We start from the raw sequence: 71,054 nt of genomic DNA on the forward strand, positions 1-71,054 counted from the left end.
GCCGTACGATTTCGTAGGGTAATCGTTGAGAGTTCTGCAATTTCAATTTGCAAGGTGGTTAACCCACGAGCGGTATAGTTTGCCGGTTTTTCAATTTCTCCCGATATGTTTAAAATTGCTTTTTCCAGTTCGTTCGCTCCTAAAAATGGTACGAACCATTGGAGAAAAAAATGAAATTCTGAGGGCTTTTCTATTAATGGGTTATTGGTCCTTTTAACAGGAGTTAAAAAGGTGTGATGCCAGATTGGAACTTCTATAGTTTTAGGGAGAATTCGTAAATCCACAGTTACCGATCCTAGAGTGCAAATTCCTCCCCGATGTGGCGCAAGTGCTTTATAAGCTTTGTCGCTACACGACCGAAATACTCCCGATGCCTTTGGTCCCCTCTGGGCCCAGCTCGAGCGAGATTTAATATGATTAGTTGTGTTACATTTAGTCCGACTTGCCACAAAAGCGTGGTTAAGACAAAACTGCCGAGTCTGACTCTGGGGGGTAACGTCTCTCTACGCAGAGGATGTTATGATATTCATCTAAAGGAGGAATTTTGATGTTTAATATTTGCTCTTCATATTTAGTAATTATAGAGGTATTTCTCCAAAACTTTTCCCAAACTGAATCCTTTGGAATTGGAATACCAATTAATTCAAATCCACGATCTACAGATTTCGGTAAAGATGCACAAAGCCGACATTGAGTAAAATTCAGATGCTTCGCAAAGGACTTCATTAAAGAAACGTGAGTGTTATTTAACCAAAAAGTTAAACTTCATTTACTTGATCTAGATTTGATCGTTATTTTGTCAGTATTAGAAATGCCGGCTTGAAAACCCCATGGAAAATCATAATCGTGTGCTACTGGAAAATTCCTAAGCCTACCTTTGATAACGTAATACGTTACAAAAAAGAATGGACTTGTCAGATTCAAATTGAGACACCACCAATCATTGTGTTTACCCTCTGTCATTACCCATAAATGATGGCTGACGCACCGGGTTCCCCTTCCTGTTTGCAGCTCGTATGTGTACGTGTGATATGGGTACATATTCCATGTATAACTTCTTAATGGTTCCTTTCCATTCTCAAGATCTTCCGTCACAAATCCAACACAAAATTCTAGAAAAACATCAGGATTAAAAAAAGGATTCCATACAATCTCAGTATCACTATCTACTACAATATTTTCCCCTTTTGCATTCTTAGCTCCCCAAACTTTACAAAAGGTTTGCTCCCGGACACTAGTACTGCTATATTGTATTATGGTGCCATTTGTAAGTACATGTGGTGGGTTGACCCTGGCTGGGGACCAGGTGCCCACCAGAGCCGCTCTATCACTCGCCTCCTCAGCAAGACAGGGAGGGGAGAAAGGAAGATGGAGAAAAACAACCCCAAACTCGTGGGTCGAGATAAAGGCAGTTTAATGTAGCTAAAGCAAAAAGCCGTGCGCAGAAGCAAAGCAAAAAGCAAAGATTATTCTCTACTTCCCATCAGCAGGCGATGTCCGGCCACTTCCTGGGAAGTAGGGCTTCAGTAAGCGTGCCCCTTACTCTGGAAGACAAACAGTGTAAAAAAAAAAAAAAAAACCAATGAATGCCCCTGCCCTGTTCCTCCCCTATTCTCAGTTTCTTACTGCTGAGCATGATGTCATATGGTATGGAATATCCCTTTGGTCAGTTTGGGTCAGCTGTCCTACCTGTGTCCCCTCCCAAGATCTTGCCCGCCCCCAGCCTGCTGCTGGGGAAAAAGAAATGTTGGAAAGACAGCCTTGATGTGTGCTGGCACTGCTCAGGAGTAGCCAAAACACTGGTGTGTTATCAACAGTTTGCTAGCTACCAATACACAGCACAGCACCATGAGGGCTGCTGTGGGGAGAATTAACTCCATCTCAGCCAGACCCAATACAGTACATATCTGTATTGCAGGATGAACTTTGTCCGCCAGGTATCGGCAAATACAGCGGCGCGTTGGTTTTCATTCTGTCGGGGAATCTTTATGCATGTGAGTGATGGATTCATGTCTCTTTTCCTTGTACCTTTACAGCATAAAAGGAGGTTAATAACACCATGTAAAGTCCTTGTCATTTGGGCTCAAATCTATTTTTTCCATTTAAAATTCTGTATATACATTTTATCCCCTGGTTGAATATTGTGTACCTGAATTTCAGGTGTTATCCCTTGATACCAATAAGCATGATTTTGTAATTGCAAAAAAAAAAGAATTTTGCAAATAAAACAAATATTGAGTTACCTGTTCATCTCCATCCAAAAGGCTTGTTTTTGCTGGAATGTAAGTTTCAGGTACTGCTAAAATTCTCCCAAATAAAACTTCTACTGGAGATACACCCACTGGTTGCCTCAGTGTTTTTCTAATGTCCCAGAGTACTACATTTAATGCTTCTGGCCACTTCAAGCCAGTTTGTTTACAGGTTGTAGCAGCAAACAACATCCCCAGAGAGGAACTGACAACTGAGCCCTCACCGCTGCCTCTGGGAGAGGGAAACAACCAGCAACTCTTATCCACAGTGACAACTGTAGCTCTCCTGAAGCAGCAACCCCTTCTTCTGGAGGAGCTTTTGGAGACACCACTGTTTTCTCCAAACTGATGCTAATGACACCAGCATTTATGGTGCAATAAAGTATCTTTGAGGGCCAGCTTGCTGACATGAAGACAGGGTTGGGCAGAGTCTGTGGCTATGGGGGAGGTGCTGGAGCTGGGAGCAGCTGTGTGGGATAACCAGATCTAGAGCATGTTTGTTGAGGTGAGAGGCAGACTGCCTGTTCCAAAGGGGGAAACGACACCTGCGGGCACGCACTGGCAAACGCCGCATATCAGCCGAGTGCCGCAGCCTTCCGTGCTTCCTGACCCTGCAGGGACACCGTCCCGTCCCCTTGTGCCGACTCACCCGAAAGCCCCGCAGGGCCGGACCCCCCCCCCGCCCCCGCAGCCACCTCCGACTCAGACCCCCTCGCCCCTCCTCGGGGCTTTCCCCGGGACCCGCCGGTCCATCCCACTGCCCCGCTCACCTTCTCCCTCTGTGCAGCCGCAGCCCGGCGCCGCCTCCGCTCCTCCCTTGGCTCACAGCAGCCCCTGCACGCTGGCAGCCCGTCACAGGGAGGGGCCGTGGCCATCAGCCTCACTGCTCGCACCTGGGGCTTCTCCAGCCCCAACCCACAGCTGGAGCCCAGCAGGAACAGGGGGCCATCGCCTGACCTCCTCCCCTGCCCTCCATCACAGCCCCTCACCCCGTGCAAAGGAAGAGCAAACACAGCCTGGAGGGCAAAAGAGACCGCAAGCCTTTATTCAGTCACACACGGACCCAGTCCCGGAGCGACTCCGCACTGGGGCACGGCCCTAGGGCACCTTGGCTGTCCTACCGAGAGCCGCGCTCGCCAGTCCAGCCTGTCGGGCTCCTGGAGAGCTGGGCTGCCGTGCAGAGGCAGAGGCCGCCGCCAAAACCGAGAAGCCGGCGGCAGGACGCTAGAAGAGAGGAGAAAAGTGGCAGCCAGCTGGATGGTGGGGGGGGGGGGCGAGCGAGAAGCATGAGGCGGGGAAAGGGACCGTGAGCGAAGGACAGGGCCAGGGAGCCCGACAGAGAGGGAGAAAGAAGCAGCAGGGAGAGAGGAAGAGAAGCAGCGGAGAGAGGGAGAGGCAGCGCGACAGCACCCGACAAACGAGGACAGGGAGCGGGACAGAGAGGCAGAAACAACCCCGGGCGGGCAGCGCCACGGAGAGGGAGGAAAAAAGAATAAGGGCAGGGAGCCGGACCGAGAGGTACGGCGAGGAACGGCGGCACGGGGAGCAGGACAGAGCAACAGAGAACAAAAAAAAGGAAGCGGGAGCGTGAGAGAACCGGGCTGGGGAGCATGACAGATAAAAGGAGAGAGCAACAGAGGGAAAGAGGACCGGGGAGCGGGACACCGGGGCAGAGTGAGAAGAAGAGGGGCAGCGAGCAGGACAGAGCGGTAGAGGCAGGAGGAGAACAGAGGGATAGAGAGACAAAAGAGGGAGACGAGGACTGGGCAGAGGGGAGAGAAAGACAGGGGCGAGGAGCAGAGACACAAAGGTGCCAGGAAAAGGACAGTCAGATGGAGCAAGAAACAGGGTCGGGGAGCAGGACAAAAGCACAAAGAAAAAGGAGAGGCAGAAGGAAGGATAAAGATGGGACAGGGAACGGGACGTATGCAGTGAAACAAAAGTAGAACAGAGAAGAGGGGACAGGGATGGAGGAATACAGAGAGAGATGCAGGCTGGTGGTACACAGAGATAGCGAAGGTAAGCCAAAACAGCGACAGGCAGGAGGACCTGGTTCTGATAACCCATCGCTCCCGGTGTCGCTTCCACGGCCTCAAAAAATGCAACATGCCACACGACACAGGAACAGGAGAGTTAAAGCAAAGGCACGGGAAACTTTTTAAAAAGAAAAAAAACGCTCTTAGTCCTTTGCCTGAGAATCACAGCTTACAGTTACTCAATGTCTTCCGGTCTCACAGGATGAGGCAGAGGGACAGTTGATTCCGTCTCTGCATCATCTCTGGATGGAGCTTTTCTCATATCTGTGGCAAAAGGAAAAAAAAAAAAAAAAAGCAAGGTATTATAAGACGACGGTCCTTGCACAAAGCCACGTGAAGTGAATTCTCTCTTACGATAAGCTCATTTTTAACCAGGAAGATTTCATAGAGTATCTCTAGTCGGAAGGGATCCATCAGGATCACCGAGCCCAAGCCCCTGCTCCTCGCAGGACTACCTAGAACTAAAACGTGTGACTAAGAGCAAGTTCTGATCAAGCGGTACGCTCATCAAACATCTTTTGCACCAGAATAACAGATGTACTCCTTTACCACGGGACAAATCCAGCACAGGGACAAATTTCATGCTGTTTTTGTCACACGACCATTCTTCTACACTGGCCAGCAGGTTCAGAATTAAGGAAAGTCCTTGCACAAAGCCACGTTCAGCGAATTCTCTATTACAATAAGGTCGTTTCTAACCCAGAAGATTTCACAGAATCATAGAGTATCCTAAGTTGGACGGGACCCATAAGGATCACCGAGACCAAGCCCCCGCTCCGCGCGGGACCACCTAAAACTAAACCGTGCCACTAAGAGCATCGTCCAGACCCTCCTCGAACTCCTGACGGGCTCGCTGGCTGCGACCGCTTCCCTGGGGAGCCTGTTCTGTGACTGACCACCCTCTCAGTGAAAAAGCCTTGTCCCAACGTCCAGTCTGAACTTCCCCTGACGCAGCTTCGTCCCGTTTCCATGGGCCCTATCGCTGGTCCCCAGAGAGAGTGGAGGTCAGCGCCTCCCCCTCCGCCGTCCCCCTCGAGGAAGGCGTAGACTGCAACGAGGTCACGTCTCAGCCTTCTCGTCTCCAAGCTGAACAAACCAAGCGACCTCAGCCACTCCCCCTAAGTCTTGCCTCGGAGACCTCGCACCACCTCGGTCGCCCTCCTCCGCACACGCTCCAAGAGCGTCGTTCAGCGGCACCGCTCTCACCTGGAACCTAATGCTGCACGTAACTCACCTGAGCGGAAAGGAAATGACAGGCTAAAGGGACAAATACACGATTTAAGGCATCTGCAACAATGGCAGGTGTCTGTCTGTAGCCCCTCTATTTCACAGCGCTCCTGCGCATCAAAGGAAGAGTGCGAGAACAGACAAGATACACAGCCTGGCCACGTAACCCTTGGGGGAGGACGGCGAAAGGAGAGAAGATCTAGAAAGAGGAAGCAGCTGGTACTTCACTTTTGGTAACAGAATTAACATCAACATACTTCACCTCCACGTCCCTTCCCTTTGAAATTGAAAACGCCACCCAATTCTCTGCCACTGTTGACCACCGACACTTGTAAATTTCTAGTGAGACACCTGAGAAAAACAAAGTTTCAGATCCCTGGCTAGGGGAAGAAATCAGGCAAGCGCAGCCATTCCCTCCCCCAATAACGCTAACAAAAAAAACAGCCACTGGGGGGGGCGAGCGTTCCTCCGAAAGAAAAATCAGGTGAGAAACCGCATTTTTATTTTCAGCTTACCTACAAGGCAGATGTCTTTGTAGTTGTTTCTGCCACAGATGCTACAAAACGTGTAAACTGCACAAAGAGTAAGCTTTGCAACTGATCTAAGAGTCGGTATGAAAAGCTACCTAAAGCAGTACACAAAGTCCCATTCATCAACAACTCTCTGACCCTGTTTCATATTAAAAAGAAAAAAAAAAGTAATGCTAATCACACAGACAAGCCCGGGAACCCTCAACATGAGAATCTTTCTGTTCAGCTGGAGGCAGAACAAGTACTTACCGCGTGCATCCTCACCTGGCTCTCCCCTGCTAGCAGAGCAGCACGCCAATACTGTCCGGTCCACGCTGCAGTACGCCTAGTCGCTTCTACGTATTTACCGCCACCTGACTTGATACTGTCACAAAGAGATCGACAAAAAAGCCACCCTTTCTGTGAAAAAATGAAAACCAGAAACACACCGTAAGGAATGATAGGCAAACGTATTTCTGAGTCATAACCCACAGCTTGCAATCAGACCGAGGGGCAGCTCGGACGATGCGGTACGCTCACCAAACACGTTTCGCACCGGAATAACAGACGTACTCCTTTACCACGGGACAAATCCGGCACGGGGGCAAATATCAGGCTGGTTTTGTCACATGACCGTTCTACACCAGCCAGTGGGTTCAGAATTAAGGACAGGACAAGCTAAACGCCCATGCAAGCCTCATATCCATAAGAAACTATTAAAAATAGAAAAAAAAACTTCCACGTTTTAAATCGCATTGCCTTAGGGACTGCCTCCTTCAAAGTCTGCCTGGGGGGGGGGGGGGGGGGGGAGGGCGTGCGCGAACGCGTGTGAGGCGTGGAAATCGGTCACAGAATTCGGTTGCCTAACGGGAGACGGTCCTTCTCCTCACAAGGCAAACGTTTCAAAACATCGCGCTCTTTTCCGATGTTACCAGCTGGTACTGGGGTTGCCCTACCAGCACGAGTCGGGGACGTCCCCCTGTGGGTCCACGCGATGCTAAATTAAATATTCTGCACGTAACCGAGCAGGAGATGGAAAGCAAGCTAAGATACTCTCTGCCGTACAACGTTTGTTCGAGATTGTCCCCGAGGGAATCGCACAAAGCCCATGATTGCTGAACCGGTACGAAGGGAAACGGCGCTGATGTTTCGCCAAGCTCTTCTCCTGTCAAGAAGAGGACCTTTCATATGGTATCCCTACTGGCATTCTGCCTACTTTCAGCTCATTCTGGCAGGTCAGCTTCCAGAGAAACCCTGAGATTTCAAACCGCCGAGCAACATTCATGATTCTTACTCTCTGACTACGGGGAATTTCAGTGAATCAGAACGCTACTTAGAGCAACATTCCGGTTCTGTGTCACTGCAAACCAAATATCTAAGCCACGGACCGGGCGTCCGTAGAAAAATTACTTTAAAAGATTAAATTTAAAAGACAAGCACAGTACTCGCTTTTCTGAAATTTCTTCCGGCAGTGCCATCAATTTAGCGGGCAAACCCAGCCGTCGAAATTCCGCTGCAACGGAGCCAGCGGGAACGTGTCCGTGCCGCTCTTCCCTGGCCACAGAGCCTTCCGCTCTACCCGTTACTGGGAACGTACAGAGCATCGGCGCAGCAGCACCTGTGGAATAATGCACCGCCCACAGCTATCCAGAAGAAGAATCCAAGCCGACGGTAGAAGACCCCAGACCAAAAGTCACCGCAGGACTAAGGGATGTGGGGACAGCGCGCGAGGGGTGGGTGTATGGGACCCAAGTGTGTAACGGCCCCGGGGATTTCTTTGTTCCGGGTCCCTCTCCTTGGAGGTGCCCTGCCTGGGCCGATCCCGCTGCCACACCTTTCAATTACGTTAATTATTTTACAAAATCTGACGCCGGAGACCGCTGCGGGAAGCCTCGGGTCGAGCCCGAAGGAGGAGGAAGCGCGCTCAAGAATAAGCATGCGCGCGACACCATGAACGGGGTGCGAACGCTGGGGCAGCAGCTGCTCCTCCTCGAACAGAGACAGAAAGAAGAGGGGGAAAGCCACAGGGTACAGAGGGTGGAAGTGGAAAAGAGGGGCCGGGAGCTGGACAGAGAGAGGTGGAGAAAGAGGCCGTTGGAAGGGACGAGCTGTGGGGCAGAGGGGGACTTGGCAGCACCAGGTTCGCAGTTCCACCTGATAATCTTAAAGGTCTTTGCCAACCTCAACAATTCGGTGACTTTAAAAAACAATCGGGATCTCAAGGCGGACTGAGAGACACAGAGAAAATAAAAATGGTCACGGCTAAGAGGGCAGAGAGGGAGGAATCACAAGACAGGGAGAGGGAGCCAGGCAGGGAGGTTGAGCAGGGGAAAAAGTCCCAACAGGCTTCCGCAGAGAGAGGGAGGAATTGAAAATCCAAGAGAGGGAGCTGGACAGAGAGAGAGAGAGAGACGGAGAAAGGTAAGACAGTGGTGAGCTACCGGGCAGAGAAGCAGAGTTTAAAGATGGGGACTGGAAGACGGACAGAGAGGGAAGGAGAAAGGAACGAAGGGACGGGCTGCAGGGCAGAGAGGGAGGAAGGAAGAAAGAAAGAGGGACAGGGAGCCAGACAAACCGCGACGGGGAAAGAAAAAGGTACCGGCGGGCTAGGGGGCAGAGAGGGGAGACTTTAGAAAAACAGCGACAGGGAGCGAGACAGAACGAGAGGGAGAAAAGGAACCATAGCGACGGGTGCCGGGACAGAGAGGCAGGCCTTCAAAATGAGGGGCAAGGAACAGGTCCAAGAGGGACAGAGAAAGAGAGAGACTCACTACGACTCGCTACAGAGCCGAGAAGGAAGACCTCGAACAACAGGAACAAGGAGCCGGACAGAGCGAGCCAGAGACAGCAGAAATACCGATGGGCTACAGGACCGAGGGGGAGGAATGCAAAAACAGTGGCTGGGGGGGGCTGGACAGAGAGAGAGGCACAGAGAGAGAGAAGGAAACAAGAGCCACGGGCTACAGGGCAGCGAGAGCGAGGACCTAAAAAAGGTGGGGACAGGCAGCCCGTCAGAGCGAGATGGAAAAAGAATGTACAGGGGAGCAGAAAGCAAACCAAAAAACCCCACAGCGGGGTGGGAAAGCGAGAGAGGGCAGAGGAGGGCCCGCAACACAGAAGAGAGGTGATGGGGCCCCGAGGGCCCAGGACTCACCGCAGCTCTAGCTCATGGTGCTGCCGGGAGAGCTTACCAGCGCAGACGCTTCTTTCTCCTGCTCTCCGCCTTTCCTTTGCTATTACTCAGGTTGCTTGGCTGTCCTCCACCTAAGAGAATACACAGGCATCTTACAGCTCCGAGGAAACGAGTCTTCCTAGATGAGTAGCCTCCCTTGCTCGCCGCTCGCTCTCTTGCGCGGTACACGGCTGCACCATGCTTTGGGTTATGCATACCGACCCTGCGGTGCCCACTGGCAGCCTGACCTGCCTGTCCGCAGAGCACAATGAGGGATCTTTCCTCACCCGGTAAGGCAGGCGCTCTCTTGCCTGCAGTGGGAGGCAGCTGCCAGCCAGAGAGCCTTCCATCTCTTCGTCTTCTTCACCTTTCTCTGGCTGTTCCAGCTTCCCTGAGGGCAGCTCCTGTCCACAGCCAGTAAGCGCTCCACCACCTGTCCCTTTTCGCGCCCACGCCACAAGGAGAGCCAGGCCAAGCACAGACGACCCATGCAAGCGCGAGGCGGGGGCAGTCAACGGCATCCCCAAGGGAGGAACAGGCAACCACGTCCTCAGTGCGGCCTGGGAGAGGGAAAGAAAAAGCAGTGGACATTACTACCAGAGGTCGGTCCTGGCTGGAGACCCTCCTCCTTCTGCAGGGGCTTCCAGAGACACCACTCTTTCCCCGCGCTGCCGCTGCTGCTGCTGCCAGCCCCCCCGTTCAGGAAGAAAGCGGCACACACGAGGGCCAGCTTGCCGCCTTCGCGCCAGGGCTTGGGGGCGGCCTAGAGCTGCCGGACAGGCTTCAAGAGAGGTGCTGGAATAAGCTGAGCGGGGCCGGGGGAGGCTCAGGGGGAGGGAGGCGCCCAGCGCCTGCGCCTGGCAGGCTGTCCGCCTTCTTGCCCCCCTTCCCTCCTGTCAGCTCCCGGGCAACTCTCTGGGGCTGCCCTGAGCCGGCTCTCGCCTCCAGCGGAGCGGCAGCCTGCCGCAGCGGGCGGCTGGAACCTTCCCGTCCCGCCACGCCCGGGCTGCCAGCGGGCACGAGACAGCCTGCACCCGCCGCCGGGGCTCGCTCACTTCACCTCACCGTTGAGCCCGGCCCTCAGCCGCCGCCGGGACCGGCGCCTAGCGTGCCGCCATGCTGCTGCCGCGCACCGCGCATGCGCCGGGCGGCGATGGCGCGCCGGAGGAGCCGGAGCCGGCGCGTGAACGCCGGGCTGCAGTACCGCACTTCGGCCATGAGGCGGCAGCAGCGGAGGCGGCGCTGCTGCGCACCTGTGCGGTGCCGGCGCTGCAGTACGGCGCTTTGGCTACGACGAGGCGGCGGCAGCAGCAGCGAGCACCAGGCGGGACGGCACGCGCCCAGGGCAGCACCGGCGCTGCAGTTCGAGCGCCCGCCGGCACCTCGCACGTCGGGAGGCAGAGGCGTTTCCTTACCGGGAAGCAGCCACGAGCGCCCCGGCGTCGGCGGCAGCAGCGGCACCCCGCGGGCGCTGCAACATCGCAACGCCGCTACCGGCGAGCGGCAACGTCGAGCACAGCGGCGCCTACCCGCAGTCCCACCGTTCGGTCGCCGGGCGGCTGGAGCCAGCCAGGAAAAAAAACGGGATTCCCTGAGAGGTGGTAGATGTCCCATCCTTGTAAACATTCAAGGTCTAGTTGAAGGTGCCGGGGGGGGGGGGGGGGGGGGGGGGGCGCATCACTGCTGGGAGGTTGTACCCTAGGGTTTTATGATTCTATGACTAACAACAAATGTATTATTTTAACCTTACTAGTATGCTATGAAATCTTTGTTTCAGCTTTGCTTCTAATACTACTACTTACTAGATCAGACTAGTTTACCTCAATTTGAAATTGTCATACTCTTGGAAAGCTCAACATTAATAAAGCAGTAAACCTATCAGAACTGGCAGGTAACAGCTAGTTGTCAATTTCCCTTCCCTGCCAGCTTTACTTCTAAAATTCACAGAAACTAGTTTTCCACAAACCTACAGAACTTATGCTAGTAGACCCTGCTGCCAGATTGCCACTGAGAAATCTCTCTAGTGAGGCCACAACATCGTGTGAAGGGAAAGAAAATGAAGATTCCAAAGTCTGGAATGGTAAACAGCACGTGAACATCTGTGCCCGTGGTGCCTACCAGGAAAATAAGTATTAGCCAATCTCCAAGTCCTGTCTACATTCCATGTAAGCACTCATCTAGAGAAACACCTTTGTTTTACGTTACCTACAGATATATGCAGCCAGTACAGAGTCATGCATACTTCAGTTCTCAGCTGAATCAAGCCAGATTTTCATTACTTTCACTCCCCTGGGAACTTTATTTATTCAGGATTTTCCTAGGAGGCACCTGTATTATGTCTATCTAATGTTATTAGGATGCATTTGCTGTTCATCCATATGGGTGGGCTGTAAGCATAGGAAAAAAGTCTCACATTATAATGGTGAAATGAAATCTCCTGCTATTCACCATCACACATTTGTTAGTACATAAAATATATTTAATTAAAACCAAAACATCAAGCACTATATTGAAGTTTCATGCAGCAGAGATGTCACTTGTGTCCCAGCTGCAGCAGACACCTGTCTGCACAAGGTGAACAGAGCGCACTTTTTGAAACCAGTAAGTAGCTCTAGATGCTAATGCTGTCAAGAGCTCAAAATCTAAGTTCTCGACAGACATATCTAAAGAATGTGGGGCAAAAGAAAGTGCTATTTGGTTTCTTCAGCTTCAGGAAGCCACAGTGGCAGATGGCCAAACTTGCAGTCAGTTGGATACAAGAGCTTCAGCTCATATGACCAACATTTACTGCAAGAAGAAAGATATAAATATTATCAGAGGAAGCTGTTCACAGATAAAAGACTTCATGCATGGTTCCATGCAAATTTCTTTATGCTGTTCCTTTACTTTTAAGTCTATTACAAGGGATTCCAAATCCTCTGTTGCTGAAGGTCTCATTCATTTGGGTTGCTTCTTCTCTGGTATTTCATCCGCGTCTCTTGCATAAAGTTTCTGAAGGCTGGTTCTTCGTGACTCTCCTCAGTAACTGGGGGGGGGGGGGGGGGGGAGGGGAGGAAATAAACAGTTCAGCACTATTTCAGCACTTGTTCTACTTGTGTTACTGAAGAAAGCTAGAGTTAGGCTAGTCAGAGCAACACATAAAGTCTATTTGATCTTCAATTGCATTACAAAGCAACAGAAATAAGTGATCCTAAAAATCAATGGAACAGGGAAAGAATGAAGATTAAGTCTGCAAGCTATACAAGAGAAAAATCACATTGTAAGAACTAAGAAGATTACTCCAAGACCAGGAGTCACAGGAAAAGGGAAGAGAGCCAGAGGCAGAAACTGTAAGGCCAAAAAGATGATGAAACATATTGTGCATTAATTAGGTTGAGAGGTCACTGCATACTCCAAGCATAACAAATTATCTGGTTTATGCATGTTATACACCTATTTAAAATAACTACTTGAATAGAAAATTTACAGTTGAACTTTCACAAAGGTTAGAGAGTAGCATCACTTGAATAAGCATTGCGGCTAGGCTTCTGCTACAGATTTAGACACCTATATTTAGGTGACAATGTTTGCTTGTCTTCTAGGCTCTCATTAGAGTCAATCCAGTTCATGAAATACAGAGGGTATTTCCTGACTAGATAGCTTTTAGACCTGATCAGATCGCTCATTCCCTTACCTTCATGGTCAATGTCATCAGTATCACTCTCTCTCTCTTCGTCTTCATCAAGAGTTCCTCGTGTTAGGATCAGCTCAGAGGGACCCATTGCAGAAGCCTCATCAGACCCTTGAAGGGAACAGAAACGGCTATACACAAAACAGCATGCTAACAAGGAAGTTAGTTTGTGCCCTGACAATTTCTATTTGCACATAAACACAGCAACTAATACCTACTCTATCTAAAGGGACAGAAAGTGCCTTCTGGGTTCCAAAGATACAGGACAGACTGCATCAGCACCACACTCAACCTCATATAATGCAACAGTTCAACCAACAGCAGAGCTTTCTCATATTATAATTTGACGGTTTCACCTTTTCTAAAGTATTTAATTACTGCTAGTATGTCCACTGCTTTATCTACACAGCAGGGTTTCTTCTTCTCATGCCTGTGACTGACACATAGAAGACCTAAGTCAGACCCATCCCACAGGAACTAAAGCCCCACTCCTCTTTACTGACATGAAGCTGCTTTCACGCTTTTGCTGTGAAAACAGAAAAGCACTATATGACTTCTCAAGGCAGACTCTTCAGACAACTTCTGCAGTAAACTTAATCTTCCCAGTAAGGTACCTGCAAGCGTGTTGCCCTGCACGCACACGCTGCCCATGTCCTTCCACAAGTGTTCCAGCTGCTCTTTCTTTTGTTTATTTTGAGCTTTCTCCTGCAGATACAATGTTACATGTGGATTATGAGTACGTTTAAAACATCAGTAGAAAAGTAATCTCACCCAATACCAGCAGTCTGTTCCCCAGCCAAAAAGCAGAAGTCAATAAGCAGGTCTTACATTACAACAGAACTTTTGGATAAACATGGAACGCAACCTCCAGCATGACAGACTTAAAGAACATTTTCAGCAGCATCAGGAAGCCAAACTCTGTGCAGTTGTGCCTGCAGGCAACTGTCCTTTGGACAGCCAGAGCTCAAGGTGAGCAGAGCTACTGATTTTGGTACTGCAATTCAGCCTTCATTACTAATTGTCTAAGTCAAAACAGTACACATCGTTGGTGCGGAAAGATGTAGTGATATTCTCAACAACTCACTTTGGAAAGTTATTTTTTTAAAAAGTCTCTATCCTTCTGAATAGAAGATATAAAAATCTTTCCCAATCATTTTCTCACAATTTGCCCAAATAAATTATTAGCACTAAAACACTGAGCAACGTCTGTTTTACAAATCATCTTTATTTTTGTGAAGATATGCTTCGCCATATCTAGGAAAAGACAGACAGATAGTGAGCTTCAGGACAGGAGTTTTTCCACACCGAGTATGATCAGTAAATGAAATGTTAGATCTTCCCAACATAGAGGCAATTGTGTGCATAAAAGTGACCCCAAGATACACTACCCAGGTATACAATACTTAAAAATACTTACCAGTGTTTTTCTCAGGCGCTCATATTCTGGACGATATTCTCTGAAAAGATACATACAGTGCATTCAGTCTGAACTAATACATGATTTATATTAAGTAAGGATCATCTTAGAGGCTTATTTCTACCCAAAAAAAAGTTTTCTCTAGGCTTCCATGTTTAAGAGACATTTCAGAAAGACTAATGGTACTTTTTACCCAGGTTTGGATTCTGAAACCAATGAATGCAAAATAAGTGAACATACTTCATTAAAAAGCAAACCTTTCTCACATCGTCTTGTTGGATAAGAAATTAAACCAGCTCAACTGAGGCAGTCATTTCACTGCTATATCCAATCAGCAGATCTATCATTTTCCTCTAATCATAGACATGACCTTCTCTTGCCAGTACTTGTGCTTCCTAAGACAGTTCAATGGGATCTCGTGCAGAAAGACTGTTCACAGATTTCCAAACTATTGTAGCACTATGGGACCTTGAAATAGTTCTTTAATGAAGTAAGGAAAAAGTGGATGTGGACACCCTCTTCTTAGAATCACGGAATGGTTTGGATTGGAACGGGTCTTCAAAAAACATCTGGTCTAACCTCCCTTGCCACGGGAAGGGACATCTTTCATTATATCAGGTTGGTCAAAGCCCCATCCAACCTGACCTTGAACAGTACCAATGATGGGACATCCACAGCTTCTTTGGGCAACCTGCTCCAGTGTCTCACCACCCCCATTGTAAAAAAATTTCTTCCTTATGTCCACTCTAAACCTACCCTCTTCCAGTTTAGAACCGTCACTTCTTGTCCTGTCGCTGCAAGCCTTGGTAAAAAAAAATATCTCTTTCTTATAAGCCCCTTTAAATGCCGAAAGGCCACAGTAAGGTCTCCCTGAAGCCACCTCTTCTCCAGGCTGAACAGCCACAACGCTCTCAGCCTTTCCTCACAGGAGAGGTGTTCCAGCCCTCTGATCATTTTTGTGGCCCTCCTCAGCACCCGCTCTAACAGGTCCATGTCTGTCTGGGACCATGAGCCACAGAGCCGGGCACAGTGCTCCAGGCGGGGTACCGTGAGAGCAGAGTAGAAAGGGAGAATCACCTCCCTTGACTTGCTGGCCATGTTTCTTTTGATGCAGCCCAGGATACAATTGCCTTTCTGGGCTGCAAGCGTGCATTGGCAGTTTATATGAAACCCTTAACTAGGGTTTCATCATGTAGGTAGCGTATCCTAGAATAATTGTTAGGTTATGTGGTAAAACTCCTCAGCACCTCCAAAGAGCGCAGAAAGACATTTGGGGGGTTGGGGAAAGCACAAATAATACCCTGCCCAGATATTCCCAGGCCCATCACATGAGAGCCTTCAAACCATCAAAGACCCATCTCAACAAACCCAGAGGAACAGAGGGGCATGGTGGCAGGCATGGAATCCAGATTAAGGACTCAGAGGAAGGGTTACCCTACCCTGGCTCCTGCCGGGCCTGTGCCAGGAGCCATCAGCCCCACAATCCAGGCGTGACGCCCATCACCATGCCTCATCAGGAGCTCTCTGGATCACCTTGTGAGCACAGAAGGGTGGCTGCCTAGGGGTGCAGGACACATTATGGGATGCAGGGAAAGAGCACTTGGGGATATCACAGGATTTATTATGGGATGTTTAGGGGAGGAACCAAAGGTAGGAAAAGGGAGGGCTTTAGGAGAGTTGGGGGACAAGTGTGGGAAATAGAGGCATAAGGGAATGAAAGGGTCTATTTTCATGTAAGCAGGGACTAGGCAGTATGCAGACCTGGGAGCACAACCAGGCCAGACTTATCAGACCTGGGAACAAGAAGCTGCAGCAGCCTCTCTCCAGCTATCCAATCCAGCATGTTATATTTTCCTCTAACAATAATCTATGGTCTGGTTTAGGTATTTCCAAATAATCCAAGTTCCTGGATATGCTTTCTAACAGTATAGAGCAACCTGGCAGTATTTCATGGGGAGGAATTCAGTAAGGAGCAAATTCTCCAAGAATTACTGAATTTTAACTTGCTTATCTATTCAGTCTGCCAAGCTCATCTGTTAGCTTCCTGAGGACAATTCAAACCTTGATAACTGTATGGAATCAGAGGAAAAAAATGACTTCACAGATTTGCTGGCACAGACAGCTTTTACTTTTTCAATGAACAGTTAGCACAAAATTCAAAAGTAACAAAAGTCACTTCTGACTGCTGCTTTTATGCTGACTCTTGCACTTAAGTTTATTAGAAACCCTAGACTACCTTGGCTGTGAAAAGTGAGCAGTCCTTCAAATCAAAGGCTTGGGCTCACGAATCAATAACTTCAGCAAGTATTCACCAGGTCAGGGGCCAAAGGTTATCATCTTACCTCTCATATTCATCTACGGCTTTAGAAAGCTGAACAAAAAAATCATCCAGTCCCGTGCCGAGCACAGCTGAAACACCAACCACCTATAAAAGAAAACCATATACCAGAACTGAAGAGTAAGTGAATGAAGTTTTTAGGTAACTGATGGATCATCAGAGCTGGAAAGACTAACCAGTATCTTATAAAGTAACAAAAACAACAAAACTAAAATATAGGGGAATCTAATGATACTCATTTAATCATCACGGTGGCATAAGATTATGCAGTAATACTTCCACTTCTGTCATTCCTACTTTCAACCTCTTTCTCCACCTGCTGTTAATGTTTGCTACCTCCGTTTTCTGGTCTGTCCGTCCCTCCTCTGTCTCTTATTTGACTCAGGAACCTGGGTTTTCCTGTTTGTTTTACAAATTTTACCATGGGGAGGGAGTAAGCAACAACTGAAAAAAAAAAAAAAGAAAACCTGACTCTGCACCCATCCTTGTACCTCCAATCTCAACACCCCACAAAAAACACAGTTAATACAATGCCCAAACATAATGAATAAGATAGGGCAATTCAAAAGAAAGATCAAGTCTTTCTTCTGTTTGCTTGGTTATTGTTAATAAACCAAGTTCTCATTCTGAACCTAGTATTTTAAGTGGTTAGCTGCTGCAAAATCAGTGTACTAAAAGTAAAAAGCAAAACAGACCACAAGAAATAACCTTTTGTCTCTGAAGTTCTAACAACTTTGTATTTAGCTGAAGCACACTTTTAAAAGTACTCAATCCAACCCCCAGAACAGCAAGAGATGGAGAATTTAATCAGTTACTATGGCAATACTTTAAAAATGCACGTTTGCTTTCTAATTTGAGCTTGTCTGTCACTACACTTCTGGCCATTTGTTCTGCTTTTATTAAATCAATTATCTAAAAATACCTTTAATTAAGACTATTACTAGCCAGTACTTGATGACCCTTAAGAATCTTACATCCTTAAATGAAAATTCTCCCTCTTTTTTGTAAGCAAGACAGTCTTTACTACTCACTTTCAAATGTAAGCATTCTATTAATAGTACAGTAAATATACAGACAATAACGCATTCCAAAGGATTTTAAGCATTAGTCTAGGCACTCTGCCGATATATATTAATATTTATATTTGAAGCGTTAGTCTAGGCACTGTGCCGATATATATATTAATATTTATACTTTCATTGCACCTAAGTAAAAGCTGCCTTCTACTCTATAATGCTCTGCATATGTCCTGCTCTCCAGTCTGCTATTCTAATAGATATTACATACATACATACTTGTTTGATTAGCAAATAAGGACTAGGAAGTACTTTAGTCCTGTACATGGCACCACTATGAGCCATTCTGAAATATTATATATTGTTCCACAAAGGGCACTATTTTTGTTTTGGCTAATTTATCATCACCTGTATGAATGGAATCATTTATTTTCATTGTCTTTCTTGTAATATCCATAGAGCCATTTGCTTGCTTTTTCTTAAGTAAAAGCTGATGAAAAACACAATTAGCTGAAACCTTCTAGCACAGACTATGGGATCATTAACATCCTCCAATGAATAGTGTTTTCAGAGAAACTGAAACTCTCAACACATGGTAAGTGGGGAAAAAACCCCACTTGATCTTGCATCAGCAAATATACAGGATTTTTTGTTTGTTTGTTTTTGAGATTCTTTCCCTTCTTCCTACATAGTAAATTGCCCAACTGTACTTGACACTTTCAGAACAAGGAAAATTATCTCAGATGGGAGACACTGCAACACAGAACATTACCTCTTACCACCCTATCTTTGCTTTATTCTGACGATTAAACACAATTCCGTATTAAATGATTCAGGTTGCCACTGTGTGACTTCATGTTCAAACCAGCAAATCCTGGGCCCCAATGCAAGGCTCATCAACAGATTCCAGTTCAAAAGGGCAGTGCAAAGCTCTTCTACAGAAGGACAGAATGGCTGAGGTGGGAAGATACTTCTGGAGATTGCCTAGTCCAACCTCTCCTGCTCAAAAAGCAGGATTAACTAGAACAGGTTGCTTCAGATCTTCTCTAAGAGTGTTTTGAGTATCTCCAAGGATGGAGACTCCACAATTTCTCTGGACCATCTGTTCCAGTGCTCAATCAGTAAAATTACAATAATCCTTTTTTCCTCTTCTGTTTAAACATAGTTTCCTATATTTCACTTTGTGTCTACTGCCTCTTGTCCTTTCACAGGGCACCACTGAGAAGAGCCTGCCTCCATCATCCTTACATCACAGAATGGTAGGGGTTGGAAGGGACCTCTGGACATCACTTAGTCCAACCCCCCTGCTAAAGCAGGTTCACCTAGAGCAGGTTGCACAGGATCACATCCAGGTGGGTTTTGAATCTCTCCAGAGAAGGAGACTCCACAACCTCTCTGGGCAGCCTGTCCCAGGGCTCGGTCACTCTCAGAGTGAAGAAGTTTTTCCTCATATTCAGATGGAACTTCCTGTGTTCCAGTTTGTGCCTGTTGCCCCTCGTCCTGTCACTGGGCACCACTGAGAAGAGTCTGGCCCCATCCTCTTGATGTCTGCCCTTTAGATATTGATAAGCACTGATCAGATCCCCTCTCAGTCTTCTCTTCTCCCCAGGCTAAACAGCCCCAGCTCTCTCAGCCTTTCCTCATACCAGAGATGCTCCAGTCCCCTAATCATCTTTGTAGCCCTCCACTGGACTCTCTCCAGTAGTTCCCTGTCTGTCTGGAACCGGGGAGCCCAGAACTGGATGCAGAACTCCAGATGAGGCCTCACACAGAGGCAGAGTAGAGGAGGAGGAGAACCTCCCTCAACCTGCTGGCCACGCTCTTATTAATGCGCCCCAGGACACTGTTGGCGTTCTTGGCCACGAGGGCACACTGCTGGTCATGGAGAGCTTGTTGTTACCACGACTCCCACGTCCTTCTCCACAGAGCTGCTTCCCAGCAGGTCAACCGCTAACCTGTACTGGTGCTTGGGGTTATTCCTCCCTGGGTGCAGGACCCTACACTTGCCCTTGTTGAACTTCATTTGCTTCCTCTCCGCCCAACTCTCTAGCCTGTCCGGGTCTCGCTGAATGGCAGCACAGCCTTCTGGTGTATCAGCCACTCCTCCCAGTTTTGTAGCGTCAGCAGAATTTGCTGAGGGTGCACTCTGTCCCCTCATCCAGGTCACTGATGAATGTGCTGAATAAGACTGGACCCAGTACTGACCCCTGGGTCATCCTCTCATCAGGTATTTATACACATCAATAATATCCTCCTTAAGCTTTCTCCTCTCCAGGCTTTTATGACAGGTAGTAAAAAAAAGAATATTCTTACCTTTAGTGAACTGTAAAATTCATCCAACACTAAACTCATAGAACGAGTCAGGTTACTGACATAAGATGTCTCTTGATTCAGGGCATCCTGAAAAGTCTCAAAGTCCTGCATCCATTCTACTGCAAAACTGTGGTCAATTATGTCAGTCTGGAAGAAGAAGAGAAAATTTTCAGAAGTATTAATGATGAATTCTTACCTTTAGGCTGTTAAGTGAACAAATAAAAATTTCCATTTTAAACTTACTTTCAAAATGCAGATCTTTTCAAAATACTCAGCCCTGGTCTGAAGTTTTGCAAGCTCTGTTTTTATCAAACCAATTACTTCAATACAGGAAGAGGAAAAAAACCAACCACTATCCCAGTGTTAAGAAGGCATGTTTAAGGAAAAAATTCACACAGATTGGTAGGGGTTGCAAAAGACCTCTAGAGATCATCTAGTCCAACCCCCCTGCTAGAGCAGCATCACCTCAAGCAGGTCGCACAGGATCGCATCCAGGTGGGTTTTGAATCTCTCCAGAGAAGGAGACTCCACAACCTCTCTGGGCAGCCTGTCCCAGTGCTCCGTCACCCTCAGAGTGAACAAGTTTTTCCTCATGTTCACACCTGAATTTCCTGTGTTCCAGTTTGTGCCTGTTGCCCCTTGTCCTGTCACTGGGCACCACTGAAAAGAGTCTGGCCCCATCCTCTTGACACCCACCCTTTAGATATTTATAAGCATTGATCAGATCGCCTCTCAGTCTTCTCTTCTCCCCAGGCTAAACAGCCCCAGCTCTCTCAGCCTTTCCTCATACCAGAGATGCTCCAGTTCCCTCATCATCTTCATAGCCCTAATTGCAAGTCTAAAGGCTTCTATGGTTTACTGGAAAGGCGCATCCAAAAATTGCGTGCTGTACAATAAAGTTTAAGTTGTAAATATTAGATCGTATGACTGAGGCCCAACAAGAACAGTCCTCATTGAAGATCCCATCCTTTCTTGATTGGTTTGGGTGTCAGGGAGGAGAGTTCCTTGGGATTCTTCCACGCTTGTCAAAAATTCTTCAAATGTTCTTTGCCTTTTTACCGAAGGCTAAAAATCAGATCAAAATGAAGTTTAAAGTTACAAATCCTAAGCCTTGGGCCTACCTTTCCTTACATATACTGATGAAGTCCCATTTTTTTTTCAGTCTTTCAAAAAATGTATTTTCTTAAAAGGGAATGATTTTCCTACCTCATGCCTCTTTCTACAGAAAAAGCTTAATAACTTGGTCTAAAATTACTGTCTAGAGTTAGAAAGAAAACTACAAAAACTTGCTAAGTAAGCAAGCGGATATCAAAGACATGCATGGTTTGGGTCACTGGGAGTATGTTTGTAGTTGGAATACATCAGACACTAATCCTACTCAGGTGTTGTGAAGTAAAATGTCACATTAAATGCATGGGTTTTCTAGAGGAAGCGTATAGGATATATGTGCATGCACACACAAAGTTTGCTATGTTGGGGAGCAATTTCTGGAATACAAAGGATGTCTGTGAGAAAGAGGAAGAATACTCACACCAAAAATCTAATGGTATTTAAATATGTGAAATTGTTATGTTTAAAGAGCCAGCTAGCTGTTAAGCTCAAAAGCACTCCTTTAAGGCTACAAGTACCTTACACAACAGTGGAGGTGTATCCTTAAGCTAGTAAATACCTGCTTTCTGGCAAATATTGGCATATTTTTACTGTCACTGATCAGGACCAAACGCCTTTTGTTCAGTTTTGCCTGCTACAATACCTGGGACTCCTTCCTCAACACAGGCAGGTGTTAGACAATTCCCACTGTGCATCATCAGCCTGATGCTGAATAGAAATAATTAATGATTAAGACAATTGTTCTGAGGAAGCAGGGGACTGTAAGAGCAGATTCAGTAATGAACTTACACTTAGGTTACAAAGTTAAGTTTCCTTATAGCCTACGGTAAGGTGCAAACATTTTTCAAATTGCTAGTATCATCTCTAACTTGAATGTCTGCTTGTAATTGCCTGTCTCTGATTCTTCTTGTTCATTTGTATACCAGATTAAAGACCCCTTTTAAATTCAGTTTTCAGCCTGCTACTCTTTTCTAGAAAAATCTATTATTGTAGTAAGACAAAGACACTACAGCAAAGCAAGCCACACAGAACAATGTTCCACTAGGGCATAGAAACCATAGCTTTAACTTACTTTGTTCATGACAACAATGAAAGGTAGCTTTGTCTTGTACAGGATACTGGGGGGGGACACAAAACAAAACAAAAAATTAATTTAAATCTCACTAGAATAGAAAACAAGTTAAGCATAAGGTAGACAAGACTTGTGCAAAACTGAATACATTTGACTTCAAAAGATAATTATTTTCCTCCACGTCAATTAGAAAGTAATTTTTACCCAGAAAGTACGCTCCCCCCACTATGTAAGTGCACATTTGTTAAATATAAAATCTCCTTCTTCGCGCCCAGTTGATTTTGATTACTATTTTCTATGACACCAAGATCCCAGTTTTTAAACACTGAGTGCATTTTCTAATTGTTTTGACTCAAACCTTAGGTTCTGAGATATTATTTGTGAACTGAGCAATGAATTCAAATAACTTCATAAAGTTAACATCTGTTAACTCTATAAAGTTAACATCTATAAAGCAAAACTACCTTGAAACATGAGCTTACATACTCATTTCACTGCATATATTCTAGCATCTTTTGCTCAATACTAATGTCAGAAAATGCAGCATGTAATAAGACATGTTTTGCATAGGCCTATCACAGTAATACAGCTTATTACCTTGGTACAAGGATTGACAGGTTTTTTGACAACCTTTTACCAACATTAACCATGAATTACGACAGATCTAGATATGTTGATCTTTACATAGGCATTTAGTCCCTGGTTTAACATGAAAGAAAACAGATAAATCCATGTACGAGGAGGAAAACAATAAATCAAGAACCCCATGCTATGCTGAGCTCCAAACGAATCTTGAAGAATCACTGAAAGTATCAATAATATTAAAAAAAATAGAATAAAATATTATGTGTTTACAAGAAGGAACTTAAACTAGGCTATGTTGATACATCTTAGATAAATGATTTTATAAGCAACATGCAAAGTGTCAGATCTGATGTAACTAGCCTTCATCACACTAAGGTCTCATGGATTATTTAAGACAGACATGGACCTGTTAGAGCGGGTGCTGAGGAGGGCCACAAAAATGATCAGAGGGCTGGAACACCTCTCCTATGAGGAAAGGCTAAGAGAGCTGTGGCTGTTCAGCCTGGAGAAGAGGCGGCTTCAGGGAGACCTTACTGTGGCCTTTCGGCATTTAAAGGGGCTTATAAGAAAGAGATATTTTTTTACCAAGGCTTGCAGCGACAGGACAAGAAGTGACGGTTCTAAACTGGAAGAGGGTAGGTTTAGAGCGGACATAAGGAAGAAAATTTTTATGATGATGGTTACAGGTTGCCCAAAGAAGCTGTGGATGTCCCATCATTGGTACTGTTCAAGATGAGGTTGCACCCTGATCTAGTGAAAAATGTCCCTGCCCACGGAAGAGGGGGTGGACTAGATGGTCTTTAAAGGTCCCTTCCAACCCAAACCATTCTATGATTCCCCTCCAAAATAAGTACCAAAGAGACATGGCAAGCAAAGCAGATGGACTGCATTTTCAGCTTTTCTTACCTGCAGGCATACAGCATGTTGGACATAAAGGTGATAGGGTTAGTGCTGCGAGAGGTGTCCATCACATAAACAACAACTGAAGGAAAAGAGGAAGCCTGGAAAAACAAAGTAAAAAATATTTTAATTAGAAGTACATGCTGTTCAACAGCCACTTCTTTCACACAGCCTCACTGTCAAGTCATGTAGAAAACACTTACCAAAGCCTCAGTTATGATGGTTCCTGATGCTGACCAGGTGAATACCTCAATTTGCCCTGGTGTGTCAATAATAACATACCTGGTAAGAAGTCACCCCCGACAACAAGGGAAAATTAGTTAAGCACAAGGTCCTGTTCTGACTAGATTACCACAAGCACACAACGGCAAATCACATGATTATTCTGCTACAGATCAGAAAAGCTTCTCCCAAACAGTGACAAGATTTATGTACATGCCTGAAAATTTCCTACGTGAATTTTGTAACTAAAAAGCATGGACTCTCTTCAAATTATATTAAAGTTGAAGGCATCAATTTGACAGACACTTATTACTGCAAACTCTTCAGAATAAGAATTAATTGTTGCCCCATTTGAACAGTGCCTGAGAAAAAATGACAGTCTGATGGAAGACAAGAAAAGCAGAACTGGGATCAGCAGACATTTCTTCAATGTATGCAAAGAAAGTCTACTTTATCTGTTCTAATTCTATGCCCTTTTCCACATAAAATTTATACCAAGTCTGAAAACCAACTAGAAAAAATGCAGAGAACCTTTTAAAGGTTTCATATGGTTTTCCCACACTGATCCCAGAAAAGCAGAACTTAGTAGAATGTACTCACTTGGATGCATTTTGCCTTTTTTCAATAAACTTCATCACCTGATTGAAAGGGAAATATACTTTGTATTTAGGCTCACAACAGGAAACTTTCATAATCATTTCATTATAGAACCTACATTAACTTGCACAGCTGCATGTATGTATCAAAAGAAGATTAAAGTATCTAAGGTTTTCAATGTGTGAAAATTCCTTCCTACTAAGGAAGGGTGGAAAACGCTCAGACACTGCACAGGTCAAAGACAACCTTGATTTTGTCTGTATTCTAGTACCTAGCTAAAGAAATGGTATAACAAATGCAGTTGTTCCCTACCTTTTACTAAGAGATTCTGCACTGTCTCAATATCTTGCATAAGTTCCCACCCCAGCGCTGATTTAGCATTACGATTTAAGAGAACAGTCAATTATTGAACAACCCTAGGAAAACTTAACCCATTTCCAGAAGTTAGCTTCCCTACTTCAAAATCAGAGCATTCATATGAAAGATTTTATAGTGAACATAGTGCAACAGAACAGTTATGTACAAAGACTAAAGAATGTTCTGTACACATGGCTTCTAAATTTTACTTTTAAAAAAGCTGAAAATTTGAAATCTCTCAAATGAAAGCTAATGCACTTTGGTAGCTTTGTAAAATACATGGTTCTGTATGGAGAATAACTCCAAAGAAATATTAGGAGGCCAACCAAACACAGTACTCTCTGAGACTCCAAATACACTTAAAAACCCCACGGTCTCCCAGCGCAGCATTCGTAGCACAATATCACATAGGAACAACCTCGTACCTGATCAAATCTTGTAGCAAAGAGATTGAGAGAGGTCACTATTCCACCATTAGGGCCCAGCCCATATCTAGACAGTTCATTTAGGAAAGCAGATGATTATGCGGATCTCAGAAGGCTTCTTTTTCAATTCTGATAACAGTTGGCCATGTACAGTGCACTTGGATACCTTGCCGCAAAAGACAATACCCCTAATAGACAATTAAGTCTTCTAAGTGATGCAGTAGCATAACAAATACAAAGTGGTCTCTCTCTTGCCCAAACATGTGCGACTGATAAAAGGAAAAGGGGTTATGCCGTGACTTCCCCTTAACATTATTCAAGCATTACCATTCTGGACAAAGAGAAAATGTAGATGTGTGTATACATCAAAGTCATCTTTGTCTTTCCAAAAAGATGGACTCAGAATTTAACAATGCCCTGAATGCACCTAATTTTAAAAATTTATACTTCAAATGATCATTAAAAGATGTCTTGCACAAATAAATTTTTAGCAGAATTTAAACAATAATGGGAATGAATGTTGTAAAGATACTCAAAGTGTCAGCTTAAAGATGAAGATTTCAAAATCCTTTTTCATGCATACAGATCTGTATGCTAATTACATTCAAGGAAACAAAGATTTTTTTTTAAACTGCATAAGAACCAGTACTGATTCATCAGTACATGCTGTCTTCTAGGGCCACTACTCTCAATATCCAAACTCGAGGCCTCCTAAAGCACTATTTAATGAGATGCTTAAACTCCAGTAATGGCTAACAGACTCAGTTAAGCAAATAATGCACCTGCATACCAAACTGAAACTTATACTTGGATGTTTTGCTGGTAACTCCAAATCAAATAACAGCTAAAATCAAGAATCCTATCCCTCATCATCTTTATTCTTACCTAAAATATTACATTTAAGAGTCATACAATCATAGAGTGGTTTGGGTTGGAAGGGACCTCAAAGATCATCTAGTTCCAAACCCCCTGCCATGGGCAGGGACACCTTCCACTACACCAGGTTTAAGAGTCACACTAGCAAGTCAAATCCAGACATAGTATATTATCTCCATCCACACAAGCTATTACTTAGGGGAAAAAGGACCTCCATATCCCTCTGGAAGTGCAGTCATTTTAGTGTAATGTTACTGAACTACAATCATCAAAACTACTGTGCATCAAGAGTCAACAGTCCAATGTCTTTGAGATTCGTAAAGACAACAGTGCTTTGATTATGGTCAAACAATGTGGAAATACACCTACTACAGCAAATAGAAATTTGCATATTTGTTTATAAGAAATAAAACTAGACTTCTTAAAACATGGGGAAAAGGCTGCTGGCTTCCACAAAGAAAGATACAAGCTCTCTGAAAGAACAACAGGAAAAAAAGAAAGATGTGGGCAGAGTGCTTATTGTTTGTAAATATTTGGCAGAATCACTTAGCACAGGAGAAAATGACCTAAGGAGTATAAAATCTTGTAGAACACACCTTTCTAACCTCACATGCAATAAATATATAGTCAAAAGCATTTGACACTGTCCTGCACGACATCCTTGTCTCTAAATTGGAGAGGCATAGATTCGATGGATGGACCACTCAGTGGATAAGGAATTGGCTGGATGGTTGCACTCAAAGAGTCGTGGTCAACGGCTCAACCTCCAAGTAGAAAACAGTGACGAGTGGCATCCCTCAGGGGTCGGTACTGGGACCGGCACTGTTTAACATCTTTGTCGGCGACATGGACAGCGGGATCGAGTGCACCCTCAGCAAGTTTGCCAACGACACCAAGCTGTGTGGTGTGGTTGACACGCTGCAGGGAAGGGATGCCATCCAGAGGGACCTTGACAGGCTGGAGAGGTGGGCCCATGTGAACTGCATGAAGTTCAACAAGGCCAAGTGCAAGGTCCTACACATGGGTCGGCACAATCCCAAGCACAACTACAGGCTAGGTGGAGAATGGATTGAAAGCAGCCCTGAGGAGAAGGACTTGGGGGCATGACATGAGCCGGCAGTGTGCGCTTGCAGCCCAGAAAGCCAACTGTGTCCTGGGCTGCATCAAAAGAGGTGTGACCAGCAGGTCGAGGGAGGTGATCCTGCCCCTCTACTCCGCTCTTGTGAGACCCCACCTGGAGTACTGCATCCAGTTCTGGGGGCCCCAGTACAGGAGAAACATTGTGCTGTTGGAGCGAGTCCAGAGGAGGGCCACGAAGCTGATCGGAGGGATGGAGCACCTCTTCTATGAGGACAGGCTAAGAGAGTTGGGATTGTTCAGCCTGGAGAAAAGAAGGCTCTGGGGAGATCTAACTGCAGCTTTCCAGTACCTGAAGGGGCCTACAGGAAAGATGGTGAGGGACTGTTTATCAGGGAGTGTAGTGACAGGACAAGGGGGAATGGGTTTAAGCTGAAGGAGGGTCGATTTAGATTAGACGTTAGAAAGAAATTCTTTACTAGAGTGGTGAGGCACTGGAACAGGTTGCCCAGAGAGGCTGTGGAGGCCCCTGGCTCCCTGGAAGTGTTTAAGACCAGGTTGCATGAGGCTTTGGGCAACGTGGTCTAGTGGAGGGTGTCCCTGCCAGCAGCAGGAGGGTTGGAACTAGATCATCTTTAAGGTCCCTTCCAACTCAAACCATTTTATGATTCTATGAAAAACTTCTGATCTTCATGCAACATTCTGCATTACTGCAATCCTCAATGCCTCCTGCCCCCTTCATTGTAGCGTGCAGAAGTGACAGACTATTTTCACAAAATCTAAGATTTCAAATTATCATTATTTAGACAAAAAAGGATACTGTTTCATGACTTCTTTGTACTTCACAGTGTCCCTGATATCTAGAGGAGGAAGACATATAAATAGTTTTAGGATATCACTTCTAAAATATCCTTCTTCATCAATTTCCTGATAGTGAAAGCCGTTCTTTTTCTAGAAAGTCTTCTTTTGTCTCAGTAATACATGCAGCACCAACAGGGAAAATCTCCCAAGTAGAAAATCTAACAGATTAGCTCTGCTCTCAACATACATATGAAACCTAATGTAATTCACATAAAACACCACCAATTTAGGTATTTAGCAGTAACAGCTTCAGCTGAATTTTATTCTCAGCTGATCAACATCAGTTAAGAAAGTATATATATTTAACTGTATTATTAGATATCCAGCACTAGAACAGATACTCTAACCATTCATCTGACATCAATAAAACAACTTCAATATCCACGCTGCCTTTCTTATCCTCTGGAGAGTCAGGCTGACAAACGTTAGAAAGTTTAAGAGACAGGACCTTCACAAACCTAAGGATTGGTAAGCCCTTTGGAAGTTAAACATAAGGTCTGTTAAGGTATTTTCTCTAAAATTAATGTCTTTAAAAGCACTTTTAAAGAAGTTATTTGGTAGCATATACAGCTGCCACTGTTCTGGATGTAAAGAACCAGATTGAATCTGCTAATATGTTCATCACTGACAAAGAAAGACCACAAGAACCCAAACTCATCAAATCACATCAGAGGATGTAAAAAAAAAAAATTACAAACGCGATGGAAGACTGCCTTTGGTCTTAAAAATTCCCATGATAAACACCGGTAGGAGAAAGAAGTTAAATTAAAAAAAAAAAAAAAAAAACAACAAACAACAATACCCAACCTTAAAGTCTTTCTTGTGTTAGGACTTGGAATCTTTTAAAGAGAATATAAGCAACCTAGCCAAATACCCCACATACCCTGCCCCCCCCCCCCCGGTTCCGCAAAACATATGAAAAGCAATATAAAAAAAAATGCTTTTATTTATCTACGGCAAAACATACTTCCTTTCTTCTGGTGAACTCCACAAACACGCCACACCTCTGGTCCGGGACCACTCCCTCCCTCACACGGCCCATCATCCGCCACGGCCCAGGACTACGCCAAGGCGGCAGGACTCACCGATGTTGGCGGGGAAAGGCAGGTCGTGCACGGCGGGGTCCAGGTTGATCACGTACGGGGGGCAGAGTTGCCCATGCAGGTGGGCCGCGAGTCGCTAAGGGGACACGAGCGGGCGTCAGGCCCCACTGGACACGGGCGTAGCGCTGGGGGAAACCAGCGGCTCCCCACAGCCCCCCACAGCCGCCCCCCTCACCTGCACGAAGGTGGTTTTCCCGGAGCCGGCCATGCCCAGTACCAACACGCACACCGGAGTCGCCGCTGTCGCCATCTTCCCAGCACCCACGTGTTCTTCCGGGGCGCGAGGAGGACGGCGGGGGGGGCGGCCCCACAGCACCCTTCCATGACGCGCGCAGGACCCGGCTGTGGCCCTGCCGCCACCGGCCGAGTACGCACCGCGGGCTCGCGCGGCCTGCCCGCGCTAGACGGCCCGATCGGCACCCGGGGACACCTGGCGACACCCCTCCGCGGGGCCCGGGGCCGGCTGCGGCCGTGAGGAGGCGACCGGAAGCGGGCGGGCGGGGCCTCGCGGTCGTGCGCGGGCGGGCGGGGCGCGTGCTGACGTGGCGGCGGCGGCACCATGCGGGGCGGCGGTAGTGGCTCGGTGAGTGCTTGGGGTTCTCGTTACCGGTGCTGTCGGCTGTTGTCCCGGGGATATGCGGCCAGGCTTTTTTCCGGGGGCGGGAGGGGCGCACGGGGCCGGAAGCCGCTGCGAGATGGGCTCCGCCGTCGGGATGGCGGCAGTGGGCCAGCGCCACCGGAACAGCCGAGGTGGGACTTCTGCTTCGCCCCAGGGGTCTTGCGGGGCTTGGGGCTGGAAGGAGAGCAGGGAGCGGTCCGGCCAGGCCCGGGGTTGATCTGTGTGGGCCTTGCGGCCTTGGCTCGGTCAGCGGTCCCGATCTGTTTGCCGCCGCTTGTCGGCTGGGCCCTGTCCCCGAGCGGGCGGGCGGCGAGCGGGACCCGCTCTGGGCTACCTGGAGAGCCGCCAGCGACGGCGGGAAAGCCTGCTTTCCGTTTGAAGGCCTGGTCCCCCACTGACGCCGAGTCTGGGGAGCAGCGGGGCGGCCCGCGGGGAGCGGTGGGCCTAGCTTTGCTCGGCCAGGGGCCGGGCAGGGATCCGAAGCAGAGCACTGCTGGCTCCCGGCGCTGGTCATGCGTTTTGTCCAAAAGGTCTTCGGTGTAGGAGGCGGTAGTCCATGAAGTATGCAGGTAGAAACAGAAACGTGGGACTGAAACAGAGAGTTCCCCAGAGTGCTAAGCCATCACGCCGGCCTCGGGGGTAGGGACAGTCGCGGCAGTGCAGGACACTTGGTGCTTCCACTGACACCTCTAGTTCTAGAACTGACTCGCTACCAGTTACTACATCAGTCTCCAGACCTCAGTGAGAGTTTCTGTGCCTAAACACCAGCTTTCCAGATGCGTTGTTGTGGAGCAGCCTGTCTCCAGCAGCAGGCTGTGTTCCAGGTCACAGAAGCGTCCCACAGTCTATAGGGAGGCAGAAATGGCCAGTGAAGTTTCTTCATCTTTTCAGGCTCTAGGCCGCTGTTTCTCTTTTTCTAACCTGTGCAAGGAAGTTGGCTTTTTTGTTTTTCATATGTCCAGCCCTTGGGCATTCCTGCATACATTAGGTCTTTGTTTTCTATGTGGGAATACACTGTATAAATAAAAAACATTCCAAACTTAAACACCAGTTTCTCTAGATGTTTCCATCATAATTGCTGCTGTCAACTTCTCAGAAAGGAAGGCTAGACAGATCATCTCTACTCTCTTTTTTTTTTTTATTGGAGAACCTTAACTGTGACCTAAATTCTTCATATTAATGTTCACTTTTATGCAAAATTTTTTAGTTCTTAAAAAAATAATCTTAAAACATGTGTCATGTTTGTCAATCATCTAGATTCTTCTAATGGTAGATTAGGCCAGCTAATTGCAGCAGACTATGCCTGCCTGTTCATTTTTATCGTTATAACTTCACAGGCCTATTTTTTTCCTAGCTGGTCCTTAGTGAGGTTTCTCCATGTTTCTGATGTAGGGCTTTTCCAAATACTGCTGTTTGCACTACTAGATATGTGTAAACCATATCAAAGTAATACAAACACATTCAATTGACTTTTCTTCCAAAGAAGACAAGATATTGTTGTGAAGTCATTGATCAAGCAGTTGCAAATTTCTCTTCTGCTGCTTCCCTAACCTTTCCATGAGAGGAGACACTGGGGCTGGAGGCCCAAGGAGAGTCTGACACTCCATAGTCACAGTTTAAGAATTCACCTAGTTGATGTCAGTGCCTACTATGGAATTTCTTACCTAGTGGTTAGGGTGTTTCTCACTGACTCTGGTCCTGGGAAGGGTGAACTACTACTTGTTCCTATGCATAAATTAAAAGGCAAGAGCATAAAAGGCAGATTGAAGTTACTTTTTCCAGTGCATTTTTTTTTAGTGGTGAATTTTATTTGCCTTGAAGCTGCCTTTCCCTAGTTTTGATACAGGACCTGGAGTTTTTCAGCATCTCACCACATTTTTATGACTTCTTCAAATTCTGTCTCTTCTCTGTTTTCCCCAGATAATGTGTACAATTTATTTCTAATAATTATAAATAAGATAGGTAATTTATCCATATTCTTTTTTTTTTCCCAGTTTCTTAGCCTGTATGTGGCAAAATACTATCTGTTCCTAGGTTACAGTTTTGGTATTTCATATACTTCTAGTGGGCAATGATTTTTTGTTTTTTAGTCTGTATAACCAAGATTTTTGTCTTGGGTTTCCCAATGAAGAATGACATTGAGTCATTATTAGCATTTGGAAGAAGGTGATAAGTAATTGTCCACATGCCATGAACAATGTACAGCAAATGAGTTCTTTATACTGACCTGGGAATGTCAATAGTATTGTTAAATTGCATGTCTTACTAGGAGCATAAGAAGCAACAAGCCATAAGTGACAAAAAATCTTTGTTAAATAAGAAGGAGGATTCTGTGATGTGGATAAAGTGAACATCTGGGCAGCCAAAGGAGTATGACAAAATAATTAAGGAAAAAAATGAAAAGAGACTAGAGACAACATTCTTGGTATGGCAAATGCAACAATTATTTCATTATGCAGAAAATAAGTGCTATGTAAAAACTAGTAAGTTAGGATCTGAAGTATTTGTCATCGTGTGACAAAGTCTAGGCAGAAAGCGGGTACCACTGAATGAATTGGAGACAACACACTATCGTGCCCCAGTGCAAGGGGAATGATTGGCTAACATATGGGGAGTGTAGAAGGGCTTATCCCTATTTTGCTTCCAGTTCTAATTCAGCCACAGTTGAAAAGGTTACCTCGTTGCAGAAAACAGTGGTTTCCTTTTCAAAGGATGGTATGCACAACCTCAAAGTACAGGTGTCGTGTTTAACTGAAAAATGAAACATGCAAAAAGAAGAAAAATTATGCTACTAATGTGAATTGTTCTACTTTGTTAGGACACCAGGCCTGGACATCACAGACAACAGAAGGTCAAGAGATCTCTGGGAAACAAAAAGTATGTGAATGTTTCTTGTCTAGTTTGACTGAGGGCAAGAAAAAAGCTGACAGGTTCCTATTGGAAAACCATATCTGGTCTTTACATAATATTCTGAATTTTAAGAGCTGCAATGATTTTGGTTTGTGTGATGAGTGTCTCAACTGACTTTGCTTATTGATTTGTAGGAAAAGTGCTTTTCTGACACTTCAAGGGGTATTAGCTTTCATTTATTGTTTTTAAAAGGATTTTAACACTGGGAAGATAACTACTGTATGTTCAAGATCAAGTGGTGTTCCAAAATCTATGTATTTTGAGTGTGATTGCAACTGAAAGGCTTTAACTTGATAATTCCTCTCCCCATCCTTCTGCAGTACCTCCTTAAACATAGTATGTAATGATCTGACCTGGTACCATCAGTGTCTCCCACTTACTGATTCTTGGATTGATGTATTAAAACATGCGAGCCCCACAGCTCAGGGTGTGGGAGGTTGTTGCTGGGATGGCCATCACAGTCATCATTCAAGCAACCTACTAATTTCATTTCGTGAATTGTGGTGGCAATGGGATATGTTGAAAAGTGTTTCTGTTTTCTGTTCTTTCCTCTTAAATTAATGATATTTGCCCAGAGAATAGATACGCTCTGTTTCTTTGACACCTAATAATTTTGCTGTCATGTACAGTAGTGTAAATGTCCAGGCATTTCAGAGATGTGAGAAATATTTGAGAATAGTGAAGCAAAGAGTCCCCCTGATCTCTAGCATCAGCAAAATCAGTGCTGCTGGCTATCTAAATTAGTTTTAATGTAGTGTAATTTGTAGGATATACTCTAAGGCTGTCTTCATTGCTGAAACCTTGCTGGTTAAAATTCTTACTAGCATTAGGTCTTTTATTTGTATAATGTCAGCTCTGACTCTGGGACTACATACTGAAGGAGATCTTGCCCTTTGTGGGATAGAAAGGTCTCTTTTGTAATGATGAGCTGCAGAAGAATTCTTGTGTTCCACATTGGTTGCTTAAGGATAAATGTGTATTTTAAAATTGAGATTAACTTGTGCCTGCTTCTTAAGTTGAAGGTTTGAGGTAGGATGAATGTTTTTCTGTTCCTCTGGAGTAGCTTTCTAATGTCGTTCCCTAAAAGATGTACTGAAAAATAACATAATGTTTTATCTTGCTGGCACTTTTCAGTTCACAAAACTCAGGAGATTCAATGAACTGTGAGATGATTTTTTAGAGTACTTGGGAAGATGAAAGGGATGTTGTCTGTCAAGTTATTGTGGTTGTGTGTGTATGTATGTGTACATACACCTAGGATTTCAAGTTGATATTTTCCAGGTCTAAGCAATTTGAGGAGGTGGAAACTACTGTCCTAGGACTGAACAGTAACTATGATGAGGCAGTCAGCAACATTTCTTCTGCCTCACCGAAAGGTCAAGTGAATGGAAGTGCAGAGTCCAGAAGCAAGCGGACTATTCGCAGGCCTGCTTACTGGTTGGAAATGAGAGGAATAAAAAACAGCATAAACAAATCTTCAGGAAAAAAAGGTACTCATCACTCTTGACTCAATGCTAAACTGTTTTTCTCTCTGGTTCTTTTATGAGAGATTAGATGACTTCTGAAAGATATGCTGCAGGTTCAGCCACAAATTACAGGCTTGGTAACGCTGTTCATGTATTAGGAGAAATAAACTTCCTCTACTGCAGAAGCATAGGTAAAATTCTCTGATGTTACGCAGTTCCTTCTGAGTGACTTGTCTATTAAAATTAATGATTCTGTGACTGAACTCAGTTTTATCTGTAGAAGAAATATGTATAAGGGTTCTGCCAATCATATCAGGAATATCCTTTGAGAGCTTTAAAAATAGAACAAACAACAATAAAGTTGTAGAAAAGGGGACCATTCAACAGTATTCTTGAGTGGACATGGCTTTTGTGGTTGTTAGATTTATTTTTTTTTAAGGATGTTTTTATTTCTGTTATTTTTTCACTTCTGTCACTTAATGATTTTCTGATTTGGAGTGGTTTGGGGCTTATTTTGTTGTAGGAACATTCAGATTTCCTGGCCTAGGAGCTGTTTTCCAAACTTCTTGTGTGGCAGAGAGCAAAAACTTTGCTGCTTTTTAATGCACTTTCTTCTTATCTCTAAATCAGAATCTGTATTCCATCCTATTGTGGGGAGAGGCAAATCTGGTATTTTGATAGAAGCAAGGTTGCTGCAGCTCCACAACTCCAGGTCCAACCAGTAGCAAGACTAAGCGTGTATTCCTGTAGGTATAAACACATATATATAACATGTACACACAGCCAGCCACACAGATCAACACAAAGAGGTGCGCTCAGCACTCACGCAAACAGCACCAATGGCCTCCATCCTGTTTCCCTCTCTGGCTGATCAGGATGAAGATGTGTTAGTGAGAGAAAAGAAGCATATATAAAAATATATATATAAAAGAAGTATGTGTATGTTTGTATGTGCACACATATGTGCAATGTCGATCTCTCCTGTAGCTGGACTTAAACACTCAGTCTCCTCAGCATCTGGCCTTTGGATCCCAGTCTCCTCAGTTGCTGGTATGTGGATGTACTAGTCCCTGAGGCCTGCAGCGCCATGCCAGTTGCTGGTGTAGACCTCCTTACAGACTTACACTCGCAGACACTACTGTCCCCTGGTTCCTCTGATTTGGTGTCAGGCATGACCAGACTTGTATACTGACCAACCACCTGTTTACAAGCAAGTGTCCCCTATTATCCTCTACACCTCTATTTTCCCCTACTTGATCCTCCCCAAGTCAGCTAATTCTCTCCCTTTTCCTTTGTTTGATACCACTCCTAAACATCTCAGCTTCTGTAATCCTGAATTGTTCTTCACCACTATCCCACGTGTCACATAACCCTAGGCATTAACACCACACACTCCTGTCTCACCACTTCCTCCCTTCCCCCTTCCAAAGGGCGCTCCAGAGAGCGGCTCCCATAGACTCATGCTTGTGGGTCTTCTGGGACAGACCTGGGAGGAAGGTGTGTGTTTCTTTGAGTCCATAATTTGTGTTTCCCTGTCTGCCATTGTGCTTCTGTACTTCTCTGTGTTCATGGAGATAAGCCTTTAATAGGCCTGGAAATAGTGAGGGGAAGCAGGATATTATTTGGGTTTCCTCAACTGCTGCTGTTTCTCTGTGCTCCTTTTTGTGTGTGTGCAGATGAGCTTTTTATGACATAACCTAGTACATTCTGGCTCTCTTCCTGAGGAGTATTATTTTCCCAGACTATGCTGTGGCACTGTTTCTTCCGTATCTTCTCTGTTGGAGGATTGGAGGCTGTGGAGTGCCTAAATGTAACTGGGTCGAGAGGCTCTGTCTAGCTCACTGGTGTCCAGGTGCCTTACAAAAACTACTTTCTTCTTTTTTCTTCTTTTTTTTTTTAAAGTATTGAATACGAGGATAAGCTGAGGCAGCAGCAGACTCAAAGCTGTTATCCGGACTTAATAATGAGACTAAAGCATTTCTGTTCTTACTCATTAGCAGGAGAAGTACTATTGAAAGGCAAGAGGAAATCTGAGCAAGAGGAAGGCGAAGATCTTAAAGACTCTCCCAAGAAGAAGCAGAAGATTTCGGGTAATACAAATAACTTGTAATTCCTAGTTACAAGCCTCCAGGTACTTTGGACTTCCTCTCTGCCCAAACGCTATCCTGTGCTGTCTTCCAACTCTGTTTCTGGGTTATTTTGTTATAGGAGACTGTTGACTAGTTTCTGGTTTACAGTGGGAGATGATTGTTCTAATTTCAGTCTCTCTTAAAAGTCCCATGAAAGGAGGGAGGAAAGGAAGTAGGGGAAGTATAGGCTAGTCTGCTTTCTTTCAGTTTCCCAAAAGATTCTGGACTAAATAATCAGACAAATTACTTGTAAACATCTCAGATTAATTAGTAGGTGATAACAGCAGTATGGGTTTGTTAGAGAAATCAAACCCAAGCACTTTAATTTTCTTTTAGCACAGAGACAGAGGGGGGAAATGCTTGACATCATAGGTCTTTCATGCCTTCAGAGGGTTGTTAATCAGTTGTTAGGTGCAAAAGTGATGAAAGTAGGAGCAGGTGACACAGGAGGAGTATACATTTGCTGTCCAGTCTTGCAAGGATAAGGTTAGGAAAGCCAAGGCCAACCTGGAGCTGAATCTAGGAAGGGATGTGAAAGGCAACAAGAAGGGGTTCTACAAGTACATGAACAGCAAAGGGAAGACTAGGGAAAGCATGAGTTCACTGCTGAACAGGACAGGGGAACTGGGAACAAATGACATGGAAAAGACTGAGGTACTCAGTGCTTTCTGTGCCTCGGTCCTTCAGGAATCCCAGGCACCTGAGACCAGAGGGAAAGTCTAGAGCAAGGAAGCCTTACACTCAGTTAAAGAGGACAAGCTTAGAGCACTTAAACCAAATATACCTAATCATTTATCGGCAGTCGTGACTAACCGAGGAGGTCCCATTTGACTGGAGGTTAGCAAATATGACACCCATCTACAAGAAGGGCTGGAAGGAGGATCTGGGGAACTACAGGCCTGTCAGTCTGACTTTGGTGCTAGGGAAGGTTATGGAGCATATCATCTTGAGTGCCGTTATGTGGCACATACAGGACAACTAGGTGATCAGGCCCAGTCAGCGTAGGTTTATGAAAGGCAAGTCCTGCTTGACTAACCTGATCTCCTTCTATGACAAGGTGACCTGCTTAATGGATGAGGGAAAGGCTGTGGATGTTGTCTATCTGGACTTTAATAAAGTCTTTGACACCATTTCCCACAGCATTCTCCTGGAGAAACTGGCTGCTCATGGCTTGGACGAGTGTACACTTCACTGGGTAAAAAACTGGCTGGATGGGCTGGATGCAAAGAATTGCGGTGAATGGAGTTAAATCCAGTTGGTGGCCAGTCACAAGTGGTGTTCCCCAGGGCTCAGTATTGGGACCAGTTCTGTTTAATATCTTTATCAATTATATGGACAAGGAGATCGAGTGCACCCACAGTAAGTTTGCAGACAACACCACGTTGTGCAGGAGTGTTGATCTGCTTGAAGGTAGGAAGGCTCTACAGAGGGATTGGACAGGCTGGATCGATAGACCAAGGCCAGTTGTATGAGGTTCAGCAGGGCTCAGTGCCGGGTCCTGCACCTGGGTCACAACAACCCCAGGCAGCGCTACAGCCTTGGGCAAGAGTGGCTGGAAAGCTGCCTGGCAGAAAAGGAACTGGGGGTGTTAGTCAACAGCCCGCTGAATATGAGCGGGCAGTGTGCCCACGTGGCCAAGAAGGCAAATATCATCCTGGCTTGTATCAGAAATGGTGTGTCTGGCAGGACCAGGGAAGTGATTATCCCCCTGTACTCAGCACTGGTGAGGCCACACCTTGAGTACTGTGTTCAGTGTTGGGCCTCTCACTGCAAGAAAGACATCGAGGTGCTGGAGCATTTCCAAGGAAGGGCGACAAATCTGGTGAAGGGTCTAGAGCACAAGTCCTGTGAGGAGCAGCTGAGGGAACTGGAGTTGTTTAGCCTGGAGAAGAGGAGGCTGAGGGAAGTCCTTATCGCTCTCTACAACTACCTGAAAGGAGATTGTAGCAAGGTGCGTGTTGTTCTCTTCTCCCAAATAACAAGTGATAGAGCAAGAGGAAACAGCCTCAATTTGTGTCAGGGGAGGTTTAGATTGGATATTAGGAAAAATTTCTTCACCAAAAGCATTGTCAAGAATTGGAACAGGCTGCCCAGGGAAGCGGTTGAGTCACCATCCTTGGAGGTATCTAAGAGACATGTAGATGTGGCACTTAGGGGCATGGTTTAGTGGTGGTCTTGACAGTGCTAGGGTTGGACTCTGATCTTAAAGAACCTAAACGATTCTATGACTCTAAGTCCCATGGGGCCTGATGGGTTGCACTGAGTGCTGAGAGAGCTGGCTGATGTCATTGTGAGACCACTCTTATCTTTGAAAGGTCATGGCGACTGGGAGAGGTTCCTGAAGACTGGAAGAGAGCAAATGTCACTCCTGTCTTCAAGGACAGAAGGAAGGAAGATCTGGGGAACTACAGGCCGGTCAGCCTCACCTCAGTCCCTGGGAAGGTGATGGCAAGAATCCTCCTGGAAAGCATTTTCAAACATATGAAGGACAAGATGGTGATTAGGAGCATGGATTCATGAAGGGCAAATCATGCTTAATCAACCTAATAGCCTTCTGCAATGAGGTCACTAGCTTGGTGGATGAGGAGAGAGCAGTGGATGTTGTTCACCTCAACTTTAGTAAGGCTTTTGGTGCTGTTTCCCGCAACATCCTCATAGATGAGCTAACAAAGTGCAGATTAGATAAATGAACGGTGAGGTAGATTGAAAACCAACTGAACATTCAGGCCCAGAGAGTTGTGATCAGCAGCACAAAGTCTAGTTGGAGGCACATCACAAGTGGTGTACCACAGGGATAATTACTGAGGCCAGTACTGTTTTAACATTTTCATTCATGACCTAGACAATGGGACAGTGTGCACCCTCAGCAAGTACACAGATGATACAAAACTGTGAGGAGTAGTGGTACACCAGATGGGCGTGCTGCCATTCACAGGGACCCGGACAGGCTGGAGAATTAAGCAGAGGGGAATGTCTTGAGGCTCATCAAGGAGAAACGTGAAGTCCTGCAGCTGGGCGGGAATAACCCTATGTACCAGCATATGCTGGGGGCTAACTTTCTGGAAACCAACTCTGCAGACAGGGACCTTGGGGTCCTGGAGGACAGCAAGCTGACCATGATCCAGCAACACATTCTTGTGGCAAACGCAGCCAACAGCATTCTGAGCTACTTTAAGAGCATTGCCAGCAGGTTGAGGGAGGTGATCCTTCCTTTCTGCTCAGCACTGGTGAGGCCACACCTGGAGTACTGTGTCCAATTCACGTTCCCCAATACAAAAGAGGCGTGGACATACTGGAGAGAGTCTTGTGCAGGGCTGCAAAGATGATTGAGGCACTGAGATATTTTTTCTGAGGACAGGCTGAGAGAGCTGCGACTCTTCAGTCTGGAGAAGAGAAGGCTCAGGGGGAATCTTATCTTTGTGTATAGATAATTGATGCGAGAGAATGAAGAAAAGGGAGCCAGACTCTTCTCTATAGTGCTCAGTGACAGGACAAGAGACAATGGGCACAAATTGAAACACACAAAATATTCTAAAGAATACACTTTTTTTTACTGTCAAGGTGGTCAATGCTTGGCACAGGTTGCCCAAAGAGGTTGTGGAGTCTCCATCAGTGGAGATACTCAAAACTTGGCTGGACACGTTCTTCGGCAACCTACTCTAGCTGACCCTGCTTGAACACAGGGACTGGACGAGGTGATCTCAGGAGGTCCCTTCCAACCTTAATGTTTTTGTGATTTCCGTGAAACAGAAAAAATATAGAATGATGGTTCACAATCTGACTTAAGTTCAATTCTAACTGTTATCACCAAGGACTTGGAAGTATGTAGACAGCACAAAGCTGAAAGAGATGGCAAGTGTGTTGGAGAAAAGACTTAAATTGAAAGTGGTCTTGACATTAGAGGAACAGTTTAAAAATAGAATGGAATGCAGTGTGTAAAATTAAAGATACTGCAGGTAGGAAGAAATATTAGCACAGCTGAAAGAGAAAGAACAACCTCTCCTAGGTGTCACTTCCTCAGAAGAGGATTTGAGATTTATAACAGATTAAAAGCCAAATAGGGACCAACAGTGTCATACTTGTTTTTAAAAAGGCATATGTTATACTGAGGTCTTTGAGCAGGAATGTAGACTTTCAGATATGTGAAGTAATTCTTTTGCTCTAATTCAGGATCACACTTGGAGTGCTGTTTCCAGCAGTGGGCACTGCAGTTCAGGAAATGTGTGGACCACCTGAAGAGAACAGGTTGAAGAGAGCAAAAGTCATAACCTATGAGAAAATACTGAAACAATAAGAGCTGTTTAGTCTAAAGAAAACAGGAATGAGTAGAGGAATGGGTCTGTCCATTTGATTGTCAGCAAGTCATTAGATTGGCTCAGCGATACTGTGAACAGAGGATGTTTCAATCTGAAGAGTTCCCGTGTTGCCATTCCCTGAGCTTTGTGTATGAACAGCCAGACAGATTACAAATACCTGGATGTGACTAATGCCTGCAGCTGTAAATAGCTATAGATTTTGAAAAGGAGTAGGGAACATAATCTTGAAATTCCTCTTAAAAAAAAAAAAAAAGCAAGGAACATTTCTGAATGAGTAGCTTTGAGACAGCAGACTAAGTAGCAGGCTCCTAGCAAAAAAATCTCTGCTTTTTTGTAATAAAGCTTGCAGAATTAAGTCTTCTGGTCTTTCCTGTTTGTGTTGTAATAGGAAGAAAACAGCAAGCTGGAACACAACAAAACTCCAAAACAAAAGGCCACTGTGTTCAGAAAGAACCAGAAACCTATGGCACAGGTAAGAAGAAGCAGCACTTGCTCAGAACTGTTTATAAAGCAGCTAAAAGATAAATATGATTCTAGTATTTGAATCTGAGGATCAGCCCTGTTTCTGGTATTTCCATTTTGTTCACTTTCCTGTTGACAAGGAAGAACTGGCTGCTGTCCTTTTGGCACTTTGTCAGTACTGCAGAGCAACATTGGAGGGACTGCATTCTGCCTAATAGTGTAGTTCCATGTGGTTTTACCACTGCATAATGGAACAGTGAAGGGGGAATCACTTTTTGAACTGAGCAAAAGCATGTTAAAATAGTTTCACTGTAAAACTCAAAAATATTTGTACTTTTTAGCAGAATATGTTTGCAGGAAAAACTCTGTAGCTGTTGCTGCCAGATCACCTCTTCTAGTAACCTAGTAGCCAGAGACTCAAGTAGTCCGTCCCAGAAAAATAACACTAGCCTTGACTCAGCAAGTGAAATGACTTGGTATTTGTAGCTCACAGCACTCATTAAATACCCCACTTTTCCACCAAGTGTTGTTTGATTCACAGACTTTTCCCCTAGCCACTGGGCGAAGGACAACCCCTGCCAGTTATTACTGGGGAAAGAGGAAAGCCTTTAGAACTTTTTATGATAAGAATTCAAGCACATGGCTGCTAAGCCACTTTCTTTCTTCCCAGAACCCATTTCAGTAATTTATAATCTTTGGGGATTATGCCAAGCTTTTGCTTGACGTTTCAAAAAGAGGTCAGGAACTGGAAACCATGCCACACACGGTACTTTTCCTTGGCTGTTGAGTAACTTGCCCTGGTGGTGCAGCTCTGTTCACTTTCAGTCCCAAAACTACACTAACATAAGTGTAGTTACAAAGATTTGGTTAGTAGAACTGAACCATGGACTTTGTCTGAAACTGTTCAGTCACATCTGTGACTACTTTTACTGTTGCCAAAAGAAGAGGTTACTCTGCATGCTAAAGTAATTGTGTAATAAAAATGAATGAAGGAAAAGATATCCACTGAATAAGTGGAAGAACACTCCTTGCAAGGGGATGGTTGGATTAAAGAGTTTTTATAAAATGGTCTCCCAAAAGGAGTGATCTGTGCCTCATCACATGACACACTTAAAGCTGCAGATGGGCTAAACCTACTGAAATGTAGCTGGACACAGGTTTGGTAGCATGTGACCTGCTTCCTTCTATGATTCGTTGTGCACGTCAAAAGAAAGGGAAAGATACTGTGTTTGCAGTTCTATTCCAAACCTTTTGTTTTGACAGGTAGCATGGAAGAGCGATGGTCTTTGGAAATTCAGGACAAAGGCCGAGTTACCTGTCCAACATGCCGGGCTGTGGTGAGAAAGACTGTAGAAGGGCTGAAGAAACATATGGTAAATTGCAGGCAGGTAAGAACACAAGAGGTGAGCAACGTGTTCTTTACTCCCCTTCAGCTTACTGATAGAAATGCCTGTGCACTGTTTTGTGTTGCATTTAAAACTAGTTTCATCTCATCATCATGTCTCTAAGTGAGAGTCCGTTATACATCTGTAAGAGGCTGCACTTGGTGCTTCTTGCTTAGCCTTTTGCTGGAGTTTTGGGGTAGTGAACAAAGGTGTAGCTATTTCATTGTGCCCCTAAATTTTAGGCTTCATAAAATCTCTTCTGTTCTTTATCAGCAGTTACTAGGCCCAAATAAAATGTTCTGCTCTCCTGCTCCTTTCCCCCAAAGAGTTTCCCACTGCTTTGGTTAACTTACAGTTACACACACCGTGTCCTTGTTTATTTCTAGGAAATGTTCACATGTCATCACTGTGGGAAGCAACTGAAGTCTTTAGGAGGAATGAAATACCATGTCATGGCAGACCATAACAATCAGGTAAGACAACTGCTGTGCATCTAAAAATCCTACAGGCAAGACAGTCTTTTGTTCCTTCCCTGGTGCACACAGACACAAAACGTGGTGTGTTTTTTCAAATGTTGTAGCTATTCAAGTCTTGTCTACTTGTTATTTTTCCTGTGAGATTTGACATCGCAAAAAAACAATAGAATGTTACCAGAGATGGTAGGCATGCTACATCTTAGAAAGAGGGGATTAATTTCTGTCTAGGCTGGTTTTATGCTACACATAAAAGGCATTCTCAATCAGAAAAAAAAAAAATTATTGCTTATTAGGCAGCAATTTCCAGTCCTTTGCTAGAATGTAGGAGTTTTTCTACATCCAGAGCAGACTAGATTTCAGTTCTTTGCAAATTCAAAGGTAAAAAAGCAGAAGCAGCAGTTTAGTTCTTGTCTCTATTTACTGAAAAGATACTAATGCTACAATCTGCTTTTCCTCTTTGCTATTTAAAGAAGGCAATGTATCCTGTTGTAGTTGTGAAGAATTAGAACTTTTGAAAAGGTCATTCGGAAGTTTGGGTCAGGTTTAGATAATTCATTACTGTTATTTTTTACATAGTTACCAGTACTGTGGTTTCTGAACCTACAGCTGTACTAATAAATGAAATAGCCCAGGGATCATCTGGCCCTGAGGAATAGGTCTGTCACTCAGTTCTAACTTTTTATTCAATCTAGGTGTAATATTATTGCAAGGTAGTGTAGGAAATAAGATACAGTAACCATCAGAGAAAGAATAGAGGAGAACTTGAGCTGTAGTTTAGCATAGATGAATCATTGTTACAGGCAGTTAGTCTGCTTAGCTTTCATTAGGCTAAGTGGAAATGGTAGGACCGGTAAATGTTAAAGATGAGTCAGTACTTTCACAGGCAGAAGGGGAGAAAAGTAATTATGGAAATACATACCCTTGTCCTTCCCAGCAGCTGTAGTTCGGGACTATTTTTTATCAAGGTTTTGTCATAGATAGCTCTCTAAATGTTAAAACTCTTATCTGCAAAGTGGTTTTCAGGCAGTTTACTCCTTTTAAAGGTAATTCAGTTGTTCTGGGATATAGACAGTGATCATTGTATTAGATACACTTCTGTAAAATCATAAGTTGCAGAGATTTAATTATTTTAGAAGCCTTCCTTCAATAGTGTGTTGAGTAGTGAATTCCCTATGAGAAAAACTGTAAATGCTGAGCATCCTGTGTTTTTCTTTCATCTTTCTGCTGTGCTTTAGCCAGTTGTGAAGGAGGGAGGAGAATTGGATGAGCAGCTTGAGCGAGATCGCCTTCGGAAGGTTTTGAAGTGTATGGGAAAATTAAAGTGTACAAGGGAGGTAAGCTGCATTGTACTAAGTATCCTGAATTAAACAGCAGCATGAATACAAAATATTATGAGAGTTCTGCTGGGTGTGCTTTGGTGCTGGCCAAAGCTGGATTTGTTTCAAGATCCTCGCTATGCTTTTAAGACAGAGTATCATAGAATCATAGAATGGTTTGGATTGGAAGGGACTTTTAAAGCTCATCTAGATCCACCCCCCCTGCAATGAGCAGGAACATCTTCAACTAGATCAGGTTGCTCAGAGCCCCATCCAGCCTGACCTTGAATGTTTCCAGGGATGGGGTGTCTACAACCTCTCTGGGAATTCTGTTCCAGTGTTTCACCACCCTCATTGTAAAAAATTTCATACTTACATCTATTCTGAATTTACCCTCTTTTAGTTTAAAACCATTACCTTTTGTCCTGTCGCTACAGGCCCTATTAAAAAGTCTGTCCCTATCTTTCTTGTAAGCCTCCTTTAAGTATTGAAAGGCCGCAATAAAGTCTCCCCAGAGCTTTCTCTTCTCCACGCTAAACAACCCCAACTCTCTCAGCCTTTCCTCACGGAAGTGTTCCAGCCCTCTGATCATTTTTGTGGCCCTCCTCTGGACCTGATCCAACAGGTCCTTGTCTTTCCTTTACTGAGGACCCCAGAGCTGGACACAGTACTCCAGGTGAGGGTCTCACAAGAGTGGAGTAGAGAGGGAGAATCCCCTCCCTCGACCTGCTGGTCATGCTTGTTTTGATGCAGCCCAGGATATGGTTGGCTTTCTGGGCTGCAAGTACACGTTGCCAGCTAATGTCCAGTTTTTCATCCACCAGTACCCCCAAGTCGTCCTCCACAGAGTTGCTCTGAATCCCTTCATCCCTCAGCCTGTATTGATACCAGAGGTTGCCCCAACCCGTGTGCAGGACCTTGCACTTGGCCTTGTTGAACCTCCTGAAGGTCACACTGGCCCACTTCTGAAGCTTGTCCAGGTCCTTCTGAATGGCATCCCATCCCTCGGGCATGTCACCCGCACCACTCAAGATGGTGTCATCTGCTAATTTGCTGAGGGTGCACTCAATCCCGTTGACTATGTTGTTGATGATGTCAAACAGTACAGGTCCCAATACAGAGTATCATAGAATACTGAGGGTGTCCCTGAGGGACACCACTCATCACTAATCTTTCTGAATCACAGAATCATAGAATGATTTCGGTTGGAAGGGACCATCTAGTTCCAACCCTCTGCCATGGGCAGGGGCACCTTCCACTAGACTAGATTTCTCAAAGCCCCATCCAACCTGGCCCTGAACACTTCCAGGGATGAGGCATCCACAACTTCTCTGGGCAACCTGTTCGAGTGCCTCACCACCCTCATCGTAGAAAATTTCTTCCTTATATCTAATCTAAATCTACCCTCTTTTAGTTTAATGCTGTTACCCCTTGACTTATCACTACATGCCCTTGTTAACCATCCTCCAGCTTTCAACTATCCAGCCAATTTCTCTGGGGAGAATTTCCCTGGAGAATTACCTCTGAACACTTGTGAAGCACTGAGCATAGAGAATGAATTTTGGGATGACTGATACTTGGTTAGAACCTCATGATTAATCAAAGTAGGAGTCTGGTGAACACTAACTAGCTCAACTAGAAGTCTTAGGGCTTCACACATGACTTGTTAGGTGACTCTCTTCCTTACACGAGAAAAGAGTTTACCTTTGGTTACTGTCTGATAACCATTTGAACTCTTTTAGAAAGTATAACTAGGTGATTAAAATGGAGTTTTATTTTTGATTACAGGGGTGTTTTTTTAAATGGCTTCTTTAAACTAGATGTGTAAATGTATATTCAGCAAAGGTATGACTTTATAAATGCATTCAGTGGAAGATGTCAGGGAGGAAGCGGTTAAAGGATAACCATTTTACCTCGCAACAGTATTATAAACTTTTCAGAATTACACAATTGTTAAGGCTGGGAGGAAACTTCTGAGGTCATCTAGTTCAATCCTTGTGCTCGAGCAGGGTCAGCTAGCTCTTCGAGTAATTGATGTGTTGGTGTCTTCAAGGGGGATTGAGAGGACACTGGATACAAAAAGTATTTTATTAATGTGTACTTCTGCTCTTTCCTTAGTTGTTCCCCATAGCTGGGAAGATGTTTTTATGCATAATTAACTGTGTGAGTTTGTGTTTTTTGAAAATATTGAGATTGGCCACAGCTAGAGAAGGGGATGGAGGGCAGATGGGTAATTCTAAGAACATTAAAAACTTGCTGATGCATGTTTGATTTGTCCTGTTTCCAACAGTGTCAAGTTAATCACTGGATTCAGGGTTAGGAGATACTCTAGTAAGTGACATCTGCGAGAACAATTGGAATTTTTATTGTCCTCCGCTGCAGTATGAGACAATAGCTGTATCCTAGGTGTCCTGGTTTTGGCTGGGATAGAGTTAATTTTCTCTCTAGTAGCTGTTTTTGGATTTAGTGCTGTGTTTTGGGTTTAGTATGAAAATAATGTTGGTAAGACACTGATGTTTTAGTTGTTGCTAAGCAGTCAAGGACTTTTCAGCTTCTCATACTGTCCTGCCATCAAGAAGATGGGGAGTGCACAAGAAGCTGGGAGGGGACACAGCTAGGACAGCTGACCCAAACTGGACAAAGGGATATGCCATACCATATGATGTCATGCTCAGTATATAAACTTGGGGGAAGCTGGCCAGGGGGGCTACCGCTGCTCGGAAACAGTCTGGGCATTGGTCGATTGGTGGTGAGCAATTGTTTTTTATTTACATCATTAGTTTTTCTTGGTTTTGGGTTTTTATTCTCCTTTCATTACAATTTATTGTTATTAATTTTGTATTATTATCTTATTTCAATTATTAAACTGTTCTTATCTCAATCCATGAGTTTTCTCACTTCTGCCTTTCTGATTCTCTCCCCCATCTTACTGTGGGGCCAGGGAGAGAGTGAGTGAGCAGCTATGTGGTGCTTAATTGCCGGCTGGGGTTAAATCATGATACTAGGAATAGCTGAAAGTTTTATTTACTGTCACCCTAATATTGCTGCATTCTAGACAGTTTGACCAGCGAACCAAGTATAAAACCTTCCTGTTTTTCTGCCCAACTCCCCCATTTGTATCTGAAAATCTTTCTGGTTTGTGCATCCTCATTTAACATCTTGCTTCTTCATTACATATATTGAAATTTTCTGTTGCCCACTGCCTACAAAGAAGTTCTAAGAAAGTTTCTCCCAGTTGCAACCAATTCTTTGTCTATCTGAATAGACTAACATTAAAGTTTACTACCTGATTGTCTCTGATCTAGCAGGAAAAGTGATAGTACTTTGGTCAGCAAACTGTGGATTCTATACACAGTGGTCTTGTGATCACTTGGAGAGTGTTTTTCTTCCACGCATTTTTCTTCTGCATTGACAGGGCTGCACAGGCAGCTTCACTAGCATAATGGGATACCTATATCATGTTAAAAAATGTGGAAAGGCTGCTTCTGAGCTGGAGAAAATGGCTATGAAGTGCCATCACTGTGGAAAAGCATACAAATCAAAGGCAGGACTTGTCTACCATCTCCGATCTAAGCATGGGCCGGTAAGTGCAAGTTGCTATCGTTATCAGGATAGTGTGGTGGTACTTCACCCATTCAGACTTGAGACACGTGTAGGCTTTTGTCTGCTATTTGGGTGGGTAATTAGGGATAGCAAATATTTGCATTTTTCTTTCTCTATGGAGTGTTCTGTCCTTGATACTTTCCTTCTAGCAGCAGCTGTTGCTGTTCTGTGACTAGGGTGAAGTTTTTAATAGTAAATCACCATGGCAGCAGTAAGCTTTCCGCAGCCTGACTTTTGCTCCATGGAAGAATGGTGCTAACATGTATAACTTGTGAGATGCTTTTCTTTGCTCTTAAAAGACCCAACATTGCAGCAGAACAGGCAGTACTATGTTTGTCGTCCATGAGGGTTTTACAGTGAATGATGTGATATCTTTTCCAGAGCAGTGGCTACAGGAACCTCTCTGCTTGAGCCTTACTGCTGTGACCGCACAAGTAGATTTGGAGGTCTGTCTCGCTGGTGGGATGCACTTCTGTCCTATGTCTGTGACCATGAACTACAGCTGCAGCAGCATTTTTGTGAAGGATTTGACAGTATTTAGTGTAAGTGAAAGAGGAGCTAGTGAAGGAGGCTCACCTTTTTTTGGCCTTCATTGCAGGTCACTTTCCTCCATGAGGAGAGAAGAACAGAGAGCCTGAAGGAGATAAAACGGGATACAAGCAACACAGGCAGAGTTCAGAGGAGATCTGCAAAGGTGGCGATCTATTATCTCCATGAGCTAGCTGGAGAAGAGCTGGCCAAAGAGTGGCCCAAGAGAAAAGTTCTGCAGGACTTGATTCCAGATGACCGGAAGGTACAAGGCCTTAAAGATGCTATATAGAGTTTGAGTCTTTCTTCACATCAGATGAGTCTTGCACTGGCATCTAAACAGTCTTGCCAGTGTTTAGTGGCCCATGGAAAGCAATATTGAAGAAGTAATATCTTGTGGGAGGGATCAGGTTTTGCGCTCTCTGGTCTTAGATTGCGGTATTACTACAGAAGGAATTGCTGTGGTATTAGTATTTTATCCAGGCAGGCTATAATGACTTTCAAGTCCTATTGCTGTAATTTTCACTGAGCACAAGTAACGAAGGCAGTTATAGGCAGTATGCTGCTCACAAGTCAAAGGGTGCAGATCACTGCTGCCATGCAGTGATATTTCATAGTTTTTCAGGCTTCAGACTTTCCAGGAGCATCTTCTAGGCTATAATGGAAATCCAAGGGAAAAGGATGATTTATGATTTTATTGGGGTAAGTACATTTAGAGGAATAATTGTAGTGTAGCCAAAGTTATGGGAAGGTTTGGATTCTGGTATTGTGGGGATTTTCCAGATTCGGTTATGTTTGTAGAGTCGGTGAGATGGCAAAAGATTGGTTATTGAGAGTTTGGCTGTTAGAGTAGAAGAAGAAATAGCACTTGTCTCACAACCTGGGAGAGAAAGGGACATACTTGACACTATGTGTAGCCAACATTACTTCCAGCTTTCAATTCCATCTCTTTATCTCAGCTGAAATATACTCGTCCTGGACTGCCAACATTTAGTCAAGATGTGCTATGCAAATGGAAAACGGAGATAAAGATGTACCGAAGAGTCCACTGCCCAAATCAGGTAAGTGTTTCTGAAGCATCAAAGGGGACAGATTTCAGGTCTGTATGAGCCAACAGCTTTCCACAACCTTGAAATGTCAGTTTGTCTCGCTGTGGAAGACAAATTCTGCTCCATCTCGGTATGGTTGGTTAGTGTGACCAAGACCCTGTTTGGACTGCTGCCCTAGGGATGATCCTTCTGGGGATGTGTTTGTCCACTTCAGAGCCAGTAACTTCATGTCAGACTGATACAGCTTTCACGTCCAGCTGGGAGCTGGTCCGTTTGGAGGTTTGAGCAGTGGAAAAATGACAGGCCCCTGTCTGTCTAGCAGGTCTACTAAATCTAATTATAGAAGAAGGGAGGAGTAGAGATGGAGATGTAAGAGTAGAGGGACTTTGTCCAGCACAGCACTTCAGTTTTCTTTTGAAAGCTGGAAATGGGCTACAGAAGACACATGCGTGGTACTGTCATCCTGGTCTGGGGATGCTTATGCTTGTGCGTTTGATTTCTTACAATCCCATGCAGCAGTCACCAGTCAGATCCAGTGAGAAGAAATGGCCCCACTGGTAGAAACTGTGGTAGATGTGAAGCACATTACACACACTGCCAGATAGCCAAGGGTCACTGGTGGCTTCTGTTTGGGTTTGGTGTAGAGACAATGCCTTCTCCCTGCCCTACCCCATCCCCGGCACTCTCTCCCCAATTTTTAGGCTTGCATCATTTCCAAGTATAAGAATTGCAACATAATGTTGTATATGGAGCTGTCCTCAGAAAGCAGCTGTCCTATTTCATCAACCAGTAACCCAGAAGCATGTCTTGCACCTACCTCCCATTTCAGGGTCTGGGCTGTTGGCTAAGCATGATCTAGCATCCCGAGACTGATGCCTAAAGCTCCACATGGGATAGGCCTGTAAAGCTATCCTCTAACTGAGACCATTGGTGTCAGATACAGTACTTCTGCTCTGTGCCACTAGACGCACAAGCAGGTCAGGAGAGATTGAAGTGTCTTTTGCTTGCCCCTGTGCTTTGTTTGAAATTAATCTCCACTGCACTTTAGGCAAAATGCAAACTCTATCATTTTACTCAGGCCTTTGATAGAGGGTGAATGTAACTGTGACAGGAACCTCGTTATTATGTCTAAATGTGCTCAGAAACTGGAAATATTCAACTTACTGAAAGCTTAAGTCTCTTTTAATGGTCTTTTTACCAGAAGCTTTCTGACTTTGTAGGACTCGGTATCTCCCTCCCTCTGCTTCTCTTATCTCTTTTGGAATTGTCTCCCAGAGAGTAAGACTTTCTTGTGCAGGAAGAAGTGATTTCTTACTAGAGTTTTGCTGACACACACTTTTTTTACTGTTTCAGGGTTGTGAATCTGTATATGGCAGTGTCTCAGGACTCAAATCTCACCTCGGCACGTGCACCTTGGTTAGTAGCCTTCCTGTACTCACTATCTTTTATACCAATAGCCTGGCTGTCCCTGTCCCTCAGATAATTCCTTGTTCAAGCTGTTGTTATACCATCTGCTAATCTGAGTTCCTCACAATTTGCGTGTTTCTTCTGAGCTAATGGGGTTGTCATTGCAAACATTGCTTGAGGCAAGGAGGAAGCATCTTAATGGCATGCATTTTAGTGAAACTGCAGTCCTACCTGCAGATTCACAGCTACAAGAGCATTTTTTCCAGCTACAGTGCTGGAGACTTTGCAACATCTAGAGAGCAATCCTATGCGTTGTGGGCATAGCTGGTCGATACTGTCAGTGCTCCTGTAGCTAAAACATTGTCTGGTATGAATAAGAGTTTCTACTTCTTACTGCTGGATTATATCTTAGCAAGATTCAAATACAATATATAGGTGTATCAGCCTTCTAGGCAGCAATTGGTGATGGATTTTTTTGTTTTGGTGCCAGGGAGACTTTGTGGCTGGTAAATACAAGTGTCTCCTGTGTGAGAAGGAGTTCATTTCAGAGAGTGGGGTCAAGTATCACATCAAGTCTGTGCATGCTGAGGTAAGGCAGGCAGAATGGAAGTCCTCAAACCCCAGGTTGCTGGAGGTGGGGAGGGTGTCTTGGGAAGGAAGTGCTGTATGCTTGCCCTGTTTTATTTTTTCCTTGCTCACTGTTGGGAACAGGATCTTAGACTCAAGTGGCCTTTGATTTGCTTAAACATAGCTGGTCTTATGCATTGGTCTGGGGAGCAGGTGATGTGTCGTGTCACATGTCTGGTCCCAAGCTGCTGCTGCTCAGTTCAGCTCTTCAGCATTTCCCATGCCTTTAGCCAGGCAATTGCCAAATCAAATCTGAATCCTCTGAGACAGAATGACACCTGAGGAGGGACATCAAAGAACAGAGCTTTGTTAGGCAGCTGCCTTTCCAGATTTCACATCTCAGGAAACCCTTGTCCCACAAGGCAGCTTTATTATAAGTTCTGATAGGCTTTATATGGTATTTCCACCATAAGTACCAACCTGTTGCCTTCTAAACCCTCCAGGACTGGTTTGATGTGAACACAACTACCACCAAAAGCTTTGAGAAGCTAATGAAACTCCGCCAAAGAGAAGAGCAGAGGAAGCAACGGAAGAAACGTCCTTTGGCCCGAGGCAAAAAGAAGAGAACTGGGACCCTGACTTCCAAGAAGCTCCCCATTGCTGGAGTTGAAAAAATGAGGAGAAGTAAGAGAGGTCGTCCACAGCGGGTGGACAATGAGAGCATGAGTAGTGAGGAGGGGGAGCCCCAAGTTGCACAGAGAGATGAATTTCCAAAAACCAGCCGCAAGCGAGGCCGGAAGTAAACCCCTAGAAGAAGAGAAGGAGTAATCCTAAAGCTTTTCAGTTACAAGCCCCACTTCTGTCAGGCTCATAACCCACAGCACCAATATAAGCAACTGAATGTCTTTGGGACTGTGACTCCATTCTACTCAGAGACCTTGATTTTGAAGCTGTTGCCTCTGGTCAGTTGTGAGAGACTTCAAACCAAAGCTGTGGTACAGAGGCTGCCTCTCCTAGTGTAGTTCCTTTGGACAGTGGCACTAGCAGTGTACTCAGTGTAGTTCCTGCTCTGGTTACAGTCTCAGTTTGGGTCACATTAGTTGCTTCTTTAGTGGTTTCCAGTATAGCAGCTGTCTGTTTTGTCATCTTCCTCTGATGGGTGAGATCAGGGTTCTTTTTTTAGCAGTTCTGCCTATAAGGACTGACTAGCACAGTGTTTAGGTCTCTTTAAGGGGGGAATCCTTTCTTGCACAGTATGCACACAAACTAAGCAGTGCTGTGCAGAATACAAAGGCTTTAGCTTGCCCTGTAACTGTTGTCAGCAGAGCAAATACCTTCCTAGCGTGTGCTCCAGTCTGTTGCACAAGGCTGTCTACAAGGTGTCTACTTCATACACTGATGTTTAGGCTCAGCACCAGACAGTAGCACATGAGCTCTGGTCTGCTTGGAAGTGATGAGACATCACTGTTACCCTCATCGGGAACCCGATATTCCCCCAGCATGCATCTTCTGTAGCACTGGGTGTTGAATGTATGTAGAGGGTCTTCCAGTCCAGCGAGGAATAAACACTCTCCAGCATTTTGGAGATTCACTGGCCTTTCAGAGACCTCCCCCATAACTAATGTAATAAGATGGCCTTTGTGGACCCTCTGAAGACTGCTTGTTTCAGACTCACCTGGGAAACAAACTTACTGCAAGACAATGTATATCTACAATAGCAGTCTTGCTAATGATGAAACCCAGGTTCCATTGAACTGCCTTGCCAGTGTGGTGTTCTGTGTCATGCCCATGCTCCCATAGTGTCCTTTTTTTTCTACACTGTAGACGCCACCTATGTTGTCTTATATCACCTGTTTATTTTCAATGCTGCTTCCTTTGTGTGAATGAGGCCGTGACTTTCCTGTGTGGAAAAGGTTAAAAGAAGAGGGTTCATTGTTTTAAGCGTCGCCATGAACTCTGGATCATAGGGGATATGTTCCTGTGCTCCATAAATGCAGCAGATGTCATAGAAGTTAGTAGGAAGCAGCAGCACAGGCAGTCCTACTCTGTCTTTCAGACAATGAGTTCTCCAGAATTTCTGTTATCCAAAGACCCACTGTACCAAGAAGTTGCAAAATTTCACCTTTTCCTTGCAGTTTTGCAGGCGAGAAAATAGGCAGCTGGCTCCGTGTTACCTCCCCGTGAATTGTCAATGTCTACCAAAGTTGCTGGTGCTGAAATTCACAGGGAAGCCATTGCAGTGCCTGGTAAACAGGCAGGTTTACACATATGTGTAATTACCAGAATAATCACATTGGCCCAGACAGTGGGAAGTGCTGTATGGCCAGGGTGTTCTCAAGAACTGCTGTGTAATAAGCAAAGCACAAAGACCCCCTGGTCTGTGTCTCATGGGGATTAACACCTGTATGGTAGTGAGACAGCATGCAGTGAGTAGTTACACTGTGTTTTGGAACCAGCTGTCACTGTGGTTGCAGTGCTGCACTAAAAGTATAAATATATGGACTTCTGTGTAGGGTGCATAAAGTTTGCAGTACGAAGGGCAAGATCAGAAGATGACAAAATAAAATGTCACCAGTGTGAGAATGTGGTTTCTTGTGTGTTTGGTGTAGTGTTCTTGGTACCATCCCTAGTTGCACAACACACCCCAGCCTGCCCACTTGGTTGTCCTGCATGCTCTGGTGCTTGGTGCTGTTCAGTTGTCTGCACCATTTCTTCTCAGTACTCCAGTCTACACAGCTGTACTTTGACCACACATGTTTACTGCCTTTCTGCCCAATAGATGGACAACACGATAAACCCATGAATTAAAGGAGGTTTTTCTTAGTGGATTTTAGTCTAGAGTCCTCTTTACTGTCACTTATGGGTTACTAACCAGGCCTGCTTTCTAGACATGGGTACTTCATGACCACCTGGATTTTGTAGAATTACATCAACAACATATTCCCCCACATAATGTGGCCTGTGAAAAAAAAACATTATCTAACAGTCTATTCCTGGTCCATCAGTGTTACAGCAGATCATTTGCTGGATTGGCTCAAGAGGGTAAGAGGTGGTGGCACTGCTGCAGCAGCACAGTCCACTGCTTTTGAGGAATGTGATCTGTTCAGGAGCACCTGCATCCTGCTGCAGGTGGACTAAGGCAGGCTACCCAATATGACTGCAGCCATGCTCTACTGTTATGAGGGCACAGGAAAATTTAGCCTCAAGGAAGGTATTTTAATTGGGGAATTCACAACATCATGTGTATCCAGGGCTATAAATAACATAAAACCAGCTAATTGTACTACAGCCTACCATGCTAAGATTGACTGTTCAAGCATCCATGAGTCCACTGTTCAATCCATTGTTAAGAGTTCAGTTAGCCTAACATTTTGCAAATCCAGGTCAAAATTCTACCCTATGGAATCATAGAATGGTTTGGGTTGGAAGGGACCTTTAAGGACCATCTAGTCCACCCCTCTTGCCACAGGCAGGGACATCTTTCACTAGATCAGGTTGCTCAAAACCCTGTCTGACTTGACCTTGAATACTTCAGTGATGGGGCATCTGCAGTTACTCTGGGCAACCTGCTTCAGTGTCTCACCACCCCCATTGTAAAAAAATACTTCCTTTTGTCCAGTCTAAATCTACCCTCTTCCAGTTTAAAACCATTGTCCCTTGTTCTGTCACTACAGGCCCTCACAAAAAGTCTCTCTCCATCTTTCTTATAAGCCCCTTCAAATACTGAAAGGCCACAATAAGGTCTCCCTGAAGCCACCTCTTCTCCAGGCTGAACAGCCACAATGCTCTCAGCCTTTTCCTCATAGGAGAGGTGTTCCAGCCCTCTGATCATTTTTGTGGCCCTCCTCAGCACCTGCTCTAACAGGTCCATGTCTGTCTGGGAGCATGAGCCACAGAGCCGGACACTGTGCTCCAGGTGGGGTACCGTGAGAGCAGAGTAGAAAGGGAGAATCACCTCCCTTGACTTGCTGGCCACATTTCTTTTGATGCAGCCCAGGATGCAATTGCCTTTCTGGGCTGCAAGTGCACGTTGCCGGGTCACGTCCAATTTTTTGTCCACCAGTATCCTCAAGTCCTCTGCAGGGCTGCTCTCAATCCCTTCATCCCCCAGCCTGTATTGATATTGGGGATTGCTCTGACCCATGTGCAGGACCTTGCGCTTGGCTTTGTTACTGATCTCCATTCAGACATAGAGCCATTCATTGACTGCAACTCTTTGGATGTGGCCATCCAGCCAATTCCTTATCCATTGAGTAGTCCATCCATCAAACAAATTAAAAAAGAGACCAAACCTGATGTTTTATTCTTAAACTTAATTACTGCTAATTTTTATTATAAAACTGGTTAAATAAACCTTTATTTGATTTTTTTATAAACTTTGTTTAGTTTTGTGGGAAAATATGAATCACACTGAAATTTGTGCATGAAGGATATGCTGTCTCCATTGAAATTGTATACAAACATAAAACAGAGAGTGCTGAGGGCAAGTTGGGGGAGCAGTATCTGAAGACACTTTTAAAGATCTGCAGGAATTTCTGTCTGTGTCATACCAGCTGGTAACCTATGGCAAAGAATCACAGTGTCCATCCTTCGGTAACAGGCAGAAGCAGTGAACTCCCAGTCCAGGTACCTGAGATGTTAGCACCCATCCAAGACAGCTACCTGCAGTTTCCACCATGGTTAATGGCCACCGATCTTCCCCACCCTGAGTCCAGCTGCCCTTTCACACATCAGTGTTGTGAACCTGTTTTGCTCCCAGCCAATCTGCAGTCATCACCAAAGCACTTACAGATAAACCACAGGAGATGCCAATGAAAACCACTTTCTTCTCCCCATGAAAGACCTGAGGTGGGAGAAAAAAGGGGAAACTGTTGTGCTGGTGGGAAAAAAGATTCCTCCCTGTATTAGATTGGCAAGGGGCTCTGAATCACCCTGGTGAAGAAGGGATGGTGCAGCCAGTAATAGAAAAAAGGGGCTTCTCAATGCACTGGTTGAAAGAGAGCCACCATCCTTGCCGGGAAAGGTGGACAGAAGGGAGCTCACCTAAGGCACAACACAAGCAGTAACCTGGTTGTGCTGACTCTTGTCGTTCTCTATTTTGTCACTCTCCTGCAGTTATCCACGGGGAAAGCTGGATCTTCCCCCAGCCAAAACATAGTTGCTGGCAGACACTCCTTCCTCACAAACCAGAACACAAATGCCCACACCCTCAGCCCCTTGACCCTTCCTCCAGGGCAAGCCTGGACCTATTCCGTATAACATCAGTTCAGGCAGCACACACTGCTGCTGCTGGCACAGGTAATGCTCTGACCAAAAAGCAGGCCTCTGGCTTAACAAGGCTAGCTTGGTCACGTAATGACAGATACTTACCTAAGAGGGGTCTTGGCTGCAGCAACCACTCACAGCTCTTGCTATATGTATGTCACACACAAATAAATGATGGTCCTCAGAACAGGCCTCAAAGTAGGGTCCATCATGATGCTGTCAAGAGACTGTGAACTGAGCAGTCAGCAGTCAGCCTTATTTCAAACTAGAACATTTATGATTTTATTCCTTGTTCTTGAACCTTATGTAACTTCTCTCTGTAGAACAAAGAGGCCTCTAATATTCAGTACATTCTCCCAGGTCTGTGTATGCATTAAATGATTGTAGCCGAAAAGATAGGCCTGTAACAAAGGCCTACTTGTATTGTATGTGATATAAGAAACTATTCATTGTTACTTTAGGTAGAAAGCTAACGATTCTTAGAATGAGCACCTGCTACACATCATGATAAAAAGGAGGAGCTACAAGACACTTCAAGGTCCTTATATACATACTTTTCAGAAAGGGAGGACACTAATTGCCTCCAGCAGCATCCTTATCTTCCTGAGGCATATAGCGAACAATTACCAACACTGAAGTATTGAGAAACTAGGGGAAAGGTAACTTGGGCCAGGGTCCCCATGACCACCGACCCATAAGCCCCCTATCCAAATTATACCACCTACTCAAAAGATAGAGGTGGAGAAGGGAACTGAGCATGTGTTCTAGTTTGCATACTAGGCAAGAAATATGAACCAATTATTGTAACGGGGAGTGTACCACTTTGTAATCTTTGTAATATTCATGTATAAATATGACGAGAACCAGCGTTAGGTGTGCCTGATTAGAGGAACTATCCTCCTGACACCCAGCACTGCAATAAAAGGAAATGCCTGCTTCTTAATGCTAAAGTGGTGTTAAGGAGTTTTCTTTTATTCCCGAATTTTGGTGACATGATAATCTATTGGTTTGTCTTTTAACTGCTTGAACTCTTTCTGTCTCTGCCTCTGAGATATTTCCAGTCCTCAGATCATTGATTCTGTCTTCTCTGTGTTCCTCAAACGTTCATGTTCTTTTCAGGTGATGTTCCAGATCAGGCTCCACAACTCCAGAGTCTGTTTTCCTCAGCCACAGACAGAAGAGTAATCTCACTGTTTCCCTGTTTACATATCCACAATGCTTGTCCTTGTTGCTCTTGAATCCTTTTCAGCTACTGCTTTGGAGGATGCAGGTCCATCTGTAGGTACAGCCTGTATTTGGCTATATTGAGACACATCAGCTATGCCTACACTCATAACTTAAAGAAGGCCAGGGACTGTTCCTAGGCACTGAAGCATGGTCATCTATGCTGTTTAATTTTTATTAGAACAGCCTAGGCCCATTAACACTTTCTCAAACTATCCCTAGACACTCTGCAAACATTAGCATGCCCTAGGGACCTTTCCTGGTAAGCAGTCTGGATACACACATCCTGTTCTGGAAAGTTGAATAATAGTGATGTAGAAAATTCTGACCCACCTGGCCTCAGGGCCTGAAAATAGTACTGGACACATTTAGTTAACTGGTATATTAGAGTCATTTTGTCCAAATGGGTCCAGTCCTGTGAGCACCCTACAGGACTGTCCTGGCCTGAGGATTACTAACCCTGGTGCCACCAGCCATTATCCACACATACTATGAATACTAATGATATATTTACTGCTGAATCATTTAAAATATCTGGGACTAATACTGCTCCCTGCTAAATTCCATTTGAAACTTTCTCTCTAGTGGTAATTTCCCACTGATCCCAGAGCCCCTTACACAGAGTCTTGCTCTGTAATTGCTGCAGCTTAGGACAGCTTAGGGCTGAGGTACACAAGGCCTGCCTTCCAGGCTTGAAAGCCACACTAGTCCTCTGCTTGCTGGAACCACAGTGCACACTTGCTGTGGAGAGAGCAAACTCTGTGTTTTCCCTTTATCTCCTACAGCAATGATGTATGTGTGACAGGGCAGCTGATCCAGGCCTTTTAGCAGCTTGCTAAAGAAAATCTGATGACAGAGATTGAAGCATTACATTAAAAAGCACAGGATACAAATAAAAAAGGTGTCAACTAACTTGGCAACGCCCTTGGGTTGCAATGCACAAGGCGGGATCTCATGTGAGGCCCAGATAAAGCAGATACCAAAGTGACAGACGCAGGAGACACTCCCCCACACAAGTCACCAACTCTGTTCAGAAACTGCCAAGGAGTCTTTCTATAACTTCCTGCAGGGGCTTTCAGTTTGCCACATAATGAACAGAAATGGGGACTAGAAATGGGAACCATAGCCCAAGGGAGTCTCTCAGTGTAGTCACCTGGAGCAGCACAGTGTATCCTGCCCTCCAGCCCACTCTCCCAAGCTTCTGTCAGGCCGTCTGCTGCCATCTGTGGTTGGCCCCAGGTGACTTGCAAGCACCCAGAGCCCTCCGGATGTCCTGTGGCTCTGCTGAGGCATTACCTGACCCCTTTACATCTGGCGCCACACTTGGCTCCATGGCCGCTCCAGGAGACCTGAGGTAGAGGGAGAGGGGTGTGCTGTCAGTCTGAGGGCAGTGGGCACTGCTGATCAGGGTGTCTGAGGAAGGGCTGGCCTCTGAGGATGGCGCAGGAGCACACACAGAGGCTGGGCTCCATCCCAGTCCCAGCACATAGCAGAGAAAAGGATTAAGTGAGCAGAGAGGAGCTACTCACAGCAATGAGGATGGCCAGCCTGCCTGATGTGCCACTGCCACTCACATTGAGAAATTCTTTTACCAAACAATGATTAGCTTTGAATTTAACAAGGCCTATGAGTGATTAATGTGTATCCTAACCTTGAGAATAGAAACATCCTGGCAGGATTGCCCCAACTGGGTCTATAAGGAAGAACAGCTTGGCCGGACAACAGAGCTGGGAAACATCCAAGGAGAAGAAATTGTCCTCAAGACCATAAAAGGGAAAAAGGACTGTGGGGGAGTAACTCCCCAAATGACCACTGACGACTATCCAAGACCCCTGCGCATGCATAGTGTAGTTTTGCAATGACAGCATTATGTAAATGTAGTAGATAGACAGAGAGGCAGAGACTTCTTGGAAAATGTATGAATATTCATGTCTTTAAGGTATTTAAAGGAAGAACTTTTGGTTTAGGGTATGCACAATAGGCAGAGCTACCCCCCATGCATCCGGCGCCGTAATAAAGAATGCCTGCTCTTTAATACTACATTAGTGTTAAGGAGTTCTTTTCTGGTTTTTCGGTAACAGGGCAGTAAGACCATTTTCTGGATCCTACAGAATGGGCAGAGCGGGTTCAGAGCCTAGTGCAGATGTGCTGCACATCCCAGCCATGAGGCAAAAGGCACCCTTGCACTAGGGCTGTTGTTGCCATCCTGGCCTCTGTGGGCTCCTGGAGACGCCCCACACAGCAGACACTCTTGTGCCAAGGCCACAGCCCTGCACTGTCCTGTCACTGCCACATCACACTGGCAGCGCCATGCTTGCAACCCTGTGCCACACGGCAGCTGCTCACCTTCAGCACCTCTGGCACTTTTCTGGTGATGTCAGTCATGGTCTTCAGCACCAACTGGCTGTACAGCCTCTGGGGAGGAAGAGCAGGGCTGGAGCACGTGGGCACCGTGGGCCCTGCCAGAGCACCCAGTCCACGCTGCCCAAGGGAGGGGTGCGCAGGGCTGGTGGGGCCCTTTCCCCACCCTGCAGCAGGGCTGGCTGTCCCTGCAGATCCACATGTGTGCCAGAGCTTGTGGCAGGGTATAGCCCTCACACATGCAGGGAGGTGAGGAAAATGGCACTGAGGTGGCAGTGGGAGGGAGTGCAAGCAGGGCCCTGCCACAGGTGGGGTGCACTGGGCTGGGGGCCAGCAAAGGACAGCCTTGTTCCCCACCAATGAGCTGGTGCGGGCACCTCTCCTCACAGCTGCCATGCCAGGGCTGAGACCAGGCTTCCCTCACAGGCTGGTGCCTGCCCTGCACCAGGGAGGATGCTGCCCAACAAGTGCCACAGGATGGCCTCTGCTGGGAGCCCAGTCTACAGAGTGAGGACAGATGGCTGCAAGGGAGCAGGAGGTATCAGACTGGGCCCCGGGGTACCTTATATTTGAGCAGGGCTTCCTTATCCTCTTGGAAGATCTCAGCATTGCACTCCTTCAGCAGCTGGATGGTCTGTATGGGGTCGGCCAGTCCAGCTCCCAAGTGATGAGGCTGGACTTCTTGCTGATGAGCAGAGCAGCCTCATAGCCTGCCAGCTGCAAGGTGACCACAGGTGGGGTGAGCACAAGGCTGTAGGATGGACAAAGACCAGCAAGCCATGGGGATGGGCACCATCTTATCCAGCCCTGGTCCTGAACTACCTTGTTTGGGCACCAACAAGCTTTCCAGAGAGGGATTAAACATCACTGGCAAATGTCAGGAGCCTCATCAGGATTGCTCTCTTGGAGACAGCCCGCTGACAGCCATAGGAGGCCATGCCTCACCACTCCGCATGCTCAGACCTTTGCCACCAAGGTTCACTGCCTGACCGCCTTCCCAGAGATATCTCCACTTCACCTCACAGGCCAATAAACCAAGGCTTAGACTCTGGGGTGTCTTTGCATACATAATGCTCCAGTCCTCACAGTTAGACAGTTCTTGTGCAGTATTCCCCCTCTCCAGCTTTCTTGTAGGCCCCTTTAGCTACTGGAAGGCTGCTATAAGATCTCCCTGGAGCCTTCTCTCCTCCAGGATGAACAACCCCAACAGGAGAGGTGCTCAAGCCCGCTGATCATCTTCGTGGCCTCCCCTGGGCTCGCTCTAACAGGTCCACGTCCTTCTTATGTTGGGGACCCCAGAGCTGGACACAGTACTCCAGGTGGGGTCCCACCAGAACGGAGTAAAGGGGTAAAATCCCCTCCCTCAACCTGCTGGTCACGCTGCTTTTGATGCAGCCCAGGACACGGTTGGCTTTCTGGGCTGCAAGCGCACACTGCCGGCTCATGTTGAGCTTCTCATCAATCAATACCCCCAAGTCCTTCACCTGAGGGCTGCTCTCCATCCATTCTCCACCCAGCCTGTAGTTGTGCTTGGGATTGCCCTGACCCACGTGCAGGACGTTGCGCTTGGCCTTGTTGAACTTCATGCAGTTTGCACAGTCCTACCTCTCAAGCCCGTCAAGGTCCCTCTGGACAGCATCCCTTCCCTCCAGCATGTCAACTGCACCACACACCTTGGTGTCATCAGCAAATTTGTTGAGGGCGCACTCGATCCCACTGTCCATGTCACTGACAAAGATGTTAAACAGCACCGGTCCCAATATTGACCCCTGCAGAATGCCACTTGTCATTGGTCTCCACTTGGACATTGAGCCATTGACCACAACTCTTTGAGTGTGACTATCCAGCCAATTCCTTATTCACCGAGTGGTCCATCCATCAAATCCATATGTCTCCAATTTAGACACAAGAATGTGTGGGACAATGTCAAATGCTTTGCACAAATCCAGGTAGATGACATCAGTTGCTCTTTCCTTATCCACCAACCCTGTAACACCATCGTAGAAGGCCACTAAATTTGTCAGGCATCATTTGCCCATAGTGAAGCCATGTTGGCTGTCACCAGTTGCCTCCTTATTTTCCATGTGCCGTAGCATAGTTTCCAGGAGGATCTGCTCCATGGTCTTGCTGGGCACAGAGGTGAGACTGACTGGCCTGTAGTTCCCCGGGTCTTCCTTTTTTCCCTTTTTAAAAATGGGGGCTATGTTTCCCCTTTTCCAGTCAGTGGGAACGTCACCCAACTGCCACAACTTCTCCAATATGATGGATAATGGCTTAGCAACTTCATCCTGCAGTTCCTCAGGACTCACGGATACATCTCATCAGGTCCCATGGACTTGGTCCCACGGACTGCAGTTCCTGCAGAACAGGTGATATGCTGAGAGCCCTTGAGGGACCTTTTTGAGCATTTGTGCCCTCAGCTTCCCCTGGAGACCTCTGGCCTTGCTCTGATGCAGCCCACTGTCTTGGAGACATGAGGGACGGAGTGCAGTGCCTTGAGTTAGACCAGGACCCTGTGCTGATGGAGCTGTCCCTAGTCACCATTCCAGTTCCCTCTGTCCCCCCTCCTCAAGCTTTGCAACTCCAGACACAAAGGACCCAGCTCTGTGCAGCACTTGCTGCTCAAGGTGCAGCTGTGCCTGGCAAATTGCTAAGCCAGGCAGCGTGGGAAGGTCTCTGGCTTGGCATGCACCACCAAGCAACTGATCTCAGCTTGTGCTGGTCCCCAGCAGTTCAGTAAGAACCCCTGTGCCCTCTACTTGAAAGGGTGGGTGAGCCTAAAAGGAGAAAAATAATTTTCCTGGAAAAGAAAAAGGTACAGACATTGCAACCATAAAAGAAAAGCATAGAAAAAGAAGAGACAAAATATACCCAAGCTTGAGCTCTTCAAGCTGTCATTAGATTTTCTCAGAGGCTGGTCACTCATGCCAGGAAAGGCACAGGTGCCAGGAGCCCTACTGCCAAGAGTGCTCTCCCCTGCTTCTGGTGCCCACCTCCAGTCCCTCTCATGGGAAAGCTGCAAGAACATCCCTGCACTTACATGCATTGTGCATGTAAATGAGTGTCTCCCTAAGTCCTTCTGCAGCCTCTCACCCACTTCTTTCATACTAAGTAGTTCTGGAAAATTTCCTGTGTCAGGAACCCTGAGCAATTCTCAGCAACTGTGAGCATGTAAATAAAGTTTTACTGATTTTTTTTTTTTTTCTGGAGCATGGAAACCTTGAGAAAGACTCTTGCTGTATTGACATTGCCTGCAAGGCTCCTGTCTAGGCATTCATCTGAATTGCAGTCCCACTGATGGCCCCACTGTCAGACACTGTGGATTGTATTAGGAACTATTTTAAAGATTTGCAACACACCTGTTATATAAATACTACCTACACAGCTGTATGTCAGGCTCACACTTCAGTTCATAATAGAGAGGGCTGTGGTTTGGGTGCCTGCCTTCCTCCTCACCTTTCACTGGTTTATACATTTCAGAGCAAAAGGGGAAGGTTTGGTTTCTTGTGGGATTTGCAGGTAGAAGGGCCATGTGACTGGTCTGGTTTGCTTACCGTCCTGGTTCTGGCTAGGACAGAGTTAATTTTCACAAGGAGCCAGGACAGGTCAGCCAAGCTGGCCAGGGAGCTATTCCATAACATGTGATGTCATGCTCACCATAAAACGGGGCTAGTCAGGGTCAACCAGGTCTTGGCTTTTATTCCAGCTGAAAGCCCCATGTGCAATCAATGTACCTGTGTCCAGGTGTGCGAGATTCCTCCACCCTAAGCCATAGCTCTGCAGCCCTGCCCCGGAGCAGGCACAGCCCTTACTCCTTGTGCAGTGCTACAATCTCAGCCTTGCCACAATGGCCAACCACACTTTTGGGGTAGGGAGGCAGGGTATGAAAGGGTATGGGACACAGCAGGAGGCGAAAGAGAATGACCTATCCATGAAATCAGACATTTCCTGCCCACCAAAACTGTGCATGAGCACTACCTCTCACAGAGAGGCTTGAGGGTAGGAAGTAATGATTTACAGAGGGTATCAGATGGTGCATTCTGCGAATGGAGGGGGCTGGTGTGTAGGGATCCCCGTGCCTTTATCTCAGCCTCCAAGGATGTTCCCACTGCCAGATACGTATCTGAGTCCAGTGATGCTGTGAGGCATAACAAGAGTGCACCGAGCAGTTAGGGCAGGCCTGTGACTATTCACAGGGAAAGGCTGGCAGTGTAGCCCAGTCGATCTGAGTGGCTGGGCCAACACAGGAGCAGATGAGGATAGGCATGGCCCTGTCCCCCACCTCAGAAATGCTGCTATGCAGAGCAGAGGCAAAGCAGGGAGGACACTTCCAGCCTACAGGCACTGGCTCCAGGCACTGCATTGGAGCCCAACCACCTGGCAGAAGTGGCTGGCACAAGTGTCCGAGGACAATCTGCATAGTCTGGTAAATCCTGCTCCCTCCAGACGGAGTGACTGGGTCCCTGCCACCTAACAAGATAGCCTGGTCTCTGACATCCCTGGCCATCCCTGGTCACCAGCCACTTCCGTGCAAGGGCTACCCCAAGGCAATCCCTGTGCTAGAGAGGGAGGTTCCATGCCACCACACCACTTGGCACATCTAATAGTCCAGTCACATAGGGCTCTCCATTGCACGGGCTGCCCAGTAGTGCCTTGTCTTGCTGTCCCATGTCCCTGACAGCTGCCTGCCCCTAAGATGGTGACATGCAGACTTTGCACAGGTTTGCCCTCCTTCCCATGCCACCCTGGCTCTTCACCCGGCCTTGTGGAGCACTGCACAACTGGCACAGGTTGAGACACCGCACTGAAGAGAGGCATGTAGAAGAACATGTTCTCTCTCCTTCATCCAGGAACTTCAGCTCTGCACCCAGATAATGGCAACAATAACACAGCACAAGCAAACACAATGAGCAGCTCCCAGTGTCAGTGATGCGGACAGCAAATTATTGTGGCCCTGTCAGAAGCAACACCAGTGTCAGAGGAAAGGCAGCAAGGCAGCCCTTGGGGGAGGGGGCTGTGGCCTGGAAGCCAGATCAGCATCCCCCAGTCTCACATTGAGAGGAGCGACTAGCTGTGGCTCCATGCAGGCCAGGCCAACATGGGCTCAAGTCCTACCCCCAGACACAGAACAGACTGTTCCAGTCTCTGCAGCAGCCTATACTTGGCAGCTGTCAGGCATATAAAGAGTAGCTGTCAGCACATCCCCCTCAATTTCATAGTTTCTAGGCGAAACAACCCAGGCTAATTTAAGCTTTCACCATAAGCTGCTTTGCCCAAACTTTGCTCTTAAGGACTCTCAGGTGACTTTTTTCCCTCCTTGAAGCCCAAGCCCCTACCTGGACACCAAGCCCCGGAAGAGGTACCAGCACTACCAGGCAGAAGTTCAGGCATCTGAGCTAGATCAGGCTTCTTGCAGGCTATGTGCCCATTTACACAGCTGCATGACACTTCCTTTTGCATGGCAGCTGGTCACTACAGAGCAGTGTTCCACTTGGGCTGCAGCATTTGCCCAGTGTTCCTCATTCTTTTTCTCACTGGAATTAGCTTTCCTGCCCCAGGTTCATTGCTTTGAACATTTCGCTGCTTATCTGCACCCTCGTTTGTAGAATGAGCAATAATAAACAAACTTCTTCCCCAGGGGTGCCACTGTGGGCTTTAATAGAGGCTGGTTTTAGTCAAAAGCAAAGCAGCTCAGTAACTGCCATCATGCGTGTGCTCAATAACCATGATAATACTGGATGCTTTTGCTATCAGTACACCTGTCAGATCCCTTTTTAGCTTTATTAGGCTCTTGGCTTCGATGCCTTCATGCGGTGTAAATGATTTGGGGAAGGGCTGAGTGGTAACTTTATTATCAATGTATCAATACATAGGACACCCACATCTCAAACACCACATGCTGTCTACTTGTCCCATCTTAAAAGGGTAGACAAGAAATTATCAGCTGGGAAAGATGATAAGGATCTGCAGTTTCACAAATGGTGCAGTGCATATACATAGCAAACAATTATTAACTGTTTCTTACAATAGAAACTAGGAAGCACCAGGAGAAATAATTGACAAGCTGGTCTAAACCCAACAGAATCAATTCCTCTTCACATTGCATATATTTACATAGCAGAACTCTTGATGTCACAATACTCTGTGATAATCAAAAGTATAAATGTCTGTTCTTGGGCAGCACTGAATTCCCCAAAACCAGTTATGCAGCAGATGGTAAAAAAACCCAAACATCACCAAATGAACAAAAAAGCAGGATTGGGGATTATTAATGATTAGCAGAGGGGCTTTCCACATTTTATAAAGTTCATAAAGTCTCAAAGGGTTGATCTCCACAACCTGGTGATGTACCTGACCCCATTCCTTGGCTGAAGACAATGGAGGAATTTCCTGTAGCAGCTTTATAAAAATTATCTGTGATTTGCTGTACCTTTGCTTGCGATTATTATTATCACAAGGGATCAATGAGTTAATTCCACCTCCATGGGAGGGAAATAAGATACATCAGCCAGCACATGGACATAGCTGAATTGATGTGAATGAACCCCCACAACATAACTTGGACATTATCTTCCAGTGGACAGGAGGCAAGACAAGAACCAATGCAGAACAGCAGCCACGACAGCTTTGGTGAGAGCACATGGTAGACAGTCATGGGACCAGTTGGGAGTCAGGGTCTGGAGGTGCAGGGGCAGATCTGCCCATTTACACCCTCCCCAGCCCTCCTCTACGCCAGTCTGCAGCTGATTCAAGGATGATGCTCACCTAGAAAAGGCCACCATGAGACAGAGCAGCAGCTGCTGGCTGTTTCCATAGGCATAATCAGGTCACAGCCCGCCAGGGGAAGCTCTACAGCAGGGAGCTGGAGCAGCCAGCATTTCAACCTGGGCAGCACCATTCTGCCACTCTCTGCAGGCAGACACAGGACGAACAGGGCCTGCACAGACTTGCTATGTCAGAAAGAGGATGTAGGATATAGAGACTTGTGCAGACATTTATAAACTTGGTGTTTCTTGGGGAAATAATTGCGTGAGCGTGGTGTCCCAGGAAGGGAACAGTCACAGAGGTCCAGGACCCCCATCTTAGGAGCAGGTCATATCATGTTAATTCCTTTCATAAACCTGTGAATGCTCACCTCATGCTAGTTAAAAGCTGACTAAGGTTTAGATTACGGACACAAAATCCATTAATTCGTTGTGGGTTTCATTTAATCAATAACATTTGTATGCTACAAAGTATGGGCAATTTCTGCACAGGCATTTCATAAATCTAAAACTTTCCCAGCTCCCAAGGGCCACAGACAGAGACACAGATGTACATTCCTGATGCACTGGGAACCCTTGCTGGTGTATTCAGTATTGGGCAGAGAAAGACAACGGCAGGGTGATGTGATGCAGGTACAGGAGGCTCCTGCACCACTGTCAGGGCATTCCCTTGCTGCCAGCACCTCTCCCAGAGCCTCACATTTGCCTCAGTGACTGCCAAAACTAAAGACTGATATTAAGTGTATTTAAAGGCTTCTAGAGCCACGGAGTCTCTGGGAAATTCTCTCTTCATTGAAAGAGCCTCTGAGAGAGAGAGTGTCTGTGTGTGTCAGGGCGCATGGGACACCGGTAGGAACCAGCACAGAGGCAGTGGAGCTATCTGCACCACTGCACCGAGCAGCAAAGTCACATAGCCAATGCGACACATTGCAGTCAAGCAGCCAACGTGGCACATGTGCTCATAGCTCACACTCAGCTTTTGCTCATGGGCCAGCTTGTATTAGCGAACAAAGGTGCAGCACAACAATGCATGCCAAATGCAGACAGGTGGGGGGGATGGTTGGTGTGCAGAATACCCTGGGGGGAATGGCCGGGGGGAGTCTGACCCAGTGGGACTTATAATGCCTCCTCGGGCAGGCAGGGAGAGGAACTGATGGGAACTGAGGCAATCTGGGGCTGTGGAGTCTGCAGCCCAGGCTGCAAAAGTAAGGATGGGATCTCGAGCCTGCTGTGGATTTCCCCACTGAATTCCAAGTACAAGGCACTGCAAGGCATATAATACAATTTAGATGTATTAGTTCCTGATTTGTGATTGCAAATTGAATTTTGCCTGGCCAAAACCCCAAACACTCAAATGATAATAAAATATTTGTGGAGAATTTGCACTCTCATTATTTTTTATAGACTGAACCCACAGATACAAATGCTCTCATCTGCTCCCAGAGCATACCTGTGCACAGTCACAGGGTTCTTCCCCAATGCAGCTCACAAGGGGATGGTGTGGCACTGGACAGAGATGGGTTTGTATAGCTTGTTTTGTATACTCTATTGTTGTTGTTGTATTTATTATTATGATCTTTTTTTGTCCTATTAAATTGTCTTTATATCAACCCATGAGTTTTATTTTTTTTCTTTTCCATTTTTGATTCTCTCCCCCATCCCACTGGGGGGATGGGGTGGGGAGTAAGTGAATGGCTGTGTGGCTGTTTTAGCTGCCTGCTGAGTTAAACCACAACAGTGAGCAATAGGGTTGCAGCCTGGAGTGTAGGGAAAGGACACAGAACCCTAATCCTTTGAAAGTGGCTTTGGGGGGATGCAGAATAAACTGTCCCACAGTGCTAATGGACACCTGTTTCTGCTATCAAAGAACAGCATTACCCACTGATACCTAATACCTACAGTGCTGAGTTTTCCAAATAATGTCTTTTGAAAGTTGCCATGTCATCTTCATCTGACCACACCTGTGCAGGCTAGAGTAATGTTGGGCAAGGCAGGGAGCAAATGAGTAACTGCTGCAGCTGTGCAATCTGAACTAAAGGGATCCAAACCATGCAACTGATAAGCAACTAGACAACATGTCAGTGTCCAAGATTGTGCTCCAAAGGCTGAGAGACATGCTGCTTATCTGTAGCAAGAACATACTGAGAAATGTTCAGTAGAGCATACAAACATATGTATAGGAGGAAGCAAAGTCGTCATGCTGATAACAACTGGAGCTGAAGTAACAACTTAGTATGCAGTTAAAATAACTAATCCACTAAAATGCAAACAAAACAAATTGTAGAAATCAGTTTTCAATAGAAACAAACATGATATGAAGTTAAACCAATGATTCAGTGTATGGGAGGAAGGACCTGACTTTAGGGTATTTGGGTTAGAGCTACAGTATGACCAGAAGCTGTTTGACATCAGTACATACATTTGTTCTTGCTGCTCACCGGGCTGCCTGAACAGAGGCACCCATGCTGCACAACAGTCAATGACGAAGAGTTTGAATCCTTGGCTGATGGCAAAGACAGCCCATGGAGTAGTCAATATTAACACCAACTAGGTTAACAGCCAGCTCTGCAATAACCAAGTGTGGATCAGGCCACAACTACAGTGACCAAGTGAGAATCGGTCTTGCAGAGAAGAGACAACAAGCAATCTGTTCCTCTAAAACCTCTTGCAGTCACATTCTTGCGCTTGCCAGCTCTACCCTTGGCTTTCCTTGAAGTTTCCTCCCCAGCATGCAGATAGAGGGAAGAGGAGCCTTCCAGGAGGACTCTGCTGGGAAAGCAAGATCAGACTCACCTTCATCCTAGCCACTGTTGACTGCAGCAACAATGAAGCTCAGCATGGGAAGCAGGTAATCTCCTGATCCACCAAGAACACCTGAAAAGCAGCATTGAACAACCTAGACAGGGGCAAAAGACCACCTGACCTGCCATACAGCCGCTAAGTTAACCTAGATTCTGCCAGACTTCCATTTCCACTTGGCTGGAACTAGTCCCTTGCACACTAACACTGCAGATCTAATCCTTCCCATGGCAACAACACTACCCTAGTCTTCCACAGCTCTCTGCAAAGCACAGATCAATCGTCCTATAACTAGGAAAGACCGTCTGAAGTGACCAGGAAAGAATTTTAGGGGCCTGAGTGCATTGAACTATGCATGCATGTGCCCACACATATGCACACGTGCATGCATCAATGTACCTTTGCTGCAGGCTGGCTGCATCCAGGGCTTAGTCTAGCTGTTATTTAGCTCCGGCTGTGCTACACAGCCAGGACACCACAAGCTGCAGCAAAAGACAGTGAGGAGCCCCAGGAGTCCCCAAGTCTGCCCAAAGTCACAGATAGGCTAGGCCACCTTAGCAGCCCCTTGGAACCCAGGGAGCGCACAGATTCCTATGTGGCTTGACAACCCCTTCCAGTCTCCCTTGCCCACAGAAAACAGTAGCTTACTGCCTGTAAGGCAACAGAGGATGAATTGGGTTCATTTCCTTATTTCCATACCACTTCACTAGCCCTGTACTGTGTCTCCTGAGGATGAGCATGCCTGTGTTTTCATGCTCACATGGAGCAGCGCCCTGGAGGGACCAGAGCATCCCCAGCTGCAGAGGAGCTGGTGGGACTCTGCTGGGGGCACCAGCCTGAATGTCTGCATCTGTCAGTGCCCCAACAGTTGTGACACCAGTGAGCCAATGGTGCTCACTGCCACTAGGCATGACCATGGCCTCACTGCCCAGGACGTTTGCCTGTATGTGGAGCCTCCTGTGCTGATCCCCCTCCCTGCCCCTTGGATGCGGGCCCCTCACATCATCCATATGCTCAGGGACAAACCCTCCAGCCCAGTTAGAGACAGCAGTGAGAGGCCAGAGAAAAGGCCATACCAGAGAGCAATACAGGACTGTGCCATCGCTTCCTCAGCACATAGAGTTGAGAAGTGGTCAGGTCTCCCCACAAGCTGGAGAAACCATGCTTGCTCCTCTTCCCAGGCCTCACCGCACTTACAACACTTCTGAGAGGAGTTCCACCTCCTGCATTGTCTCCTCAGCGCTGTCCAATTCCTTGCCTGGTGCTGCAGCAGAAA

The 71,054-nt window shown here is 45.9% G+C and overlaps 2 protein-coding genes and 1 long non-coding RNA gene across 13 annotated transcripts; 1 reads left to right on the forward strand and 2 right to left on the reverse strand.

Moving 5' to 3' along the window:
• Positions 1 to 3,272: 3,272 nt before the first annotated feature.
• Positions 3,273 to 9,892, reverse strand: LOC142601354 (uncharacterized). Of its 2 annotated transcripts, XR_012834953.1 has the most exons (6): positions 9,481 to 9,892; positions 9,176 to 9,285; positions 7,467 to 7,639; positions 6,292 to 6,437; positions 4,459 to 4,549; positions 3,273 to 3,473 (listed from the first exon to the last, which is right to left on the reverse strand). It is a non-coding gene; the product is annotated as an uncharacterized LOC142601354 (long non-coding RNA). The 2 variants fall into 2 exon arrangements; XR_012834954.1 differs by lacking the exons at positions 3,273 to 3,473; positions 4,459 to 4,549 and having other exon boundaries at positions 5,375 to 6,441; positions 7,471 to 7,639; positions 9,481 to 9,877.
• A 1,758-nt stretch (positions 9,893 to 11,650) lies between these two features.
• On the reverse strand, positions 11,651 to 29,708 carry GPN1 (GPN-loop GTPase 1). Its single transcript, XM_075750119.1, is given in 15 exon segments — positions 11,651 to 12,218; positions 12,867 to 12,974; positions 13,478 to 13,568; positions 14,281 to 14,320; positions 16,623 to 16,705; positions 19,948 to 20,094; positions 22,130 to 22,175; positions 23,621 to 23,715; positions 23,818 to 23,896; positions 24,437 to 24,474; positions 25,216 to 25,282; positions 27,989 to 28,028; positions 29,115 to 29,208; positions 29,308 to 29,390; positions 29,393 to 29,708. Coding segments are annotated over 15 exon segments (1,404 nt in total). The 5' UTR covers positions 29,694 to 29,708; the 3' UTR covers positions 11,651 to 12,126.
• ZNF512 (zinc finger protein 512) lies at positions 29,542 to 53,948 on the forward strand. 10 transcript variants are annotated; one of them, XM_075750117.1, is made up of 14 exons: positions 29,542 to 29,715; positions 32,570 to 32,628; positions 34,038 to 34,151; positions 36,125 to 36,217; positions 40,961 to 41,044; positions 42,298 to 42,422; positions 42,806 to 42,892; positions 44,131 to 44,229; positions 47,627 to 47,794; positions 48,413 to 48,607; positions 49,302 to 49,403; positions 50,745 to 50,807; positions 51,289 to 51,387; positions 51,869 to 53,948. In XM_075750117.1, exons 3-14 carry the CDS (start codon positions 34,106 to 34,108, stop codon positions 52,166 to 52,168), a joined length of 1,461 nt encoding a protein of 486 aa, XP_075606232.1. In that variant the 5' UTR covers positions 29,542 to 29,715; positions 32,570 to 32,628; positions 34,038 to 34,105; the 3' UTR covers positions 52,169 to 53,948. The 10 variants fall into 10 exon arrangements, with proteins under 10 accessions (XP_075606232.1, XP_075606223.1, XP_075606227.1 ...); XM_075750108.1 differs by having other exon boundaries at positions 29,579 to 29,715; positions 33,943 to 34,151; XM_075750115.1 differs by having other exon boundaries at positions 29,677 to 29,715; positions 33,929 to 34,151.
• The last annotated feature ends 17,106 nt before the right edge of the window (positions 53,949 to 71,054 follow it).

The sequence above is a fragment of the Balearica regulorum genome, chromosome 3, assembly GCF_011004875.1.
Source record: "Balearica regulorum gibbericeps isolate bBalReg1 chromosome 3, bBalReg1.pri, whole genome shotgun sequence".
Lineage (NCBI taxonomy): Eukaryota > Metazoa > Chordata > Aves > Gruiformes > Gruidae > Balearica > Balearica regulorum.

What these genes read in the sequence shown, in the direction of transcription:
- ZNF512 (XM_075750118.1), top strand. Translation starts at nt 29,846, where the DNA reads ATGGCGGCAGTGGGCCAGCGCCACCGGAACAGCCGAG. An exon ending in CAAATCTTCAGGAAAAAAAG is followed by an intron (nt 34,152 to 36,124) that starts GTACTCATCACT and finishes CTTACTCATTAG; the next exon opens with CAGGAGAAGTACTATTGAAA. An exon ending in TCCGATCTAAGCATGGGCCG is followed by an intron (nt 47,795 to 48,412) that starts GTAAGTGCAAGT and finishes CCTTCATTGCAG; the next exon opens with GTCACTTTCCTCCATGAGGA.